General features: G+C 40.2%; 1 protein-coding gene, 1 long non-coding RNA gene and 1 pseudogene across 3 annotated transcripts; 2 read left to right on the top strand and 1 right to left on the bottom strand.

The window, feature by feature from the left end:
- Positions 1–14283: 14283 nt before the first annotated feature.
- On the bottom strand, positions 14284–53712 carry Mael (maelstrom spermatogenic transposon silencer). The gene is given in 12 exon segments (NM_001108857.1): positions 14284–14643; positions 15146–15221; positions 16564–16696; positions 17765–17827; positions 27377–27518; positions 27628–27682; positions 28352–28476; positions 48870–48911; positions 50409–50564; positions 51838–51937; positions 53234–53326; positions 53499–53712. Coding segments are annotated over 12 exon segments (1305 nt in total). The 5' UTR covers positions 53631–53712; the 3' UTR covers positions 14284–14455.
- LOC134481527 (cold shock domain-containing protein E1-like) lies at positions 35208–37528 on the top strand (annotated as a pseudogene).
- A 254-nt stretch (positions 53713–53966) lies between the features above and the next one.
- On the top strand, positions 53967–60000 carry LOC148001742 (uncharacterized). Of its 2 annotated transcripts, none has more exons than XR_015636138.1 (2): positions 53967–54070; positions 57180–60000. It is a non-coding gene; the product is annotated as an uncharacterized LOC148001742 (long non-coding RNA). The 2 variants fall into 2 exon arrangements; XR_015636137.1 differs by having other exon boundaries at positions 53981–54726.
- The last annotated feature ends 948 nt before the right edge of the window (positions 60001–60948 follow it).

The following is a 60948-nucleotide window of genomic DNA, read 5'->3' on the forward strand; positions in this document are numbered from 1 at the left end:
CCCAGAGCTGAGGACCGAACCCAGGGCCTTGCACTTGCTAGGCAAGCACTCTACCACTGAGCTAAATCCCCAACCCCTGTTCTTATCTTCTGGATGATGCTTCCTGTAGCCTGTCTTTGCTACTTTGTGTGTTTGTCTTTTCTTCCACCATTCTCCACCCCCTTCTACTAGATAAGGGGACAAGGGGACAAAAGGATAGAGAGGAAAGGAAAGGCATCCCTGAATAAAATAGGATTGGAAAGGGGGCAATGTTATCTTTAGACTGCTTCTTGCTAATTAGGGGCATTGAATTCTTTTTTTTTTTTTTTTTTTTGATGTGAACAAATGGGTTTATTCTGCTTAGAGCAAGCCATAGCAAAAGAATGGGGGTGGGGGGCAGATAACAAAACATCATCAATTCAGGTGCTCAAAACATCCAGAAATCAAGTGGGGAAGCTGTACACAGGCAGTCAAATAACCCTCAGGCAAGGATTCAAAATAAAAGAACAAATAGCAGTAGATAAAGCTGATATAATCAAATTAGGCGCTCAAGTGTCCTGCAGACACTGACTGGGGAAGTGGAGGTAGTCAGCTGGAATCCTTAGTAGCTTTCTCTCTATGGATGAGCTTCCCATAGCAAACTCTTTACTTCAAAAACATAAAGGAAGGATTTTAAACATTTTTAGCATACAGATTAAGAAGTTAATGATTCACTGAATAATGAAACCCCAGACTCAAACAGTATATAAAAGCGAAGAGTGTTTTATTCTGCAGAAGTCCAGCATGCTGGGGTCTCCCACTCTAAGATGGAGACAACCAAGTGAGCTCGAAGGCCTGCTTTAAAGCACATTAGGGGGATTCTGGGGTGGGTGCCCTCTACCTTACTCCTTCTCTAGGGACATTCCAGAACCATTACCAGGGCTTGGGGGCTGGAAATTGTTGCTGACTCATTCATTGTCCTTGCTTCAGGCCAGAAGGCGGGCAGCTTTTGATTGCAGGGCTGTTTCTGAATAGCTGCCTGAAACCTGGGTTTTTTTCTAGTCCCTGACTTCCCCGGGCTTGCCTGGACTTCCCCAGTTCTTAGGCCTAGTCTCCTGAACTGCCAATTTGAAGCCTGTCATGGAGTCGTCCAGCCTTCTCAACAGAAGGAGGAAAAATGTGTGTAACCTAACTTAAACGTTCCACGGTACATACACGTGTCAAAATAGCACCCACACCTCATTAACATGTGCCTTTGTTTTTGTCAGTTCAATTTCTTTTAATTTGTTTTACTTTTAAAGGAATAAAAAAAACCTAACAAATACTGTCACTGCCTCTGCTCAGAAGATATCAGATGAGAGAGCTATATTGAACTACCTCCCAACAGTATTACAGACAAACTGGAAAAGAAAGGTCCTTGGACATTCCCCTTCTTCTGGACTCAGAGTGAATTGGGATTTGTTTGGTACATACCTTTCCAGAATACTCATTTGAAAAGTACAAATACATGTCTCATATATATATATATGTATATATATCATATATATATCATATATACTATATATACATATATAATGCTATATATGTATGAGTATATGTATTATATACATATATAGTACATATACAGACATGTAGGATAGACACATACAGTAGAGACATACACAAACACATATTGTACCTTATGTGTAATTTTTTTTTAATTTAGAGAATACTTTATTAGTTTTTTAATCAAACCCACGTATATAAGACCTTACATATTTAATACAGTGTGTTACCCCTGTACAAATGGAAAAAACTTAAGTTCAACATTTCTAGACCAATATGGCTGTTAATTTCTGTACAGTGCCAACTCAACACAGTAAACGGGGATACTTTTTTCGAAAGTTGACAGCACAGGTAAAGTTTCAAAGAATTCAAATTATATATCTGTATATATATATTTATATTTATATAAAAAGACCAATAATAGCAGTGTGTTATGCATCAACAGCAGCAACAGCTTTTCCAGGTTCTGCAGTCATCTGAACAAAACTGTAGAGACATCCAGCACACTCCATTAAAAAAAAAAAAAGTAAAAAAAACAAAACCCGAGAAAACAGCACAGTTCTGTTACTCTTGTGGTACCTGGCACCATTTTTTTTTAAAATTAGCTTCTCAATCATCATCTGGAAAGAAAACATTCTGAGCAACATCATTAAAAACAGCTCTGATAAAGCACGGTCACTACTACGTATCATAAAGCAGGTACAAGCTATTTTACATCCACAGAGGTATGATACAGTACTGTCCTACATCTATAATACTAGAGGATACAATTTAAAAGGCATTATTTGAGACTTGATTCTACTTTTCCAGCAGAGGGCCCAAAGGATGGTGTGACACAGCTTTGTAAAGAAACATACTCTAGACAGGATTTCCTTTCACTAGTGGCACACTTCTAAGGATTCATTCTCTCCATGAATGTCAGCTAAAACCGTTATTAAAAAAATGAAATATCCCTAGAACAAAACCGTATAACCACCGGATTCACATGAAGATGACCTAGTGGAGACAAGCTGGACCTCACCTTACCAACAAGCTATCAAATCTGTTATGTTTAAACAGTGAGACCTCCAAGGAAGGAGATGCCAAGTAGTGCTTCAAAGCTTCGGACCACAATCAAACACAGCATCCTTTTCAACAGAAGCAGAAGCTCATCTGAATATGCTCATGGATGCTGACATCAACATTTAATCATCTCCTCACTCATCCAGGAAGAGGGGGAGATCAGTTACTACTGTACTTTATTGTGTTCAACCAAATCACCATGTTACAAAAATAGCAAGCTGCCATAATAAAAAATAAGGCTCCTCTATCCAGCACCAGATAGCATCATTTTACTTTCAAGCCTAGAAATTGCACACTTGTATATAAACCAATCCAAGATGAGGATTGAGAGTTCATCTTGGTGGATTTTTCCTTTGATGAATATGAAGTGTCCTTCCTTATCTTTTTTGATGACTTTTAATTGAAAATTGATTTTATTTGATATTAGAATGGCTACTCCAGCTTGCTTCTTCTGACCATTTGCTTGGAAAGTTGTTTTCCAGCCTTTCACTCTGAGGTAGTGTCTGTCTTTGTCTCTGAGGTGTGTTTCCTGTAGGCAGCAGAATGCAGGGTCCTCGTTGCGTATCCAGTTTGTTAATCTATGTCTTTTTATTGGGGAGTTGAGGCCATTGATGTTGAGAGATATTAAGGAATAGTGATTATTGCTTCCTGTTATATTCATATTTGGATGTGAGGTTATGTTTGTGTGCTTTTCTTCTCTTTGTTTTGTTGCCAAGACGATTAGTTTCTTGCTTCTTCTAGGGTATAGCTTGCCTCCTTATGTTGGGCTTTACCCTTTATTATCCTTTGTATTGCTGGATTTGTAGAAAGATATTGTGTAAATTTGGTTTTGTCATGGAATATCTTGGTTTCTCCATCTATGTTAATTGAGAGTTTTGCAGGATACAGTAACCTGGGCTGGCATTTGTGTTCTCTTAGGGTCTGTATGACATCTGTCCAGGATCTTCTGGCCTTCATAGTTTCTGGCGAAAAGTCTGGTGTGATTCTGATAGGTCTGCCTTTATATGTTACTTGACCTTTTTCCCTTACTGCTTTTAATATTCTTTATTTTGTGCGTTTGGTGTTTTGACAATTATGTGACGGGAGGTGTTTCTTTTCTGGTCCAATCTATTTGGAGTTCTGTAGGCTTCTTGTATGCCTATGGGTATCTCTTTTTTTAGGTTAGGGAAGTTTTCTTCTATGATTTTGTTGAAGATATTTACTGGTCCTTTGAGCTGGGAGTCTTCACTCTCTTCTATACCTATTATCCTTAGGTTTGATCTTCTCATTGAGTCCTGGATTTCCTGTATGTTTTGGACCAGTAGCTTTTTCTGCTTTACATTATCTTTGACAGTTGAGTCAATGATTTCTATGGAATCTTCTGCTCCTGAGATTCTCTCTTCCATCTCTTGTATTCTGTTGGTGAAGCTTGTATCTACAGCTCCTTGTCTTTTCTTTTGATTTTCTATGTCCAGGGTTGTTTCCATGTGTTCTTTTTTGATTGCTTCTATTTCCATTTTTAATTCCTTCAACTGTTTGATTGTGTTTTCCTGGAATTCTTTCAGGGATTTTTGCGATTCCTCTCTGTAGGCTTCTACTTGTTCTCTAAGGGAGTTCTTTATGTCTTTCTTGAAGTCCTCCAGCATCATGATCAAATATGATTTTGAAACTAGATCTTGCTTTTCTGGTGTGTTTGGATATTCCGTGTTTGCTTTGGTGGGAGAATTGGGCTCCGATGATGCCATGTAGTCTTGGTTTCTGTTGCTTGGGTTCCTGCGCTTGCCTCTCGCCATCAGATTATCTCTAGTGTTACTTTGTTCTGCTATTTCTGACCGTGGCTAGACTGTCCTATAAGCCTGTGTGTCAGGAGTGCTGTAGACCTGTTTTCCTGTTTTCTTTCAGCCAGTTATGGGGACAGAGTGTTCTGCTTTCGGGCGTGTAGTTTTTCCTCTCTACAGGTCTTCAGCTGTTCCTGTGGGCCTGTGTCTTGAGTTCACCAGGCAGGTTTCTTGCAGGGGAAAAGTTGGTCCTACCTGTGGTTCCAAGGCTCAAGTTTGCTCGTGGGGTACTGCCTAAGTCCTCTCCGCAGCGGCAGCAACTGGGAAGATCTGTGCCGCTCTTTCCGGGAGCCTCCGTGCACCAGGGTTCCAGATGGCGTTTGGTGCTTTCCTCTGGCGTCTGGATGTGCACAGAGTGCAGTCTCTTCTGGTTTCCCAGGCGTGTCTGCCTCTCTGAAGGTTTAGCTCTCCCTCCCACGGGATTTGGGTGCAGAGAACTGTTTATCCGGTCTGTTTCCTTCAGGTTCCAGCGGTGTCTCAGGCGCAGGGATCCTGCCGCTCCTGGGCCCTCCCCTACGGGAACCCAGAGGCCTTATACAGTTGCCTCTTGGGCCAGGGATGTGGGCAGGGGTGGGCAGTGTTGGTGGTCTCCTCCGCTCTGCAGCCTCAGGAGTGCCCACCTGATCAGGCGGTGAGGTCTCTCTCCCACGGGGTTTGGGAGCAGAGAGCTGCTGCGGGCCGGGATCCGCGGGTGTCGGACTTCCGGTAAACACAGGAAGTGCCCGGTACTAGAGAAATTTTGCCTCTGTGTGTCCTGAGTTCTCCAGGCAGGTTTCTTGCAGGGGAAAAGTTGGTCCTACCTGCGGTTCCAAGGCTCAAGTTTGCTCATGGGGTACTGCCTAAGTCCTCTCCGCAGCGGCAGCAACCGGGAAGATCTGCGCCGCTCTCCGGGAGCCTCCGTGCACCAGGGTTCCAGATGGCGTTTGGTGTTTTCCTCTGGTGTCTGGATGTGCACAGAGTGCAGTCTCTTCTGGTTTCCCAGGCGTGTCTGCCTCTCTGAAGGTTTAGCTCTCCCTCCCACGGGATTTGGGTGCAGAGAACTGTTTATCCGGTCTGTTTCCTTCAGGTTCCAGCGGTGTCTCAGGCGCAGGGGTCCTGCCGCCCCTGGGCCCTCCCCTACGGGAACCCAGAGGCCTTATACAGTTGCCTCTTGGGCCAGGGATGTGGGCAGGGGTGGGCAGTGTTGGTGGTCTCCTCCGCTCTGCAGCCTCAGGAGTGGGGCATTGAATTCTTTGGGACGAGTTTGATCCTCGACTTATATCAAATTCTTCTTGGTTCCTCTTTGCCTAAGACTACTTAACAAATCATGACCACCAGCAACCAACACCAACCAAGTGGCCAACACCTCTCCACACCTCTTGGGGCCTAGCATTCATACACCCTCTAAAACGTCCCCAGAATTTCAGATGGCACACAATCACAGAAACTATCTGGCTGCTGGCAAAATCAGGCCCTGATAGTGCAGGGAACAAATCATAGTCAACTCCTTTTATATTTTTAAAGAAACAAACATTCCAGAATCGTCTCTACAGTGTTTTATACTTCAATGATTAATTTCTACTATTTCTATTTTTCTTCAGACCCTCTACTTCTTCACTGAGTTTTTTCTCCACATTGATGACCTTTTTCTCTACTTTGTTAATTTTTTATCCAGGTGCCAAATTGGTTTTTACTTTGCTCATCTGCTCGAGTCTAGTAGGTAGTCATTGATCCTTTAAAAAGTAGGAACCTGAAATATTTTTTCTGGTGTCTTATGTGTCTCATTAGTGATATCTGTCTTTCCAGAGGTTGTGCATGCCACAGTTATGTGAGACAGTGACTTTGTGGCTGTTAATTCTCTTCCTACTTGGATCATTTCACTGATGCCCCATTTGTATTTGAGAAATTTTGTGTCTGTAGGTGAGACTGTGCCAAGTTCAGTGAATTTTTTAATGCTCCTGTCTTGTTGCTCACCTAATCAGTGGCAGGGTGGGGCCTCCAACGTCATCTTTACGCTCTAGTGCCATCCCTTTATGATCATCTCTGTAGCCAGCAGGGCCCCAGCTGTATCTCTGCTTACGATGTCTAGTGTCTTATTGTGTCGCTCTAGCCTGCCCCAAAATTTTTTCCTTTCTTTTTTACATCTGGCTTTTTAAAAAAATTATTTTCTTAGATATTTTATGTATTTACATTTCAAGTGTTATTCCCTTTCCCCCCCTCCCATATGCCCTTCCCCTGCTTCTATGAGGGTGTTCCCATTCTTACCTACCTACTCCAACCTCAACATCCTGGCATTAACCTACATTGGGAAAATGAGCCTTCACAGGACCAAGGGCTTTTCCTCCTATTGATGCTGGACAATGCCATCCTCTGCTACGTATGTGGCTGGAGTCATGGGTCCCTCCATGTGTATTCACTGGTTGGTGGTTTAGTCCCTGGGAGCTCTAGTAGGGTCTGGTTGGTTGATATTGTTTGTTCTTTCTATGGTGTTGCAAACTCCTTCTGCTCCTTCAGTCTTCTAACTCCTCCATTGGAGTCCCCTTGCTCAGTACAATGGTTAGCTGCAACCATCCTCATCTTTATTGGCACTCTGACAGTGCCTCTCAGGACACACACATATCTGGCTCCTGTCAGCAAGCACTTCTTGGGCATCAGTAATAGTGATTGGGTTTGATGGCTGCAAATGGGCTGGATCCCCAGGTGGGGCAGTCTCTGGATGACCTTTTCTTCAGTCCCTGCTTCACTTTGTCCATGTATTTCCTCATGTGAGTATTTTGTTCTCTCTTCTAAGAAGGAATGAAGCATCCACATTTTGGTCTTTCTTCTTCTTGGGCTTCATATGTTCTATGAATTTTTTCTTAGGTATTCAGAGCTTTTGGACTAATATCCACTTATCAGTGAGTGCATACCATGTATGTTCTTTTGTGACTGGGTTACCTCACTCAGAATGGTATTTTCTAGTTCCATCCATTTGCCTAAGAATTTCACGAACTCATTATTTTTAATAGCTGGGTAGTATTCCACTGTGTAAATGTACCACATTCCTCTGCTGAAGGGCATCTGGGTTCTTTCCAGCTTCTGGCTATTATAAATAAGGCTGCTATGAACATAGTGGAGCATGTGTCTTTGTTATATGTTGGAGCATCTTTTGGATGTATGCCCAAGAGACGTATAGCTGGGTCCTCAGGTAGTACTATGTCCAATTTTCTGAGGAACTGCCAGACTGATTTTCAGAATGGTTGTACCAGCTTGCAATCCCACCAACAATGGAAGAGTGTTCCTCTTTCTCCACATCCTCACCAGGATTTGCTGTCACCTGAGTTTTTGATCTTAGCCATTCTGACTGGTGTGAGGTGTAATCTCAGGGTTGTTTTGATTTGTATTTTCCTGATGACTAAGGATGTTGAACATTTCTTTAGGTGCTTCTCAGCCATTTGGTATTCCTCAGTTGAGAATTCTTTGGTTAGCTCTATACCCCATTTTAAAAAACCAGACTATTTGATTCTCTGGAGTCTAACTTCTTGAGTTCTTTGTATATATTAGCTATTAGCCCTCTATCAGATGTAAGATTGGTAAAGACCTTTTCCCAATCTGTTGGTTGACATTTTGTCCTATTGACAGTGTACTATTTTTAAGTTTACTATTTTCTAGGATTTTCTTTGTGACATTATCTTTACCTTTAGTAGAATAAAAACCAGAGAGTACATTTCTTTGATATAGTTTTCACTATGACATTTGTCCTTCATGACTTTTCTATTAGTACTTCATCAGTTTCTAATTTGTTTTTTACAGTGGGCTGTGTTTTATTTTCTGGTATTTTAGGGAAGAGAAGGTGGACAGGTGCCTAGTATTCTAACATGATTCCTATCGATTCTCTAACTTTCCATGCAAAAAGCCAGTTACTTAGCACGGCATACCCGCGTTCTTACCTTTCTTACAATGATCCCTACACATCCTGCGTCTGCTCAGACCCTACCCACCAGACCTTACCCAGTGCCAACCCATGCCACATCTACTCCCCATCATAACATGGCCCACGAAGCCCTGGGCCAGCCTGGTGAGTCCTCACTCTTACCCTAACCTGCATTCACCCCAGTCATCAGGTGGTGCTCAGATACCACATGTAGTGACCGAGTGCAGTCTAGGAGGCCCACCCACACCATAACTCAGACTTGGGCCAGGACACACAGCCCAGCCTGCTACGTCCATATCAGATATACAACCAGCAAAGTAAGTCCCACATGCCTAGGTCTCATTGCAGAAATAAACAATCAGAAAGGCCAAAGAGTAAATTTCTTTGCATTCCAAATCCTCCAGTCCTATGGAAATGTTCTCCATTGAGAATTACCTAGTTGAACCCCAGGACACATCTTAAAAGAACAATCAAGGGGTTTTTAAAAAGGCAGAAACAACACAATGAGAAAAAATACATTACAATGGAATAGAAAACACAACCATAAGGTTGGCTGAAATGACTAAGGCAACCCAGAATTTGAGAATAAAATTCAATAAAGGGATAGAAATACTGGTAAGAACTCAAGTAGAAATGAAGCTGGAAAATACAAAGGCAAATGCCAGCAGCAAACCACTGAACTGAGAATAGGACCCCCGTTGAAGGAATCAGAGAAAGAACTGGAAGAGCTTGAAGGGGCTTGAGACCCCATATGAACAACAATGCCAAGCAACCAGAGCTTCCAGGGGCTAAGCCACTACCCAAAGACTATACATGGACTGACCCTGGGCTCTGACCTCATAGGTAGCAATGAATAGCCTAGTAAGAGCACCAGTGGAAGGGGAAGCCCTGGGTCCTGCTAAGATTGAACCCCCAGTGAACGTGATTGTTGGGGGGAGGGCGGTAATGGGGGGAGGATGGGGAGGGGAACACCCATAAGGAAGGGGAGGGGGGAGGGGGATGTTGGCCCGGAAACCGGGAAAGGGAATAACAATTGAAATGTAAATAAGAAATACTCAAGTTAATAAAGAAAAAAAAAAAAAGAAATGAAGCTGGAATTGAAGACTCAAAAACACCAATTAGAAAATTCAGGGGAGGGCTGGAGAGATGGCTCAGCGGTTAAGAGCACTGACTGCTCTTCCAGAGGTCCTGAGTTCAATTCCCAGCAACCACATGGTGGCTCACAACCATCTGTAAAGAGATCTGATGCCCTCTTCTGGTGTATCTGAAGACAGCTACAGTGTACTTATATATAATAAATGAATAAATCTTAAAAAAAAAAAAAGAAAATTCAGGGGAAGCTCACAAGAAGGATGGATCAAATAAAAGATAGAGTATCAGGTCTCAAAGATGATATCCAACTCCAAGAAAGAAAGAAAAGGTCATGAGGAACTCTTCCTAACCTCTTCCATGAAGCCAGTATCACTTTAATACCCAAACCAGCTAAGACAGAACAAGAATAGCATCCCCCCCCCAAGGCTATGGGTCAATTGGCCTGCTGAATATAGATGCAAAATCCTTAACAAAATATTGCAAACCAAATACAGGCATGAATACAAAGGATCTACCACAATCAAGTTAGCTTTACCTCAGAGGTGCAGGAAAGGTTCAACGTAAGTAAAAAAAAATGTAGTAAGCTATATGAATGGGTTTTACCAATACACAAAGAGAAGTCTTTGACAAAATCCAAAGTGACTTCATAATAAAAGTTTCAGAATAGGACAAGAGACAATGTACCTCAAAATAATAAAGGCTAGGAATGACAAATCCACAGCTTACATTGCCATCCATGAAGGGAAATGCAAAGCAATCACTCCAAAATTAGAAATACAGAGGGGTGTCCATTAGCCCCCACCACTCTTCTTCGACAGAGTGCTCAAAGTACTGACTAGAATAAGGCAAGAAGAAGTTATTAGGGGCTAGAATAAGGAAAGGAGAAGTAAAACCATCCCCTTTGCACACATGTATACACAAGGGAGTCCAAAAATTTTACCAGATGTCTAGAAAAAACAATTTCAGCAGGATACAACATCAACTTACATAAAGTGGCAGACTTTCTACACACTAACAACCAAGGAAGACCACGGATGGATGCACTCCATTTACAGTAGTGTCTAAGAAACTGGGACAAACCCCACTCAGAAGGTTAAAAGAAAATCTGAAGAGTTGACGATGACACACACACACACACACACACACACACACACACCAAAAAAACCCCAAAAGACCTGGATTGGTAGAATTAATATGAAAACGATTATTCTATCAAAAGCAATCAACAGATACAATGCCAATCAAAATTCCCAGAACAAAAATCATGTGAAAACTCATATGGAAAAACCTGAGCAGAAATCGCCTTGGAGTGCTATTCCAGACTTCAGATGTGACAGGGCAATACAAACAATGGTGTATCAACACAAAATTACATATAGACTAAAGGGACAAAGTTGAAGGCCCAAACTTGAGTATGAGTAGCCATGGCTATTTAATGTCTGAAAAGGTGCTAAGGCATTCATGAAGGAAGACAGCATCTTCAACACATGGTACTGGGAAAACTGGATGCTCACATGCAGCAGAATGAAATTAGATCAGCATCTGTAACCCTTCACAAAATCAGCTCCAAGTGTTTCAAAGTCCTAAATATGAAACCCAAGACTTTTATAAGAAAACATAACCTACAGGATATAGGTTTAAAATTTTTTTCTGTATAGAATTCCATTTGCCCAAGAATCAAAAGAAGTAATTTAACAATTGGCTGTGAATTTGAACAGAGGGCTTTCAAATAAAAATAGTTAAGAAAATAGCATTAAAGTATTTATCATTTTCAGGTTTAGAGAAATGAAAATTAAAACAACATTGAAACCTCATCTCACCCCACTCAGAATGATTTAGATCAAGAAAACCAACATATGCTGATGGGGATGAAAGGAAATCAGAACCCTTTATTCACTGTAGTAACATTGTAAACTGGTGCAGCCACTCTGGAAAACACTATGTAGATGTCTCGAAAAGCTAAAACTAATCTACTCTATGATCCAGCTATACCACTTCTTGGCATATGTTCTATTCCACAAACACCTGATCTGCCATATTCCCATATTCACAACAAGAATGGTGATACCTCTAAAGGTGTGAGAGGTGTATACATCTTTGCAGTAACAAAGAACTATGTAACTGGACTTAAGAACACTCAGAGCAGGAGGGAAATCATGTCTGGTATTGTAAACCTAGACAACTACCTGGAGTTTGTGAGGTCATCGACTTGGAGGAGAATCTATTATTGACACTGGACTAGTACAATTTCTAAGGGCATTCTAAATATTTATACTCAGAGAAATGTGGAGATCACTCATCAAAGAAGGATCTTTTTGAAGCATGAGGCCATTATGAAGGTCATAGCCAGTCAAACTGCAGAAAACTACTGACCATGGGGGTCACATGACACAATGAATACATCAACAATTTTATTCCCATGCCTAAGGCTTGACAACATTTGGAGAGATTGTAGGAGTCAGAGGAGCAGGAGGTCTGTTGGGAGACCGTTCTTTCTGGCTATGACGGGAAAGCTACACCCATGAAATCTCACCAATAGACCTGTCTAAATAAAGCCTGAATAATTCCCAAACCAACTGACAGTCTAACATAGATGGGGTAGATCTCATAGTGCTCCATCCCTAGATGAGGAACTATAAGCAATTAGACTCTGGCGATGAGCCCCTAGTTGGGTCTCCAGTACCAAGTGGTCAGCCCTAGAAACACACAAGCAGGCATCACTGGAAGCACTCAGCAGGCTGTAGTTATGTCCCATCACTTACAGGTGACAACAATGGAAAAGAGGAGGCACTGAACTCAATGGGTGTGGACACAGGGGTTTAAGAGGGAGGAGGAACGATATAAGCATATTTTAAGTGAAAAAAGACAAAAGTACTCTTGGTTCTCACACAGTTAGCTGCCTCAGATCCACCAGTTCATTTCCAACACCTGTGCTTTAACAAGTATCATTTACGTTTCTTTCCCCACTTTGTCTGTTTTCAGTTTTGTACTGTTTATGGCTGTGCTAGCTCTTTAAAGTAATTGCAGACTTCCCTTTAGTTTTTTTTCCACAAAAGATGAATCATCACTTTGCATACCTTTTTTGGATAAAATGTGCTTTTAGTAGTATGTACCACTAAGTGCACAATTAAGTGTGTTTTTAAAATATGAGGTCTTAAAAACTATATTAACTGAAGAATGTTTATCATAACCAAAAGAAACTCCGGTAACCACAAATCTATCATCTATGAATGCCTTTTCTAGAAGTTCTGTATGTCTAACAATATGGTGTCTATGTTGCAATGTGCATTAGCATTTATATACATATATGTATCCTTATATTGACACATATATACATGACGTTATAACATTATAAATGATATTAATAGCATTCACAGAATTGCATGAATATACATTTTGTATATCAGGACATCTGCTTTCTATCTTCATGTCTACTATAAGCACAGTTTCAAGTGTCTGTAGGAACTGTGATTGGGTCCTCTTAAGCCGTTACAAGAAGGACTTGAATTATATGGTAGTTGTAAAGGGGCAGTTCAGATATGGGAGGAGATGGGGAGAAGTAGAGCAATCAGGAATTTGAAAGTAGGTGTGTAGCAGTGGGGCAGGGGAACTGAGGGTAGCCACTAGGAAGTCTCAGATGCCAGGGACCCAAGAGGTTCCCAGGACCCAACAGGGAGGACTTCAGCCAAAATACCCAAAAAGGGAAGATAAAACCTGTATAGATCACCTCTAGTAGATCGGCATGGCCCCCAGTTGAGGGATAGGGCCACCCAACTCAAAAATACTGATCCAGAATTCCTCCTGTTAAAAGAAAATCAGGGACGAAGAGTGGAACAGAAACTGAAGGAAAGGCCATCCAGAGACTGCCTCAGCTAGGGATTCATCCCATCTGGTGACACCAAACCCAGACACTTGCTGATGCCAAGAAGTGCTTGCTGACAGGAGCCTGGTATAGCTGTCCCCTGAGAGGCTCTGCCAGAACATGACCAATAGAGATTCGAATGCACAGAGCTGAACATTGGTCTGAGCACAGGGACCCCAATGGGGAAGAAGTTAGGGCAAGGACTGTAGGAGTGGAAGGGGTTTGCAACCTCATAGGAAGGACAATAATATCAACCAACCAGACCCCCCCAAAGCTCCCAGGGACTAAACCACCAACCAGAGTACACAGGTGGAACACATGGCTCCAGCCACAGATGGACCAGAAGGTGGCCTCTCTGGCAACATTGGAAGGAGAGGCCCTTGGTCCTGTGGAGGCTTGAGGCCCCAGTAGATAGGAATGCTAGGGCACTGAAGCAGGAGTGAGTGGGTGGCTTTTTTTGGGTTTTTGTTGAAGAGGAAAAGGAACTTGAATTGTATTAATAATATGGTTTGGGTTATTTTCTCTGAAAGACTAAGCTGTTCTGTGGAAATAAATCTCGAGGCCTACAATTATGTACGTGTCCATGTGACCGGGAGCAAACGACGTAAGCTCTCTTGTCTCTCATGTTGGTCTTTCATCCTGTTAACTGGTTTCTTTTGCCAAAGACAGGTTAAAATAACAAATCATTATTTTTTAAAGGATTCTTTTCTTAATTATTTGCAATGCAAATAGTCCACAGACCTCACTGTAACGTTTCCATTTCATAATGGGAAGAATTAAGTTACTATTTTAGTTAATATTATTTTGAAGTTTATTGTAAGTTTACTGTCCATGGAAGTGCTTTGACGTCACCAGTTTAGGTCTAGTACTCAGACCATAAGGACATATACTCATCATACCACTAGAAAGTATAAGTCTTCGAAGAAAATAAAGAAAACAAAACACGGGGTTGGGGATTTAGCTCAGTGGTAGAGCGCTTGCCTAGCAAGTGCAAGGCCCTGGGTTCGGTCCCCAGCTCCGAAAAAAAGAAAAAAGAAAAAAAAAACACAACAAGCAATGCCAAGATCTTCTCCAACCACAATTATTTTAATCTATGAAATAGTTTCCTTACAAATTAAGTAGATTTTAGGAGTGGCATTTACTATTGATGTGATGTTTGTTAATATGACTGTAGTCAGAAAGGAAGTTGGGCTTGTTTTTTTCCAGAAATTGCACAGAGTACCATCATTACGAAAAGGAGGAAAAAGGTTTGTACCCATCTTTTTGGGGCATGTAAGGTGAGAGTGAGGCCTCACAGTTGGAGAATCTGTGGATGTTGTTAGAAGAGTTTGAGATGCTCTCTAGTAAGCGGGTAATCCCTCTTCCTCGAACGCTGCTGTTCGAGCCCGAAATTTTCACCCCAGATGGGTAATAACCTAAGGTAGTGAAAAGGTGAGACAGACATGGCGATTTTACATGTGTATTCTAATGAGGCTCCTTCAGTTAACTGTCATATGAAGTGGCATACAGACCACTGCAGGACACCCACTAAGTCACAATTAAAAGATCACGAGCAAAAATGTCATGAAGGGGTGAAGAAAAATGTCTCCTTTTGTTTCTACAGCAAGAAACCCCAAGTTCTTTAGGTACCACTGGACATTTAACTGGCTTTTGAAATTTCTCATCTCCCCAAAAGTCATCATATATTACATCAAAACTATCAAACTGTAGTTACTTCAAGAAAAACTGGGTTTCTTAGAAATGTCCTGCTCAAAATCTGGGGGGTGCTACATTTCATTAGGGACAAAAAATAAACTGTTACTTCACACAAAATACCAATTCAACAGGCTCCTTATATCCTCATGGCCACCCAGAAACACCCTGGGACCCCTGTGAAGTTTAAGGCATAACCCGTTCTTACAAACTAAAGGTACTCACCAGTAGATGAGTTTGATCTTTGTTCCTGATTGTAAGAGTTGAAATGACAGAATCCTGGACTCTCAACTCTTAGTTTCTGTAAAGGAACAGGAAAATACCAGAAAAAGTGTTTACTCAATTATTAGATGGCCTACTTTAATTCCAGATTACTAAAAATGCAAACAAAACTATTCCCACAGTCTTTATTCATGTTTTCTGTAAGGGAGGAGACAGGATGAACACTGAGGACTTCAGGATCACAGGTTTAGAGTTTGGCTTTTTTAAAGCATTAGATTACAGTTTATTTTCTGATAAGAGTGATTAAAAAACAGAGTTCGCAAAATGGGCAAAGGTGCTTATGCCAAGCTTGATGATCTGAGTTTGATCCTTGAACCTCCATGGTAGGAGGAGAAAACCAACTCCTACAAGTTCTCTGATCTCTACATACTGCACACACAGAGAGACCTCCTCTCTCAAACTCACTCACTCACTCACTCACTCACACACACACACACACACACAGAGAGAGAGAAAGAGAAAGAGAGAGAGAGAGAGAGAGAGAAAGAGAGAGAGAGAAAGAAATGCAAAAAAGAATGATTCAGAATAGAGAGAGTCCTGAAGAGTCAAGAAAGTAAAATCCCAGCAGCCATGTCTTTGGTCAGTGAAAGAATAAGATCCAATATACAAATTCATTAGTATCAGTAAAAGCAGAGAATAAAGTTGAAGCAGATGGGTGGGTGAGGTGGTAGGAATTTAGAAAATCTTTCTGTGTTTGCTTCTGTTTTCCTGGAGAAGTAAAAGCATCAGCATTAGTTACAGCAAGGGTCAGGGGCAGCTGATAGAAGCTGGAAGAAATGAAACTAGAAAATTATGACAGCCAAGCAACGACAACGGGGCAATGAAGCTGATCATGGCAGATTAGTCCATGATGGTGGTATATGGAAGTTTCCCTTCCCTTTCTTCCTCCCTCCCCCTCATCAGTGTGCATGAGTGTGTGCGTGCGTGCGTGCATGTGTGTGGTGACTAAACCAGGGACTTGTGTATATCATGCAAGTATACAGTCTTTCCCTTATTTTATTTAAATTTGAGACCAAATAATCTCACTGAGCTGCTTGGGCTGCCCTTAAACTTACTATGCATCCCAGCCTGGCCCTGAATTTGTGATTTTTTTCCCCTAGCCTCCAGAGTGGCTGGGATTATAGTTATTTAACTATGATACCTGGCAGCATAGCAGCTCATTCTATATTCAATTCATACAATTGAATAGGTGAGGAGTTACATTTAATAAGGATTAGTCTGTCAACCAAGTATGATGAAGACAAGAGGATTAATGGAGTCTAGAAATTGCTTAGAATCAAACTAGAATTAAGAAAGGAAACAGATTTTTCATCAAAGGTTAGAAACATCCAAGTTTTTGCTGACAACAGAAGTTTTCTTACCTGGTACCGCCCTGCATCTAATACAACCATTTTGGGTGTCACACTATTGCTGGCCTCATAGTCTTGTAGTGGTACATGAGCTCCAGTGAGCTGGATTCCAAAGAGAGTGGCCAGAGAATTACTGATGCAGTACCTTTAAAAACGAAAGACAGATCTCACTAGAGCAACTTTATTTGGTTCACTCTAAAAGCATTCAGGTTAAATTTTCCAACAAAGAAAGCATCTCAGAGGTTATTATTCTAATTTGAAGAAAAATCTAGAGATTGACAGAGAGGAGATGGGAATAGGCAACATTCAAACCATGAACATTATTACTGGTAAGCAATCTCCTAATCACTAGATAATTTCAGTTTGCTGCAGGGTATGGGGATGAGGGTAAGAATCAGTACAATTCTCCAAGACAGAAGGCAGAAGAGAAATAAAACAACCACAATCTTCAGAGCTGAAAAGCATTTGCGTGGAAAGGTGCTGCCAGAGCACCCTAAGACTAGGGGCTTGTCCTGGTGGCTTCAGTTGTCAACAATGTGATATAGCCTGGAGTCACCTGAGAAGAAAGCCTAGATTTAGGAATTGCCTAGTTATAGTCTGTGTGCACTGTCTTTGCTGTTAATCAACTCAGAGCCCTAGGCTGCATAAGAAACCTAGTTAAACAGCTTAGGGTGAGCTGTCAAGTAGCACTCCTCCATCGTTCCTGTTTCCTGCTTGAGTTCCTACCCTGACATCCCCTCAATGGTGGACTGTGACTTAGACATGTAAGCCAAAGGAATTCTTTTCTCCTTTAAGTTCTGTTTGGTTAAAGTGCTGTCACAGCACCAGGAAACAAACGGGAACAGGGCTATAGGTAACAAATGGGAATGGGGCTATAGGTGCTTTCACTCCATAACAAGAACAATGGTTTACAATTTTAGGGCACCATCACAGGAAAGTGATATCCTTAATGCTAGCTGGGAACTGCCTCTCCTTAAGGGACCCAAGAAGGAAAAACCTCAATAAATACTTCTGAAGAGTCACCCAAATTGTTCAGTAAGCAGTGATGTGGACAGAACAGTAAAGGTAACATTAAAAAAAAAAACACCTTGGTTTTCTTGGACATCAGTCAGTAGGGAAGGTGAACAGACACTCTGGCTGACAAACAAGGGCAAGCACACCAGGTAGAAGGGATTCCCTGCAGAGCACAGCACAGAACCCTCCCCACACTTACGCGATTTTCTTGCAAACAGCTAAAGCACAGAAGAGAATATCATTTTCTTCATGCCACTTGCACCTGTACAAGAAAAAGGACTTTAATGTACTAATAAGAGGTCGAGGCTAGTGTGTGATAGAGTTCCATGTCCAGTACAAGGAGAAAAGCTGCACTAATTGAAGCTAAGCCAAATGAACTGTTTAAGGGTTTTAATATGCTAGATTTCCAACTCAACTAGCTGAGATGTTCTAGTAAAAATACTATTACTCAAAATTTCTTACACTTTTTACATTTCTCTATTGTTTATTATTGTGCTTATTTAATATTGAGTGTGCTTATGTGGAGGTCAGAGAGCAACTTGCACAGTTGGTTCTCTTCCTCTGCACAGGAGTTTCCAAGGATCAAACTCTGATGGGCAAACACCTTTACCCACTCAGCCATCTCAATTGTCCTCAAAGATTAATTTAATACTGATATTAACAGAGTTTATGTTACCTCCTCCATTTAAAATTCTTAATGTGAAAACTACACATAACCATATAATTAAAATTTACCTTAAAATGAAGGTTTTAGAGGCACAGTAGTAACTAAAGTTAACATGCTCAGTCACTGAACATTGCACACACTTTGCCAATAATCTAGGCATGAAGGACACAGAGCTGAACAAAATCATCTCAGAACACTTTCTCTGTAGTGAGTGGTGAAGGAGGATCAAAACACATATAGGCACACTTAAAGAAAAGTTCTATGGCATTGACTACGAAGCAGTAGCAACAGTATAGAAGGGAGTGACCAGCAATGGCACCATTGAGAAAATGATGTTTGAATGGAAATAAGAGGAAGGTTAGAGAAATGACCAGTCAGACAAATGACTCAATCCAGAACTACAAACATAGGAACAATATACTTGTGTTTTCCTACCACGTCCCATCTACTAAGATTCAGAATGGTATTACTAACAATACAAACTTGCCTAAATCTTAGCAAAAATCTTCATTTAAAGCCATAAAAATGCTACTCAGTAACTGTAAAAAGTTATTTGTGCCAAGTGACAGTTAACTGTAGGCTATCTAAAATCAATCTAAAAACTCCCCCTGTATTTCCAAAGACTAGTGATACAATAAACATGATTCATAAAGCTCTAAATTAAAGATTTAAGAACCAAGTTTGCAGATAAGCATATAGAATTAGTAGGTGTTAGTTTTATTAGTTTTGCTCCTCGTCTAGACTTCAAACATGAGAGACATAGATACCTGCTTTCTATTTCTCTTACAGGTCAGATCTGAGATACACTCAAGGGGTGGGAGAAATGCCTCAGAGTTAAGAGCAAAATGCTCTTCCAGAGAACAAGGTCAGCTTCTGGCACTCATGTGACACAGCTTACAACTGCCTAAAATTCTATCTCCAGGGGGTTCTGAGGCCCTCTGAATGTAAAAGCACCCATGTGCACAAACCCACATATAGATATATAATAAAAAATAACAAATTAACCTTAAATAATATACTTAAGTATTAAATATGTAAAACTTAAAATTCAAACCCCGAAACAAAAGTTTTCTAAATCTATATGATTATTCTACTTAAAGTGGTGTTTTATCAATTTTTACTCACTATTAATCTTTTTCCACTAAACCATACCAACTCCTAAAAACTTGTGTCTTTTTGTAATTAAAAAGAAGTACCTTGTACAAAACTGTCAGAAGTCAGATCTGGTTTGTGTTATTTTTAAAATTATGTTAATTATGTGTGTATCCATGTAAGGGAGTGTAGGTGCCTATGGAGCACAGAGAGTCAGACTCTCTGGGGCTGTAGTTACAGGCAGTGTGAGGCACCCAACATGGGTTCTAGAATTAAGCTCTGGCTCTGGAAGAGCACTATAGACCAGCTCTAGCTCCTTATACACTAGTGCCAATTTACCTACTGTGCACTCGGCTCAAGCTTCTGATGCTGCCTCACCCACATATATACAGCATAATAGTCAGCCTATATCGCTGCTCATAGAAACTGTTTCAAAAAATCAGGCAAAATATTTACCCCATAAAGTATTTCATGGTTTAAAAACCGTCAAAGTGAAGTAATTTGAAGCTAACTTGTGTCTAGTCTGGTCAAACGTCACTCTGAAAGCTTTGTAAGGTTTCACAGAGTCCCCTTTGGGTAACAGTCTGGCATCTTCACACATGTCACTGCTGCTATTGAAAAGGAGACCGACATTAAGGATCCTGTAGTGATGGAACAATATAAAACCTCACCTGTAAAACTACTGTTGCCAAGCCCTTAAGCTGGAGAATTAATACGTGCATACATTTGTCTCTTATCCTCAAAGTCTTTTGAAAAATCAGTCAACTAGATGCACACAGCAAAGGAGAAATACAACAGACTTCTCTATAACAGACAACTCAACAACACTTGGAATAAATGAAGAATGATGGCTCAAGTCACTGCCTTTCTGACCCACAAAACAGGCAAAGAAAGATCGACCTGAAGATCTGCCTATCAGAACTTTCCACGTTTATGTGCACAGACAAACTAAGAAAGGGATGATGCGGGGTTGGGGATTTAGCTCAGTGGTAAAGCGCTTGCCTAGCAAGTGCAAGGCCCTGGGTTCTGTCCCCAGCTCCGAAAAAAGAAAAGGAAAAAAAAAAGAAAGGGATGATACAAGTAAGGAGGCTGAGTTTCTGTTCAAAGAGCTGTCAGTTCTCTAACATCGTGCATGGGAATGAGCAAACTGCTCTTAGATTTAGGATTCTGCCTCCAACTTCCCATGCTCCTTTGTTGGTTCCCCCTTCAGCGAAGCCTAACTAGCTGGGAGTTCCTACTAAACAAGCCTAACTAGCTGGGAGTTCCCACTAAACTAGATGGACGAGGCTTCACTTCCAAATATAAATGTAACCAAGGAGAACCAGGTATTCAGAATTTATGTTCCTAAAGAATGAGTAAACTAAGGAACAAAGGCAAACAAACAGCTCATGGTGGACTGTGAAGTTACTGCATGCAGTCTAGCTTCACTCCTCACCTTACTAGTCTTCATCATGGACACTGACAATGACTGTAATTTGTGTAACATAGCAACTGTATGCTGAAGTGCTGACGTATCCAAACCTACAGCTCTGCCCACGCTTTACTATGGCAATGACAAAGCCTATCAATGAAGTCTGCAGTGAGTCTTCTTGTCAGCCTCTGGAAGTGATCTCATCTACACACTGTGGGCTTATCGGATGCTTCACCGGACTCCCAGAATAGTCTAACTTCACTCTTCATGCTTTGTCATTCAGTTTCCATTCTTTCTCCCTAGATTTTAAGCAAGGTCTACACTGCTTTTTACCAATCTAAAACCACCTACTCCTGTCTCTACTGTCATAATCCTAGTACCAAGTCATTTATTGCCAGCTCATCCAATCATCATAGGCTCCATACCTTTCTTATTTCCTTTCAATGTATCTGCATAAAACCTTAGAGAGCGAATCAATTTTCTTTTCTACTTGGTAAAATTACTATTTCTAACAAGGTTCTCTTTATTTCCCTCTTGCTTTACCTCTTTCATAGTATGATTAGTCTTCTTGACCATTCATTTTATAGTCTTTTCCCCACACTTCTCAGTTGATTTCTTTAGCATTTATTACAACTAAAATGTTAATTTTCTTAGACTTATTTACTGCATGTATCTTTCCTATGTTAGCTTCATGAAGGCAGGGGTACATTAATTTTGCTATGTGCAGGAAAGATGTGCTGTAAGTTTTGTTTTGTTTTGTTCTGATGGGGTCCCGATCGGCCTGAACTCCCTATGTAGATCAGGATAGGCTTGCACTTGTAACAATCCTCCTGCCTCTGACTCTGCACGCCAGGGTTAGTGGTATGTGTCACTATGCCTGAGTCAGTATTTGTTGATTAAATAATGTCTGTGCTGTAGACTACAGACACTGTATGTTAACCCAAAGACAATTTGGCAAGAAACATTAGAACAGGACGGTTATTAAAATTTAAATAATATGCTCCTTACTACCTTATTACTTAAGTACTAAATTACATTAATATAAAACCTACCCCTTTTTCCTAGACTTTAAGATAATGTGTTATTGGTCATTTACTACCAACTCTGTTAGTAGGTCCTTAAGAGCAATGTTTACCATCAGTCCTCTGGACCTACACTAACATTGTCTAACCAGCTTCTATAGTTTATTAATCCTAAGAGCCCTCAAAACCTTTGAAGTGCTCAGTGACAGGCAGAGGCATATGGTTCCAGCTTTCTCACTAAGCTGGCTGCAGCACTATGTCACCAGTCTCTCTGAACCAACCCTATAGCACAGGCCTCCAAAAATGCCTTACAGTAAACTACCTTAAATACTGTTGAACCTATATTTACTAACGGAACCTAACACTATATTTCTTCTATTATAAAGACCTAACTGATGCTGGAATTCATCTTACACAGAAAGACAGTATACAGTTGCCATTAAAGGACATGGAATAATTACCATGGTCTAAGCTTACATAGTATAATTTTTTGAAAAAAATTGTATTTTGGTTAAGGTTTAAGAATTTTAGTTTCTGAAAACTTTTTATTGATCTCTTCTGGTAAGGTGAAAAGGCCAGAACAGAAATATGCACCAAAGGTCAACTGTTTGGAAAAAACTCCCAGAGAACACTAGAAATCTATTAAGAAACAAAGTGCTATTTTACCAATATTATCATTGGCACAGAGGATAATACTGAAAATACAGACTACAAATACTTCTGCTGTAGTTTTAGAAATACTTTGGCCAGTAACTGAAGCAACTGTATTGAGCCTATCACTTACATCACTTTACAGATCAACAAGAACAAGATGACAAAAAACAGTAAGCAAGATTCTACACTAACAGTACAGAGGACAGAACACTATAAACCCTATAAGAGAAAGGTTTATATTGCTATGGAGAAATTTATCAGTCTCTCATATCAAGTTTTTATCTTAACTGTGAGTTCAGAAAAGGCTATAGGGAAGAAAGAAAAAAGAAAGATGACTACCTGAGACTAGATTTAAATCATCCCCACAGAGAGGAAGAGCACTCTAGATAAAAACTGACCTAAAAGACTTGGAAGAGCAAAGCCCCTGTCTGTTAGGGCACTGTGTAGGGGAGCCCTTAGACACTGGATGGTGGTGATGAGGAGCCCACCGAATAAACTTAAGATCCTGTATGACCAAATAAAAATGGAAAAGCGCTACCAGTTAGTCATTGTTAGTGAACCTGTATGTTGGTTGCTACACCGACAGAAGAGGGAGCTCTTGAACTGAACTTGTATTCTGTCAAAACCACTACCAAAGAGACAAAGGAAACAGCAGGCCTCATCCACAGAAAGCTATTAGAACATAAAGAAAATAAGAATTAATACAATTGTAATCCCCCCCAAAAGGAAATTCCAATGTAACCTCCTACATGCCGGGGCCAGTGAGGGGGAAACACCCTTATAGGGGATGGGGAGGGGATAGGGGACTTATGGACAGGAAACCAAGAAAGGGAATAACATTTGAAATGTAAATAAAGAAATACATCCAATAAAAAAATAAAGTTTAAGCATAAAAAAAAGAATTAAATGCTCTAACACAAGTATGTGAGGATATGGAATCTGAATAAGAAAAATTCAGAGCTATAAGCAATTTTAAAAATGAGAAAAAGTTGACTAGACCCAGAAATCAAAACAGGAAAAAAATCATAGGTTACAAATTGCCCAAAGAAACAGAGATTCACCTTGAAAGAGAAACTAGAAACCAGTAAACTGCCGTGAGAATAAATGATTAGAGTAAAAAAGAGAAAGTACTAAAGAGAAAGATACTATAGGAGCATATATTATAGGTTCCCTTAACAGAAATTAAGTGGGAGAAAAATTTCAACCTGAAAAAAAGCTATAGAAACAGATGCCAATTTGTGCATACTGAAATGGTTTATCAGACACCTCATAAAATGTACCTTAAATAACAAACCAAGAAGAGCTACCAATATGAAAGATGGCTAAACAGTAACATCTTTAAAGTCTCTAAGCTAAAAGCCCTGTGCATAGCTAAAGCTTTGCAAAAGGAATACATGACACAATGGAGTTATGTTTAGGAATTCGTGGACACAAAGTGTGACTGTGGAAATCTTAATCATGCAAAAAATCTAGAAAATACCTTTTAAGTCTCCTTTCAACTTACTATACACCAAGATTCACCAAACTTTTTAATGTACAGACACCTTTAAAAAGCAAACAGCTTAATGGACACAGAGTAAAACACTAGTCCCCAATAGATGCTATTTCAAGAGGACAGAGCTAATTGAAGAGTAAAAAATAAAATAAAATCTGCAGACATGGTACCACATGTGTCTACTCCCAGCACTCAGGAGGGTGAGGCAGAATGATTTACAGCTAAGATATTCCTGCCAAGGCCCAAATGCCACCAAAGGTCCTCAGCTTAGTGGTTCCTGGGAGGCGATAGATTTATATAGGAAGCAAGGTGTGGGGTATAGTGGTGCATACTTTAATTCTAGCACTTGGAGGCAGAGGCAGGTGGATTTTAAGTTTAAGGCCAGCCTGTTCAACACAACAAGTATAGGAAAGTATGTTTACACAGTAGTCCTTATGTTAAAAAGGAGGAAGGTGAGTGGGAGGCCTTCAGATAGTTGAGGCTAGTGTGTGCCTGCTAAAACACCTGTTTAACACCAATCTCCTCCTCTTTAATTTCCCAGTGTTGAGGTAGTAGAGTTCGCTTACTACACACTCTCAACTCTACGGCACTGCCTGAACAGTCACAAAACTGATCATGGACTTGAGCCTTCAAAATAAAAACCATCTCTTTCTTTATATGGGCTGATTATCTTGGGCATTAATTACAGTAATAGAAAACTGACTAACCAACAATCGATGTAGATCTTATGAATAGATTAAAGTCCTGCAACCCTAAAGAGAATGGAATATTCTTGTGTGTCCACAGGACAGTTCGTAAAATAGATTATATACTGTTATCAAAAAACATAAACATAAGTAATTACCAGTGGTTTTTTTTATATAACAATCAACAGAGTTTGGTCTTAATGCAAAGATCTGTAATTTGTAAGAAACAGAATCCAGAAAGACCTTTAATCTACTCATTTAAAAGGCTTACATTTACTTTATTAGGTTTGTTAGAGGATGAATTAAACAGTACTTATTCAAAATGACATTTCATAATCTATAGAATGTTACAAAACACCGAAAGCTTAGAAATAAAAGTTTTGAGGGTTCCTTCCTTGCAGACATCTCAAAACATTTAAAAATCTACTTTATACTATATAGTTCCCCAGAAATACACAAATTACTAAATAATGTTAGATTATGAAGCTTAAAATTTACAAAGGAAATGACCCTCATCAATGTACCAATATTAGACCTACAAACCTGTGTGAGAAACATAAATACATATTACAAAGACAGTGTTGATTTGAACAAAAGAAAAACAACTTTTGTCCTAGAACACAAGTCAACATTATAAAGAGTCAGTTCTCCCCAAGTCAATTTCTAAACCTTTGTAGGGTTTTAGTGAGGTGAGTGACACTTTGAATATGCACTGTTAGAAAAATGCTAGTGCTTTATACATTCAAAGGCTAATTAAACCAACAAAATGAGGTGGGACCAATATGGGATAGAAACAAGCACTATTGTGACTGGGTGAAAGAAAGAACTCAAGTAACTTTGAGAAAACACCTGTGACTCTATCCTCAGACTAAAGTCAATCAGAAATGAGTTCTGAACTGCCATGGTTCCACCAACACTGACAATTCTGTCAATGCACTCCAAGACTCAAACAGTAAGACACATATACTCAACAGATCTCTCATCTCAGCACCATGTGGGTCTAGCAGACAAACTGCTAATCCAAGGGATGACTGGAGCAGTGAAGGATGAAGCTGGACTGTACTACAAAGCAAGAAGTACTCAAGTGACCAGAGGCTGGGAAAAGACAGACCACTGCCTGAAGGCACCTCTTCAAGCCACACATGCTATTTATTAGAGCTTAAAAAACAAGCTCCATTACGTAGTGAACAAAAGCCTTTATTATAGAATTCTAAAGAATTCTGAAGAAACAACAAAAAAAAATCACAATTTCACAAGCACGGGAGGAGCCCTTCCAACTAAATCATCACTGGATGCCAGAACTAGTATTTGACAATTTAAGGAATTTCATTACTCAAAAATACTTTAAATTATTTTTATTTGGAGATTGAACCTCAGGCCTTATATTATCTAGGCAACACTCTACTGCTGAGTTCATGCCAACCCATTATGAGGTAGGTACATGAAAGTGACTGATCAAAGGGAATTTCAACAGATCTAAGGCAACTAAGTTGTCAATCAGGAATGGGACAAACTGACACATGTCCAAGTGTGACATATGGAGAAGATGTATTTTTTTGTGGTATTTCTCCTAAAATGCATAATCTTAGCCTAGTCATGAAGAAACATAAGCCAACTCAAACTGAGAAACATAGACTAAGGATTGGGATCCTTAGCAGTGGTAGTCTATGCCTGCAATACTACCACTTGGGAGGCTGAAGCAGTAGGTTCATGAATTCCAGGTCAGCCCTAGTAACATACAGGCATACACATGACCAACAAATGTTCCAGAGCAAAGTTTTTGTAACAGACATCAAGCCCTTGCAACATGTGACTCAGGACTGAACTCTAGATACTGTTTTATCTAGAAAGAAATCATGGAAGGATTGGAACCAATGAACTTCAGCTTAGATAATAGGTCTTTGTGTCATTGGCAATATTCTGAATTTGATAATCATACCACTATAAGAGAAATGTTAATTCTTAGGGAATATTGGCATACTTAGATACAAAGAAGCAGTGATCAATTTACTCTCAAGTGGCTTAGAAAAAGTGTGTATGTATGTAGAGACAAATCATTATGACAATGTGTTAATATGTTAATTAAAGAAACTAAGAGAGTACTGTGCTTATTTTATTAATATTTTAACTTTTCAGTAAATCTAAGATTATTTCAAAATAAAAATAAACAATTATACATATGATGAAAACAATTTAATAAAAATAAAGTCAAAATAAATATAAAAGCATTCTTTTCATTAGTAGACAAATTCTAACTGGTAAAGACTAGTCAGGTTATTTGACAGTATTTTTGATTTTAGTATAAAACAGCAATGTATATTTCCATCAATTATTGTATGCTAATATTAAAAATAGCATTTAAGTTTTCCTAGGCTGGACAGCTGGCTCAGTAGTAAAGGGCAGTCTAGAGCCCTGGGCTTGGTCCCAGGAACAGAGGATCTGACACCTTCATCTGGCCTCCAGGATTATCAGGAACTCATTCGGTGTGTGCACAGGCCAACACTCATACACATAAAAATAGTTTTAGATGTTTATTAGGTTCTTTTTTTTTTTTTTTTTTTTTTTCGGAGCTGGGGACCGAACCCAAGGCCTTGCGCTTCCTAGGCAAGCGCTCTACCACTGAGCTAAATCCCCAACCCCTAGATGTTTATTAGATTTAACTAAAAAGTACTTACAAAAAGAAAACAAAACTACAAAACCTAAAACCTAGTTCAAACCTATTTTCTCAGAATGTAGCTCAGAAAAGTTATCAACATCAGCAAATTACAAAATCATTATCAATACCTCGTGTTGCTAGAATAGTCCCACATGGCCACATCTAGGAGGCTTCGAACCCAGGTTTTAGAGGGCTCCTTGAGGAATTTTTGCTGGTAGATTCCCACTACAAGGTCCTCTACAGTGAGAAGTTCTAGATCTTGCCTTATTTCTTCCATTAGTGAACAGAAAAACACAATTAGTGAATTTGGGCATTCAGAACACTCTGTCAAAACACAAGTATATATTGCAGTTCCTGCAATGACCCAGGTTCCACTCACCTGATGCCCGCTCCATACGCTTCAAACACCAGTTGACTCTGGCTCTGTCATCAGACTGCAGAAGGAAAAAATTACTGTTATTTTTCACCTATTTTCAGTTATTTTAATTAACAGTCCTTTCAAATTGAGGTGTGTGTAGGACAGATACTATCTGAAAACTATTAAAAAATTGCATACATTAGAAAAATCTACTGGTATTAACTGGCTATATACAGTAACATATGCAATGTTAATACAGTTTATGAAAAGTCAAATAAGACTTAGGGTAGGCCAATGAAGAAGTCAATGTTCAGATCATGTGATCTGGTCATGAGAATGTGCAGCAAGTTTAAGAACCAATTTTTGACCACTATCCTAGAGAATTTAGATAAAGCAAAGCCTTTTCTAAATATCACAAAAGGGGTAAAAAAATGTGACACAGACAGCTTTGAATAGAAAGTAATCTTGTGTAGCATGTAATCTTGTATGTATACAGAATGGAGTATCCGTTCATTGGACTAAAAAGATATTGCAGGTATTTCAAAAGGGATTTGAAAAAATTATACTCAACTTTTGTAGCCTCCAAAATTTAGGAATTTAAAGGCTCACTAACTTCATAGAAATTAGAACGTTTTAAAACATACAACTAACAAAAAAAAAAAAACCCTGAAATTCTTTTAGTATCTTTTTAAATCTTTTGGTGTCTAAAAGAGTAATCTTAAAAGAACTCCTTACTGGATATTACCTTGCAGTAAATAGGTGGCCAGTTCCCTGGGTTTGGGTGAATAAATTTATAGAGGTTTTGTAGCACAGTTGCTTGGTCATGCCCGAATTCAAAGTTTGAAATAGGAATTTTGTGACTAGAATCACCTGAGGGAAATAAGAGGTGGGAGGTCAACAACTGAGCTGAGGAAGATAAATGCTATCAAGTAAGTATGGAAATAGGATTACAGAAGGAGAGCAGTGGTAATTCACATGTCAGCATTTGTGCCAAGTCTGGTTCCCATTAGATACTTTACATGCTTAAAAAAAAAAAACGTATGGCTACTCTAGAAGGTGGGAAATGCATATACAAATTAAGAAGAGACCACGAAGACTCCCAGAAATAATCAACAATGGACTCATTATTTGAACCCATGTTTCTTAATGACCAAGTCTACAGTGTCTGCATTATTCCCATGAGGCCCTTCAAAAATGTTTTGTTAAATAAGGCTGGAGTTCATAGTATATACTTCATAGTATAACTTTTTCATTTTCGTGTGCATATACATGTATATGTGTGTATACATGTATATGTGTATTTGTGTGTATGGATGTCTGTAGGAATGGGGGGTGCAACAAGACACGCATGCACATGCATGTGGAGACCTGAGAGTGCTACCAAGAAATATTTGATTTCTTCCCCCTTTTTCTTTTTTTTTTTTTTTTTAAGATTTATTTAGATGGTTGTGAGCCACCATGTGGTTGCTGGGAATTGAACTCATGACCTCTGGAAGAGCAGTCGGGTGCTCTTAACCGCTGAGCCATCTCTCCAGCCCTTCTTCCCCCTTTTTCACTGAGGCAGGGCCTTTCACTCAAACCCAGAACTTGCTGGTATGGTTAGTCTCTGGGGATTCACTGTGTTCATCTGAGGTTGGAATCACAGACACTAGGCAAGTTCTGTGGATCTAAATTCTACCCCTCAGATTTGTGCCACAAGCACTTTAACAAGTGAGCAATTTCTCTAACCTTTTTCCCCATTAAAAACTGTTTACAATGTGTTATAAACATATGCACACGCCATGGCATGTGGAGTTCAGAGGACAACTTACAGAAGCTGATTTCTTACCATGTGGCTCTCAGGATTAAAATCAAGTATCAGGCTTAGCAACAATGCCATTATCCTCTGAATTATATTGCTGGCCCATGACTGCTTTTTTTTTTTTTAAAGGTGTATAGGCTTGGAGTGAAGGCTAAGTGGTTAGTAGCACTGGCTGTTCTAGAGGACCCAGGTTCTAATCCCATCAGCCATACATTCTAACTCCAGTTCAGGGGACCCAGCTTTAATTAAGAATAGTCAAGCCAACCCCCTAAAAAACAAATTCCATCAGACCAATAAAAGAAAACAAGCAGAAGTATGATCTAAGAAGTACTACATACTGGGGAAAAACTAGATTGTGCACTGAATGATGTCAAACAAGTGGCTGTCTACAGGAGAAAACAACAAAATTAAATTGCCATTTCTCAATTCCAGATGGAGTAAGCATCAGACACACACACACACACACACACACACACACACACACACACACACACACACACACAGAGACACGAAGCACAGCAGTTTAGGGCAGATGGCTAACCTTCAGGTAGCAAAGAGCTATTTAGATTCACAGTTGATAAAAACTGAGTGACTTGCTACACTAAAACTCAACACTTGTGCTTATTAAAAGGCACTACACAGGGCTAGAGGTGCAGCTCAATGGTAGAGTACTTGCTTAGTATGTGCAATATCCAGGGTTTAGCACCTGGTACTGAAACTTTAAAAAGGGCTTCAGAGAGTGAATAGTGCAAGGCTCAAGTTGAGAAATGGCATTTTACACAATTTAACAATAAACAAACAGAAAAGTTCTATAATAAACACATAGAATGTGAGAAAAATAAGTAGATGGCTAAAAGATAATGTGCTTAAATAAAAGTACAGAAATGTATACATACATAGTAACCCTTTGTAACCTTTGACAGGGAGAGAAGACTGCCAATGGCACTTGTAATGTACTGCTCTCAGGTGACTGGCGGGTATGTTGCAGTTCATTAACAATCTACAATGTAAGTCAGGGTTGTAGTTTTTTGGATGAAGATGCATAAAAAGCTGCAGTATGGACTCAAAAGCTTTGATTCTTTTAAAGCAGAACTTCTCCCCTTTCACCTGGTCCTTTCTGCTGGGACAGACTGCTAGCTAGTCTGCTTTCTGAAAGACGCTATATTCTGAGGCTTCCCAGAGGATCTGCTGCACTCAGAACATTTGACATCGAATCCTGAAGCATACCAGAAGAACCACTGCACTCAAAACATTTGATCCCACATCCTGAGGCATCCTAGGAGATCTGCTGCACCCAGGGCATCCGACACCACAACTGGAGACATCCCAGGAGATCCACTGTACCTAGGACACCACAGCTTGAGGGCAGCCCAGGAGTTCCTCCTTACACAGGGCAACTGGGCAATTGACACCACAGTCTGAAGACCTCCCAGGGGCTCTGCAGCATACAGGGCAACTGACCCAAAAGACTGAAAGCCTTCCTGGACTGTGGCTGCACAAAAGGAAACAGAAACCATAGTCCTTTGACAATCCCCAACTACCTCAGAGAACAGCTTCACACAGGACAACAGTGTGAATGCTCTTCAGACCCAACAGTCTGAAGGCCTCCCAGGAGATCTACTGCAGCTAGGGCAACAAATCAGCAGCTTCTCCCTGAAGGCCCTCCAGTTGGAAGGCCCCACAGGAAGTCTGCTACAGCCAGTGCAGCAGGCCTACCAGGAGACCTGTTGCAACCCAGGGACAAAAGAGGCAGACTCCAAACAGAGTCACCCAGACCAGTAAACACCAGGGCTAACCAGATGGCCAGAGGCAAGTGCAAGAAAATAAGCAACAGAAGCCAATGTACACGGGCATCATCAGAACCCAGTTCTCCCACCAGAGCAAGACCTAAATACAACAACAAACCTGAAAATCAGGAAACTGACCTAAAATCCTATCTTATGAAGATAATAGAGTCCTTTAAGGAGGATATAAATAACTCCAAAAGAAATACAGGAAAACAAACAGGCAGAAGCCCTTAAAGAGGAAACAAATCCCTTAAATACAGGAAAGCACAATCAAACAGGTGAAGGAATTGCATAAAGTGGCCTAAAACCTAAAATTGGAAGTAGAAACAATAAAGAAAACACAAATAGAGCCAAACCAGAAAATGAAAACCTAGAAAGATAGAAATTACAGATGTAAATATTACTAAAAAGAGTACAAGTAATAGAAGAGAGAATCTCAGATGTAGAAGATACTGGAGAAGAGATTGACACAACAGTCAAAAAAATTCAAAACATCAAAAACTCCTAAGCTAAAACATCCAGAAAATTCAGGACACAATGAAAAGAGCAAATCTAAGAATTGGAATAGAGGAGAGTGAAGATTCCAAGCTCAAAGGAGCAGAAACCATCTTCAACAAAATCATAGAAGAAAACTTCTCCAATCTAAAGAAAGAAATGTCCATAAATATACAAGAAGCCTAAAGAACACCAAACAAATGGAACCAGAAAAGAAAATCATCTCATCATATAATAATCAAAACACTAAATGCACAGAACAAAGAAATCATATTAAAAGTTGCAAGGGAGGGGCTGGGGATTTAGCTCAGTGGTAGAGCGCTTACCTAGGAAGCGCAAGGCCCTGGGTTCGGTCCCCAGCTCCGAAAAAAAGAACCAAAGGGAAAAGGGCCAAGTAACATGCAAAGTCAGACCTATCAGAATTATACCAGACTTCTCACCAGAGACTATGAAAGCCAGAAGAGTCTGGTCAGAGGTCATGCAGACTCTAAGAGAACACAAATGCCAGCCCAGGCTAGTATACCCAGCAAAACTCTCAATCAACATAGATGGAGAAACCACAATATTCCAGGATAAAATCAAATTCAAACTATCTATCTACCAAACCAGCCCTACAGAGGATCCTAGAAGGAAAACTTCAATACAAAGAAGATACCTATACCAAAGAAAAGACAAGATATTAAGCCTCTTACAACAAAGCCGAAAGGAGAGCGCCATAAGCACATAAAGCTACCTACAAAAGCAAATATAACAGGAACTAACAGTCATCTATCTTTAATATCTCTCAATATTAATGAATTCAATTCATCTATAAAAAGACATAAGCTAACAAACAAAGATATGCAAACAAGATTCAGTATTTTACTGCATACAAGAAACACACCTCAATAACAAAGACAAACACTATCTTAGAGTAAAAGAATGGCTAAAGGTCTTCCAAGCAAATGGTCCCAAGAAACAAGCTGGAGTCACCATCCTAATATCCAATTAAAAGTCTTTCAACCAAAAGTTATCAAGCATGAAGAGGAAGGATACATCATATTCATTAAAGGGAAAATCCACAAAGGGAAAGTCTCAATACTGAACATCTATGCTCCAAATCCAAGGGCACCTACATTCATAAAAGAAACTTTACTAAAGCTCAAAACATACATTGGACCCTACACAATAATAATGGGAGACTTCAACATCCCACTCTCACCAATGAAGAGGTCACTGAAATAGAAACTAAACAGAGACACACAGTGAAACTAATAGAGGTTATGAACCAAATGGATTTAACAGATATCTACAGAACATTTCACTCTAAAACAAAAGAACATACCTTTTCAGCACATCATGGTACCTTCTTCAAAATCAACCATATAACTGGTCACAAAACAACCCTCAACCAATACAAGAAGATTGAAATAATAGCATGCATCTTATCAGACCACTATGGCCTAAAGCTGGTCTTTAGTAACAGCAAAAGCAACAGAAAACCCACATACATGTGAACAACTCTCTGCTCAATGATAATTTGGTCAGGAATGAAAGAAAAAAAATTAAAGACTTCCTGGGACTTAATGAAAATGTTGACATATCGTACCCGAACTTATGGGACACAACAAAAGCTGTGCTAAGAGGAAAAATCACAGCAATAAGTGCACTGGTAAAGAAATTGGAGAGATCTTACACTACCAATGTAACAGCACACTTGAGTGCTCCGGAACAGAAAGAAGCAAACTCACCCAAGAGTAGACTGCAGGAAATAGTCAAACTCAGGGCTGAAATCAACCAACCAACCAACCAAAGAGAACAATACAAAGAATCAGCAAAACCAAAGACTGATTCTTTGAGAGAATCAACAAGATAGTTAAACCCCTACTCAAACTAACTAAAGGGCCCGGAGGCAGCATCCAAATTCACAAAATTAGACATGAAAAGGAGAGAGAACAACAGAAACTGAGAAAAATTTTTAAAAAATTATCAGATTCTACTATAAAAGCCTATACTCAACAGAACTGGAAAATCTAGATGAGATGGATAGTTTTCTAGATAGCTACTACATACCAAAATAAATCAAGAGCAGGTAAACTTTCTAAACAGGCCCATATTCCATAAGGAAATAGAAGAAGTCATTAAAAACCTCCCAACCAAAAGAAGCCCAGGGCCAGATGGATTTAGTTCAGAATTCTACCAGACCTTCAGAGAAGACCTGATACCAACATTCCTCAAACTATTCCATAAAATAGAAGTAGAAGGAACACTACCTAATTCATTCTATGAAGCCACAGTTACTCTGATGCCTAAACCGCACAAGAATCCAGCAAAAAAAGAGAACCTCAGACCAATCTCCTTATGAATATTGGTGCAAAAATACTCAATCAAATTTTTGCAAACCGAATTCAAGAACACATTGAAACCATCATTCACCACGATCAAGTAGGCTTCATCCCAGGGATGCAAGGTTGGTTAAATATACAAAAATTCATTAACATAATCTACCATATAAACAAACTCAAGGAAAAAAGATCATATGATCATCTCCTTAGATGCAGAAAAAGCATTTGACAAAATGCAACACCCCTTTTATGTTAGAAGTACTGGAGAGATCAGGAATTCAAAAGCAATTTACTGTAAACCAACAGCCAGTATCAAATTAAATGGAGATATTTGAAGCTATCCCACTAAAATTGGGAACAAGGATGCCCATGCTCCTCATATCTATTCAATAGAGTTCTCAAAGTGCTAGCTAGAACAATAAGACAACAAAAAGAGATCAAGGGGATACTAATTGGCAAAGAAATAAAGGTATCACTATTTGCAAATGACATGACAGTATACATAAGGGACCCAAAAATTCTACCAAAGAACTTCTTTAGCTGATAAACAACTTCAGCAAAGTGGCTGAATATAAAATTAACTCCAATAAATCAGTAAACTTCCTTTATACAAATGATAAACAGGCTGAGAAAGAAATTAGGGAAACAACTCCCTTCACAATAGGCACAGATAATATAAAATATCTTGGGGTAACTCTAACCAAACATGTGAAAGATCTTTATGATAAGAACTTCAAGTCTCGGCAAGAGAAGTGACATATATTCCTATGTACCGGGCTGTGCTGCTTATGGTGGTGCTGGAGAGGGGGCACTGAGCTGTTGGGTATGAAGTGTAATGGAACAGACTTTACCACCTGAAACTGCTGCTTCAAGTTCAAATCAGGCAAGCAACAGACCCGCAACAACCAAAGAAAAGTACACAAGTTGAAGACACAACACTTGCTCTGAAACAAGAAGTTTGTGCCTACTCAACAGCTTTGAAAGAGCACTTCCCAACACTGCTAGTAGTCTTTGTTTTCTTCAGTGCTGTACTGTGAGATTGCCCAGTGCAGCAGCAGTTGTATTCTTTATTAGCTTGGTAGATCATTTCCTCTCACTTTTTTTTTAAATACTAGCAACTTTGTTTTGTGATGAAAACAAAAGTAGGGTCAGCAAATACTACTGAAAAGTGCAATATTTGATTATCACTGCAAGATGAGCTTTGATCCAAACCTTCTCCACAACGGACACAATAGGTACCCAATGTTACTTCGGCAGCACTCCATGAGACTGGGGTTATTGAAAAACTGTTGACCTCTTACAGATTTATTCAGTGTTCAGAATGGCAAGCTAGACTTTTCTTCTACTGTTCACAATATAATGGCAACCGCCAGGACTTAAAAGTAGGAGATGTGGAATTTGAAGTATCATCTGACCAGAGGACTGGGAAACCTATTGCTATTAAATTGGTTAAGATAAAACCAGAAATACATCCTGAAGAACCAGTGAATGGACAAGTTGTGTGTACTGTTCCTCACAACTTAGTAATCTCCAGCTGCCTTGGGTCAGAGTCTAACAGGGAGTGTATGCTATGAACATAATGGGGAAGTGTTTTATCTGACTTACACCTCTGAAGACGTGGAAGGGAACGTGAAGCTGGAAACTGGAGATAAAATTAACTTTAATTAGAACAATAAACACATTGGTACTGTAAGTGCTCATAACATTATGCTTTTGAAAAAGAAACAAGCTTGCTATCAAGAAGTAGTCTGTGCCATGAAGGAGGTGTTTGGCTTTATTGAAAGAGGTGCTGTTGTAAAAGAGATATCTTTTACTGTAGTGAATTTAAAGGTGATCTAGAAATGAATTTAAAGGTGATCTAGAAACCCTGCATCCTGGAGATGAAGTTGAATTCACAACCAAGGAAAGAAATGGTAAAGAAGTTGCAACAGATGTCAGACTACTGCCTCAAGGAACAGTCATTTTTGAAGATATCAGCATTGAACATTTTGAAGGAACTGTATCCAAAGTTATCCCAAAAGTACCCAATAAAAACCAGAATGACCCATTGCCAGGACAAATCAAAGTTGACTTTGTGATTCCTAAAGAACTTCCCTTTGGAGACAAAGGCACAAAATCCAAAGTGACCCCGTTGGAAGGTGACCATGTTAGGTTTAATATTTCAACAGACTGACGTGACAAATGAGAATGAGCAACCAACATAGAGGTTCTGTCAAATACATTTCAGTTCACTAATGAGTTCAGAGACATGGTGTTGATTTCATTAAGTGTGTGGACTGTGATGCTCGTATGTTCCTCCACCTCAGTGAGATTCTTGATGGGAACCAGCTCCACATTGCACATGAAGTAGAGTTTAACTGTGGTCCCTGATTTGCTCTCTGCCCAAAGAAATCATGCTATTAGAATTAAAAAAACTTTCCAAGGGCATGGTTTCATTCCATTCCCATTCAGATCATTTTTTGAGCACCAAAGAAAAAGAAGCCACTTTTTCCAATCCCAAAACTCCAAGCCCAAATAAAGGCAAAGACAAGGAGGCAGAAGATGGCATTATTGTTTATGGTGACTGTGTGGTGAAGCTATTGTTTTTCAAGCCAAGGATGTGGAAGGATCTACTTCTCCTCAAATAGGTAAGGTTGAATTTAGTATTAATGACAAACAGAGGTCATTCTAACTCCAAAAGGCTCTTGGGTTATGCGGCAACTCTGAAAGATAATTCTGACTTTATTTAAACAGCTAGCCATGTTAAGGAGATATTTTTCCATTATATTGAGTTCTCTGGTGGTGTTGATAGCCTGAACTGGAAGACATGGTTGAATACAGCTTGTCCAAAGGCAAAGGTGATAAGGTCAGTGCTGAGAAAGTAAACTCACTCAGTGAATGGCAGTACTGAGGGAACTAATCCAACCATCTACTCTATGTCCTATGAGAGGTGTTGATCCAACACAGACTGAGTACCAAGGAATGACTGAGATTGTGGAGGAGGGGGATATGAAAGGTGAAGTGCATCCTTTTGGCATAGTTGGGATTGCTAACAAAGGGGATTGCCTACAGAAAGGGGAGAATGTCAAGTTCTAGTTGTGTACTTGGTCAAAATGCACAAATTATGGCCTACAACATCATACCCCTTTGTAGGGCTACTGTGGAGTGTGTGAAAGATCAGTTTGGCTTTATTAAGTAGGAGATAGCAAGCTCTCTTTTCATGTGATAGAAGTTCAGGATGACATTGAGTACAGGTGGAATTCTCAGTGGTCCTTAATCAGCGCACTGGGAAATGCAGCGCATGGAATGTTTGGCAGGTCTGTGACGGCCCCAAAGCTGATGCAGCTTCCTCAACCTGATCAGTTGGTCAACTGCTTAAAGAACATCACCTTAGATGATGTCAATGCTCCATGTCTAATGATTCTTCATCAGCTAAGATAACTCAATGGGATTTGGTGCAGAAAGAAAGATCCATCAAGCTGGTGTCATTGACTAACCATGTCTACAAAGCACATGATTAATCTACTATGGTCAAGTTGGGGGGATTCTGGTGAAGGGTTCTAAATATCTTCCTCTTCATCTTTCCAAAAATCTGGAATACTTATTCTATTGAGCTGTAACACCAGTTTTAACACCTTCTTTGTGTTATATTTAAAGAAAAAAGAAATTTAAGAAACCATTTTAAAATTATGCATAGTTGCAGCCTGGAAAACGTTAAGGTGGCACCTTTAGTGTCAATCTAGGAGCTTTATTTGATGCATTTAGTACAACTGGTAATTGCAAATTCCACTTGGCCTGTGTAAGTGAACAAACAAACTGTTACATTGTTGGCCTATGAAATTCTGCACTCTAGCCAGTGTATACACTCTACCTTCATTACTAACACTCAGATGCACTCTTTTCCTTTTCTTCCCATTCATTATGCTTTAATTATGAGAACCATATGAAGGTAGAATGTATTACTTTTAAAAATTGCAAAAATTTATATAGTAAATGATTTTCTTAAGTTGATGGCCAAATGTTAAAATGTTATTTTCGTATCATTTATCATCTTGTCACAATCCACTTAACGAAGTTTGATTACATTTCAGTGAAAATTATCTTCCAGAATAGTTTTTCTTCTTCTTCTTCTTGGGATGGGGGGGGGGGGTAAATAACTTTACTATTAGTATGTATGGTGCAGAATTTCATGCAAATGAAGTGTGACATTAGAGTGAGAATTTAAACATATTTAAACTAAAGACGAATGCACAAAACTGCTGCTGCTTAGATCACTGCAGCTTCTAGGACCCAGTTTCTTTTACTGATTTAAAAACAAAATGAAAAAAAAAACATTGAAATGAATCCTGATTTTTTTTGAAGTAGCCCCCTGGTTCCAGTGCCCTGTTGAATATAGGCACTTGATCCTTGGTGCAACTTCTGTTCCACTTTGTGTCACGGGAATGGATTGGCCTGATTTCTTGGCATTTCTCTTGAATTGGCCCCAAACAGGGTCCCTGGACAGTGGACTGAAGGCTTTTGTCTAAAGGTGACGAGGGTCAGCTCAGGGGTTCTGGGGGAGGGCGTTTTCATCTTCCCCCTTGGCACTTGAGGTTTTGAACTCTGGGTAAAAAGGCCGTTTAAGCTTTGTAAACACAAAACATTTTTGCTTTCTCTGGTTTCATGTTAATGGCAAAAGAATGGGAGCGAAAAGTTTTACTGATATTTGGAAAAAAAAAAAAACAAAAAACAAAAAAAGAACTTCAAGTCTCTCAGGAAAGAAATCGAAGATGATCTCAGAAAATGGAAAGAGCTCCCATGTTCATGAATTGGCAGAATTAACATAGTAAAAATGGACATCGTATGATGAAAGTCAGTCTACAGATTCAATGCAATCCCCATCAAAATCCCAACACAATTCTTCAAAGACATAATAAAAAGAACAAGTCTCAAATTCATCTAGAAAGGCAAAAAACCCAGAATAGCGAAAACAATTCTTAACAATAGAAGAATGGCTGGGGGAATCCCTCACCTCAAGCTCTACTACAGAGCAATAGCGATAAAAACAACATGGTATTGGTACAGAGACAGGTTGATCAATGGAATAGAGTTGAAGACCCAAGATATAAAACCACACATACACACTCACTTGATCTTTGACAAAGAAGCCAAAAATATACAATGAAAAAAAGAAAGCATCTTCAATAAATGGTGCTAGTCTAACTGGCTGTCTGTATGTAGAAAAATGAAAATAGACCCATTGTCACCATGCACAAAGCTCACATCTAAGTAGATCAAGGGCCTCAACATACAACTAGATACACTGAATCCAATAGAAGAGAAAGTGGGAAAGAGCCTTGATTCATTGGCACAGGGGGGAAATTTCCTAAACAGAGCTCCAAAGGCTCAGGCTCTGAGATCAAGAATTGATAAATGGGACCTCATGAAACTGAAAAGTGTCTGTAAGTCATGGGACACAGTCAATAAGACAAATCAGCATCCTATAGATTGGAAAAAAAATCTTCACTTACCTCATGTCTGATATAGATAGAGGACTAATATCCAAAATATGTAAATAACTCAAGAAGATAACCACCAAAAAACCAAACAACCCAATTAAAAAATGGGGTAAAGGCACCTAAATCCTGTGGGGGAAGAGAGCTGGACCCTCAGAAGTACGGACAATCCTGAGAATTCAGAGACAACTACTTTCTGCCCACATTCCTGACACGAGAGGAAATCGCCTAGTGCCATCTGTGCCCTCTGGGCACAGAGACCTAGGAGCAGTCAGGGGCAGGACCCTTGAGGTTTCTGCCTGCACGGATAGCTGTAAGCCAGTTGCCAGGAGCACCTACACATCTGAGATGTGTAGACCAACGCTTCTACCCCAAGCAACCAGCCTGGAGACTTCAGGACACACAAAACCAGGAGCAGCTCTCTATTTCCAGATCCGGCTGAAAGAAAAGTTTACAGGAGTGCTGACAAACAGACCTACAGGAGGGTCAAGCCACTGTCAGAGACAGCAAGACAAGGTAACACCAGAGACAACCTGAGGGTGAGAGGCAAGCGTAGGAACCTAAGCAACAGAAGACTACTTGGCATCAACAGAGCCTAGTTGTCCCACCAAAGCAAATACTGGATTATCTAAACACGCCGGAAAAGCAAGATTTGGATTTAAAATCAAATTTTATGATGGAGGACTTTAAGAGGGATATAAATAACTCCCTTAAAGAAATACAGGACAACACAAGTAAACAAGTAGAAGCCCTTAAAGAGGAAACACAAAAATCCCTTAAAGAATTCTAGGAAAACACAACTAAACAAGTGAAGGAATTGAACAAAACCATCCAGGATTTAAAAATGGAAATAGAAACAATAAAGAAAGTGCAATGTAGATAGAAAACCTAGGGAATAGATCAGAAGCATCACCAACAGAATAGAACAGATAGAAGAGAGAATCTCAGGGGCAGAAAATACCATAGAAAACATCAATACAAACATTTAGGAACATTTAGCCCAAAACATTTAGGAAATCCAGGACACAATGAGAAGATCAAACCTAAGGATAATAGGTACAGAAGAGAGTGAAGATTCCCAACTCAAAGGATCAGTAAATATCTTCAACAAAATCATAGACAAAAAAAACTTCCCTAACGTAAAGAAAGAGAGGCCCATACACATACAAGAAGCCTACAGAACTCCAAATAGATTGGACCAGAAAAGAAATTCCTCCCATTATATAATAGTCAAAATACCAAATGCATAAAACAAGGAATTTTAAAAGCAGTAAGGGAAAAGGGTCAAGTAACATATAAAGATAGACCTATCAGAATCACACCAGACTTCTCACCAGAGACTATGAAAGCCAGATGATCTTGGACAGATTTCATACAGACCCTAAGAGAACACAAATGCCAGCATCAACCAAGTTACTGTATCCTGCAAAACTCTCAATCAACATATATGGAGAAACCAAGACATTCCATGACAAAACCAAATTTGCACAACATGTTTCTACAAATCCAGCCCTACAAAGGATTACAGATGAAAAACTCCAACACAAGGGAAACTACACCTTAAAAAATATCTCTTAACATCAATGGACTCAATTCCCCAATAAAAAGACATAGACTAACAGACTGGATATGTAAAGAGGACCCAGAATTTTGCTGCCTACAGGAAACACACCTCAGAGACAAAGACAGACACTACCTCAGAGTAAAAGGCTGGAAAACAACTTTCCAAGCAAATGGTCTGAGGAAACAAGCTGGAGTAGCCATTCTAACACTTAATAAAATTGATTTTAAACCAAAAGTTATCAAAAAAGATAAGGACACTTCATATTTATCAAAGGAAAAATCCACCAAGATGAACTCTCAATCCTAAATATTTATGCTCGAAATGCAATGACACCTAACATTCATAATAGAAATCTTACTAAAGCTCAAAGCACTCATTGCACCTCACACAATAATAGTTGGAGATTTCAACACCCCACTGTCATCAATGGACAGATCATGGAAACAGAAATTAAACAGAGACATAGAGAAACTAACAGAAAGTATGAACCAAATGGACTTAATAGATATTTATAAAACATCTCATCCTAAAACAAAAGAATATACTTTCTTCTCAGCATCTCATAGTACCTTCTCCAATACTGACCATATAATCAGTCACAAAACAGGCCTCAACAGATACAAGAAGATTGAAGTAATCCCATGCATCCTATCAGATCACCATGGACTAAGGCTGGTCTTCAATAACAACAAAAAACGACAGAAAGCCCACATATACATGGAAGTTGAACAATGGTCTACTCAATGATAACTTGGGTCAAGGAAGAAATAAAGAAATTTAAGACTTTTTAGAATTTAATGAAAATGAAGGCACAACATACACAAACTTATGGGACACATGAAAGTGGTTCTAAGAGGAAAACTCATAGCTCTGAGTGCCTCCAAAAAGAAACAGGAAAGATCATCCATCAACAGCTTGACAGCACACCTAAAAGCTCTAGAACAAAAAGAAGCAAACACACACAAGAGGAGTAGAAGGCAGGAAATAACCAAACTCAGGGCTGAAATCAACCAAGTAGAAACAAAAAGGACTATACAAAGAATCAACAAAACAAGGAGCTGGTTCTTTGAGAAAAATCAACAAGATAGATAAACCCTGAGCCAGAGTAATCAGAGGGCCACAGAGTGTATCAAAATTAACAAAATCAGAAATGAAAAGGGAGGTATAACAACAGAATCTGAGGGAATTAAAAATATCATTAGATTCTACTACAAAAACCTATACTCAACAAAATTTGGAGGAAATGGACAATTTTCTAGATAAATACTAGACACCAAAGTTGACTCAGGATCAGATAAACCATGTAAACAACTCCATTAACTCCTAAAGAAATAGAAACAGTTATTAAAAGTCTCCAAACCAAAAAGAGCCCAGGATCAGAAGGGTTTAATGCAGAATTCTGTCAGACCTTCGTAGAAGACCTCATACCAATACTGTCCGAACTATTCCACAAAATAAAAACAGAGCACTACCCAATTCCTTCTATGAAGCCATAATTACACTTATACCTAAACCACACAAAGACCCAACAAAGAAAGAAAACTTCCGACCAATTTCCCTTAAGAATATTGATGCAAAAATATTCAATAAAATTCTCACAAACTGAATCCAAGAACACATCAAAACAATCATCCATCATGATCAAGTAGATTTTATCCTAGGGATGCAGGGGTGGTTCAATATACAGAAATCCATCAACATAATCCTCTATGTAATGAAACTCAAGGAAAAAAATGTCATGATCATCTCATTAGATGCTGAGAAAGCATTTGACAAAATTCAACACCCCTTCATATTAAAAGTCTTGGAAAGACCAGGAATTCAAGGCCCATACCTAAACATAGTAAAAGCAATGAACAGCAAACCAGTAGCCAACATCAAACTAAATGGAGAAAAACTTGAAGCAATCCCACTAAAATCATGGACTAGACAAGGCTGCCCACTCTCTCCCTTCTTAGTCATTATAACACTCAAAGTCCTAGCCAGAGCAATCAGACAACAAAAGGAGGCCAAAGGGATACAAACGGGAAAAGAAGAAGTCAAAATATCACTCTTTGCAGATGATATGATAGTATACTTAAGTGACCCCAAAATTTCCACTAGAGAACTACTAAGCCTATAAACAACTTCAGCAAAGTGGCTGGGTATAATATTAACGCAAACAAATCAGTAGCCTTTCTCTACTCAAAGTATAAACAGGCTGAGAAAGAAATTAGGGAAATGACACCCTTCACAATAGTCCCAAATAATATAAAATACCTTGGTGTAACTCTAACCAAGTAAGTGAAAGATCTGTATGACAAGAACTTCAAGTCTTTGACGAAAGAAATTGAAGATCTCAGAAGATGGAAAGACCTCTCATGCTCATGGATTGGCAAGATTAATATAGTAAAAATGGCCATTTTGCCAAAGGCAATCTATAGATTCAATGCAATCTCCATCAAAATTCCAACTCAATTCTTCATAGAGTTAGAAAGAACAATTTCCAAATTCATTTGGAATAACAAAAAACCCAGGACAGCGAAAACTATCCTCAACAATAAAAGAAGCTGTAAAGAACCCAGATGCCCTTTAACAGAATACAGAAAATATGGTACATTACACAATGGAACACTACTCAGCTATCAAAAACAATGACTTCATGAAATTCATAGGCAAATGGATTGAATTAGAAATTATCATCCTGAGTGAGGTAATCCAATCATGGAAAAACACACATGGTATGCACTCACTGATAAGTGAATATTAGCCCAAAAGCTTGAATTACAAGATACAATCCACAGACCACAAGAAGCTCAAGAAGGACAATGACCAAAGTACAGATGCTTCACTCCTTCTTAAAAGGGGCAACAAAAATATTCATAGAAGGGGATATGGAGGCAAAATTTGGAGACCAAAGGAACAGCCATTCAGAGCCTGCCCATATGGGTATATGGCCCATATATATATCTACAGCCACCAAAACTAGATAAGGTTAATGAAGCCAAGAAGTGCATGCTGACAGGAGCTGGATATAGCTGTCTCCTGAGAGGCACAGCCAGAGGATGTCAAATACAGAGGCAAATGCTAGCAGCAACCCACTGAACTGAGAATAGGATCACCACTGGAGGAATCAGAGAAAGGATTGAAAGAGCCGAAATGGCTTGCAACCCCATAAGAACAACAATGCTAACCAACCAGAGCTCCCAGGGACTAAACCACTATCGAAGGATTATACATGGACTGACCCATGACTCTAGATGCTATGTAGCAAAGGATGGCCTTGTTGGGCACCAATGTAAGGAGAACCCCTTGGTCCTGCCAAGGTTTGACCCCCCACCCAGTGTAGGGGAATGTTGGGGGGGGGGGCAGGAACGGGGTTGGATGGGGAAGGGAACACCCTTAAATAAGGGGAGGGAGATGGGATGGGGGCTTATGTCCAGGAAACCAGGAAAGGGAATAACATTTGAAATGTAAATAAAAAATCCAATAAGTAGAAAAGAAAAAGAACTGCCACTCCATCTTGGTCTTTGGGAGGTTAAGGGGGGAAGAGCAGGGGTTTGGGATCAAATGTAACACAAATAAATCCATTATTGGGAAAATAAAAAAAGGGGGGCATAGAACTAAACCAAGAATTTCAAAAGAGGAATCTCAAATGGCTGACAAACACCTAAAGAAATGTTCAAAGTCCTTAGTGATCAGAGAAATGCAAATCAAAACAACCCTAAGATTCCACTTTATACCAGTCAGAATGGCTGAGATCAAAACCGCAGGTGATAACACATGTTGGTGAGGTTGTGGAGAAAGAGGAACATTCCTCCCCATTGCTGGTCGGATTGCAACTGGTACAATCATTCTGAAAATCAATTTGGAGGTTCCTCATAAAATTGGAAAATGACCTACCTAAAGACCCAGAAATACCACTCTTGGGAATATACCCAAAAGATGCCCCACCATGCCACAGGGGCATGTGTTGCACTATGGTCATAGCAACCTTATTTGTGATAGCCAGAAGTTGGAAACAACCCACATGTGCCACAACAGAAGAATGGAAACAGAAAATGTGGTTCATTTACACAATGGAATACTACTTAGCTATTAAGAATGAGGCCTTCCTGAGTTTTACAGAGAAATAGATGGAACCAGAAAATATTATCCTGAGTGAGTTAATTCAGACTCACCCAATAGCACATGCATGGTATGTTCTTTCTAATAAGTGGATATTAGCCCCCCCCCAAATGAGAGATACAGTCTACAGAACTCAAAAAGGCCAACAAGCTGAAGGGCCCAATTGAGGATACCTCAGTCCCACTTGGGAGAAGAATGCAACCACAAGGGGGGGCAGGGAGACAGGGAGGGATAGGAGAGGGAAAGGGAATGAGGGTGAGTGGGAGAGGGGAACATGATCTGGTATTAGGTAGTGGGGGGAGGACTGAAGACCTGAGGGCCAGAGGAAAAAATGGAAACATGCTACCGTGGGAGGAAGGAGGTTGGGAGGATGTTCTAGAATGTACCAGAGGCCTGGGAAGTGAAAGATCCTCGGGACTCAAATGGGGGGGGGCATAGATGAGATGCCCTACAGTGGGGAGAGGGAACTTGTAGAGCTCACCTCCAGCAGAAAAACAGGGCATCAAGTGAGGGATGGGGTTGCTATTCCACAGTCAAAACTCTGACCTATAATTCTTCCTGTCTGAAAAAAATACAGAGATAGAAATGGAGACGAACCTGAGGAAAAGAAGGTCTAGCAACAGGCCCAAAGTGGGATCCATCTCAAGGGGAGGCTCCACAACCTAACACCATTACTGAAGCTATGGTGCGCTCACAAAAAAGGACCTATCATGACTGCCCTCCAAAAGACCCAACGAACAGCTGAAGGAGTCTGATGCAGATATGTGCACCCAACCAATGAACAGAAGCTGCTGACCCTTGTAGTTGAAATAGGGAAAAGCTAGAGGAAGCTGAGGAGGAGGGCAACCCTGTAGGAGGACCAGCAGTCTCAATTAACCCCCTGATCTCGCAGACACTGGATCACCAACCAGGCAGCATATACCAGTTGAGATGAGGCCCTCAACACATATACAGCAGAGGACTCCTGGGTCTGGGGTTCAGTTAAAGAAGATGCAACTATCTCTCAAGACACTGGAGGCCCCAGGAAGTTTAGAGGTCTGGTGGGGTGGGTAGGGACATCCTTGTGGAGACACAGGGGGTGAGTGTGGTATAGAACTGTATGTGGGGGATGGACCAGGAGGGGAATAAAATTGGGAGTATAAAATTAAATAAATTTTTAAAAATTAAAAAAAGAACAACTTCTCTAAAGAAAAACCATTAACCAGTGAAATGAACAGAAGTCAAGTTCTTCTAATTCAAGTGAGGAAGGAGCGTCAGGACCTTAGTCTCAAGCTCATACAGAACCTAAACCCTGAGACATTTGACTACTCCAACATGGCAAACTATGATGCTCATGAAGCACTCTTCATTTCACTTATACTACCTGAAAGAGCAGGCAGCCATGTCTCCAATACTTGTTTAGGAAGAGGGTACATGTGGTTCCTGTGGATCAAGCTCAGGCCATGAGCTTTGACTGTAAGCATGTTTATCCACTAAGCCATCTCGCTAGCCCTGAGAAATCTATGTGCATGTTTGTTGGCTTCTACTTAAATAGAGCACATATCAATATATAAATTGGGCTTGGTAGGTTATTCTCCAAACCCTGGTCTTCTCCAAAGCAGCACACATGAGCCCAGGCATTTTTAGGCACTATGTCAACACAGCTGCCACTCTAACCATCACTTTCTTATTTAATTGGCACATCTCCCAGTGTTATTTAATTGGCAACTTGAGACAGGCTTAAATTGGCAAGCTCCAAACATTTTAAGTTTGTCTGAATGAGAAACTCTGTGCTGTTTCAATTATCTGGAATAATAAATTAAGAAATCATTCCCAGCTGTGGATGCAGCTCAGCAGTAGGACCTGCCTAGGTTGATCCTCAGCATGAGGAAAAAAGAAAACATTCCTGGTTTTTAGTAAGATACAGATAAGAGAGGCAGCTTTTAGAAAGGAAGGAGTCTGTTAATTTACTTAATGTGAAAATACTGCAAGGCATACAATTAAAATTAAAGGTCTGATCATAAAAATAGCAGAAAAATGTTAATAGTGACACTCTCAATAAACAAGTGGACACACAGCAGAAGACAATGCATTCACTTTGATGATGAACCAACTGAAATCATGTTTTCAAGTTAAAACATGAAAAGTAAACCAGAAACTAGATTTCACAAAAAAGTTTTTTTTTTTTTTTTGTTGAGTTTTAAGTCTTGCTCTGTGGCACAGACTGGCAATGAACTCTATATGACATGCTATCCTCAAGTTCTGGAAGGTCCTCCTGCCTTAAGCTCCTGTACCTGGTTTCATTCATTGGTCTTACACTTATTTTCATTTGCATCTTTGTGTGTTATGTCTATGAACACTGAATTCAGGTACCTGCAGAGGCACCAGATCCCCTGAATTAGAGCGCTGTGAGTAGCCTGATGTGGATGCTGCTAGAAAGTACTCTTAACTGCTGAGCCACCTCTCTCTCTAGCTCCTCCATTTGTTTTTAAATACGGTCTACTCACTGGCACAATGACCTCAAATAATGTAACTTGTTAGGGAGATTTTTAAATGTTTCTGAATGATAAGCTTCTTTTCCTATTTCAAAATATATTGAGGAAGCACAACTAAAAAAAAAAGAAAAATCTCAAACTCCTTAGTCCACAGTTTCTAACTTTATTCCAGGGCAAACAACAGATCTATACCTTTTTTTGTTTTTGTTTTTAATATTATGACCAGAAAAATGCAAAATATAATGAAATACAAAATATTTGTATTAAAGATAGCATTATAGGGTCAGAGACAGCCTAACAGATTGTAATCCTGACAACCTGGAAGTGGCAGCGGGCATCTGTAATCTTTGCACGCCTTCCTCAAGATGGGAGACAGAGGCACCTTGTTTGTCAGAGGCTCATGATCCAGTCAGCCTGCTTCACAAGGAGCACATGCACTCTCTCTCTCTCTCTCTTTCGCATGTACACAAGCAATAGTTATGATATGCTAGTTACAGTAGTCTTGACAAATATTTCTATTTCTAATACTTCTATAGGCTAGTTGACCACATTTTAAAGTTAAACTATACAAACAGGAAGTAAGTGGTTCCTTAAAATATATTGAATGAATCTCAACTTAATGTGAAACTAATGATTTTTGTTTTAGTCAAACAGGAAACTTTTTAAAACCTTGTTTTTATAAGAGTTGAGCTCCAATATTAGATAAACTTGGTCATAGGCAAGCTTTTTGGTTACAAAATATCTAAAAGCTTGACTTTTTTTCCATCCAAATCTCAAAAATATTCCACTCTGAACTTTTTGAAGCATGGCTTCTAAGAAAATGTTTTAAAATAGACATTGCTCATAAGTAGGTCTAAGTCTGCATCACCTGAAACTTTTCATGACTTCCCTGAGAGCCTGGCCACTGTACCAACAGCTGACCTTGGAAACCCATGGATTTAAAACAATAGGAAAATAAAATTGTATTTCCTTGAAAAGAAGAGAGAGCTCATGCACAAATCCAAGGCAGGAAAACTTTAATAAAAGTTTCCAGCTGGAAGTCCAGCTCTGTAGCAGTGACTGCCTAGCATGTGTGAGGCCCCAGTTCAGACCCAGTACCAGGAGTGTGCATGTGTAGGTTAAAGTTTTAAGGATCATTCCACCTATCATTCCCTGCAGCTTACATTTAGTTAATGGAATAAGTCTTAACAGGGCTGAACATACTTGGTCTCCCTTACCCCAATTCCTTTATACTTACTTGCAGCCTGGCAATGGAACCGAAATCCTCGTGGAATTTCACCTATAACACAAAAAACAGTTGAGAAAAAGGGATCTGAAGTTCTTACTTGTGCTACAGTAACGATGACCAAATTTTGGTGCGGGTTATTTTTATTACATTAAAACATAAAATTAAAACTCATACTGCCCTTTCCTGGTTTTTGTTTTGCTTCCCTTTGTCTTGGTGGTTGTTGTTTAAATAAAACATGATAATATAATTTTCATGGATTTTTCAAGCTACTTTTCACAGCAAGTTGTTCCTTCCAGGAAAACTATACTAGGGAAAAAGTTCATGGCAAAGAACTTCTATAGCTGGAGTCCAATGAACAGCTCTGAGAGCAGTGGGACACAATTCTGCAAGTGTACACAAACTTTCCAGAACAAAGAAAATGTTGAAATTTTATCTTTTCAGTGTTCCACAACACACACGCATACACAAAATCTAAAAACTGTATGGCTGCCCTAAGCAGCCATGTCCACAAGCAGAAGATGATTAACTCTGCTGTCCTCTGAGAATGAACATGTCCAAATTAATTTTAAAGCTCTTTTCTCTCTTGATACATTTCCCCTCTTGACTTTAAGGGTATGGGGCAAGGGTAAGGGCTCTCTGTCCTTTGGGAACTGACCAGAGCCTACTCTTTGTAACTATCTTGCTTTTCATTTTTTTCTTGAGACAGGGTATCACCATATAGACTAAATATTCTTGCCTGGCCTCCTGAAAGAATGATGAGGTCACAGGTTTGACTCTCCCTTGCACTACTGTTTTTTGCTTTTAGTGGAATAGAATAGTGGAAAGGAAATGACTAAGGATGTTTAGAGTACTGGTCTACCTCCATACTCTTTCAATAGTTACTACTAATACTTTACAAATGAGCTAGCTGGTTCAGAAAGGTATTTTCAAGGTTACAAAGCAGTTATCAGCTTCAAACTAAAGACTACTGAGGTAAAAGATGGGATAGTGAAAGAAAAGGAGACATGGAGCAGAAAGAAATCCCAAGATGTAAGGCCACAGGTCAAAGAATGGCAGGTTCTATATTTTGAGCTATTCTATCCTCTGAATTCTAATGTTTACTTCAGAGGAAAAGAGGCAATCAACAAAAATACTTGGGACTTAAGTATTATGTCTATGCAATCTTTAAGAACTAATCAGCTCTTAAGAAAACTACTATGGGGGTTGGGGATTTGGCTCAGTAGTAGAGCGCTTGCCTAGGAAGCGCAAGGTCCTATGTTCGATCCCCAGCCCCGGAAAAAAAAAAGAAAAAAAGAAAACTACTATAGGGTAGAGAGATAGCTCAGAGTTAGGAGCACCAACAACTCTTTCAGAGGTCCTGAGTTCAATTCCCAGCAACCACATGGTGGCTCACAACAATTTGTAATGGGGTCTGGTGTGTCTGAAGACAGCTAGTGTGCACATATACATAAAATAATTAAATAAATCTTAAAAAAACTACTATGAAGTCAGTTTTTTTTAAAGCATATACTTTTAGGATCTAGAATCTATCAAATACTGACTACTTACCTGGATTGATAAAGCTGTGGAAATCTGCCATAATACCTTCCTGGAGGGAATATTTGACACAGCCAATTTCACAAGGGAGGAAGCGCTGTTCACAATGAGGAGGTAGCTCACCATGGCTAAAAATATTCAGAAAATAAAAAACACCTCCAAGGAGAGCTGAAAAACAAAATAAACAGAACTCTTAAGACTTTTAGAACTGCTTTTGTACTGGTATGTGTTCTGTGTTTGCTAGTGAATTATAAAAGAAAACTCAATTATACCAGGTAAATAAAAACTTAGCAATTATGTTTATCAAGAAATTTAGTAACTGTTCTTAATATAAAGCAGTAACATTACTCAGTTCTGCAATAGCCTTTACATGATTCGGCTACAGATTGGCATTCATTTCAGCAAAGACATAAGTTGTGACATATGGAACACATAGTTTGGGAAATAAAGTCCAACAGAACAAACGAAGTAGAACTGTAGCTATGGATATTTAGTTCTCTGCCTTTGTACTTTCTGCTACTATACAGAAGACCACCTATAATACAAGAGAAATATGTGGGAGTAGCACTGGCCACCTAAGACCAATGCTAAAAGTCTGTGTTAAATGAAGGCAGAACAGGAAAGGCCCTTAGGTTAGCTACATTCTCCTCTAACGCAGTGCAATAATTTATCCTTGATTCAGCCTGCCCACCTCAGGGTATTATAAAATTCCTTGTTCTTAATTGGCAAATAATAATAGTACATCTTTATTTGTCACCATAGGGCTTCATGTATTTATAAATTGTGGAATGATTAAAAATCAAGCTAGTTAATGTATCCATTAATCCATAACCTTCAACATTTAGAGCCTACTCTCTTACCAGGCTGGAAAAATAGGTCAAAAGCCTTATTCTTCTGTCTACCTCTATAACCTAAGTGTGGGAGCTACAAAAAAGTTTAATGTTTAATAACGTAGGAAGTGGTGGAAACCAAGATTTTTGTTACAGAAAACTTTACAGTAAACAAATGCAAATTAGTTCATCTGGTATTACATTAGTGCTAGAATACTTGAACCCATATAGTCAAGGATTAGGATCAAACGAACAGAACACATTTTGGAGTGGGATGCACTTGTATGTGTGTGTCCTTGAGTGATGCTATTAGACGCCAATCTTGAGTGTCATTTTCTAGGAGCTGTCCATGTTTGTGATGGACCTCTCACAGGATGTTTCCTAATTAGTTTCCTAATTAGGCCAGGCTGGCCACTATCCTGTCTCCATCTCTCAGCATAGGGATCATAAACTAGCAATACGACCACCCTTCACTTTTTATACGGGTGCTGGTCCTTACCATTGCACCGCAAACACTATTTCCCTTCCCACACCATACCGAACTGTTTTTTTTTTTTCAATTGCCCAATATGCCATCCAAATTTGAGCGAAGTATTTTAGGAATACTCTACCTTGATCACTTTTTATAGATAAATTTGACATATCAGGGGGAGAAACACTTGGTTTTGGTACAAGCATGCCTGGCCTCCTCAGTGGTGTGGATACGAGTTTCTGAAAGTAAGAGAATCACCAATCACTTTTAAACAGAGCTATTGCTAGATACTTTACTTCCCATATTTAAATTTTAACAAAGGAGCCTCAAAATAGCCCGTGGTCTTTGTCAGCATTCCCTCAAGGCCAATGGAAACTATCAGTAAATATCAGCAGACCGACCGCAGCAATCTATGAGAAGGTGGGTATAGATAAACAACTACAGCTGAAAGCCATTTGCTCACTCCTCATCATCTCATTTCCCCGAGTCACTAACAACCAAATGCCAGGCTGGTGCTCAAGAGAATATTATTTCAAGAAAACAGAACAAAATCCTAAAGCCGATACATGCTGTTTGTGGTTTCCATTTAAAAGTGAAAACCACAAAAGGCTGTGCGCCTCCAACTATCACAAAACACACACACACACACAATATACTTAAGTTTTGTGGAGAATATTTTCTTCAAATTTTCATTCTTTTTCTTTTTTGTGTGCAGACAGGTGCTTGCCTGCATGTATGTGTGTTACATTTGTATAGCACCAGTAGAGGCCAGAGGAGGGCATCAGAATCCACGGGAACTGGAGTTACAGATGGATGTGAGTCACCATGTAGGTGCACTGACTGGAAACTGGGTCTTCTGGAAGAGTAGCCCGCGCTTTTAGCCAATGAGCCATCACCAGTCCCTTGAGGAGATACGTTTTATAGAAAATTCTGGTAAGAGAAATCAAAACTCACAAGCACAACAATCTCATAAAGCCTGACTTAACACATCAACTTAAAACATAAATCCACCATTTTTAAAAATAACTTGCCACAATTTGAATTTCAATCCAACGCCACTAATTTAAGAATGAAATTTCAGTATGTACAGAGAAAAACAACACAAGATGAAGAAAAAGTCTTCACTAATGACCTTGTAGTTACGGAACAGAAATGAGTCAGACTTGGTTTACTATCCCGCCACTTGGGAACCTGCTTAACTTTTTTCTTTTTTTTTTGTCTGTGGGATCTACAAATGTTAAGCCAGGTCTTCACATCTTGTTATTCCACTATTTAAAGCACAGTTAACAAGGTTGCTTCTAGGAATCACTTAAATAAAACCCAACTACTTTTAAGTATGCCGACTTTTGTTTTTAAAAGCCACCTAACCGTTAAGACTTGAAAAGGCACTCTGGGAGGCTGTTCAGTGCAAGCCCTGACCACAAACCTGCCTTTCCCCTGGGGTTTCTACACTACCTGGAAGCTTCCCGAAGGTTCCTCGGACTCCACTGTGGCTGGAGTCCAAGGACGAGTCTGCGAGAGGCGGCTGCCCTTACCTGCTTCTCTGAAGGCCCAGAATCCTTTCCCTGGGCTGCTCTCCACTCTCGAGCCATTTCTGAGTATTTCTCCTTCTCATCCTCCCTCAGGAGCTTTGGGAGAAGAGGGAGACAAGAGAGGCAAGCGGTGAGGTGTCCGTTCCACGCCTCGGTTCTGGAAGGTTCTGTCGGTTGGTCCAGCCCTTGGGCCGTGTCCCCTCTATGGGCGCCCACAAGCCGGGTTCCCACTGTGCCCTCCCTGCTGCCCAACTGCCCGCAGCCTCACCGCCCAGTCGGCCGAGCAGTAGGGGATGGCGTCTGCCACGCGGGCCACCGGCAGGCCTCGCCGGCGCAGTTCGGGAATCTTCTCCTGTACGAAGAAATAGTAGGCATTGCGGCTGGCCCTGCGGTTGGGCATGGCGTCGTCGGGCCTCGACGCCCTCCAGAGACGCAGCAAGCAGCCGGCGCCCTCGCCGGGCTCCCGCCCTTAGTAACCGAGCTTGGAGCCTGCACGCGCTTCAGCCAGGCGCTTAGCCAATCAGGACGCAGCGCGCAGCCGCATTGGCCCCCGTTGGGGGGGGAGGGAACAGCATGAAACTGAAAGATTCCGTGCGTGGGAGGGTGGAGGGGGCGGGGAAGGAAGAGGAGCGAGGAGGTGCTGGTGGGGAGAGCACTGTGATTGGCTGATTCGCTTGCCCGGTAGGCGGGGAATTGTCACGTGGTAGGCCTGGTGCTTTTTCTGTATATTGTTGCGTGGTGGGCCTGGTGAGTAGGAAGAGGACTCAGGGGTGCTTCTTCGTTCCGGGTGTTTCAACAGCCGGAACTAGCGAGCTTGTGCAAAGCACTGAGAGGGAAAAGGTGGGGAGAGTAGGGTGTTTTCAAGAAGACAACAACTACCCCAACATATTTGAACACTTATGTTATTAGCATTTGAGGAACTGAGGATTGAACCAGAGCCTCCAACATGCTTGGCCAGCCTTTTACCACTGAGCTGTGTTCTCAGCTCCTTCCCCGTATTTTTAAAGTACAATTTATGATTAGCCATAAGAAGAAAACACAAGAGGTTGAGATTTCAAAGAACATCCTCGGAAAAAGTCTTATAGGCTTTCTCATACAGTCTGGGTAATTTGGGGAGGAGTCAGTTTTATCAGTAGGTGACATTTTTGGAGTTCTCAAATGAGTTCTCTACTTAGTTACTGCTGACTCGACGTTGGGCCTGTGTATTTAGTAATAGAGTTCTCATACTGGTTCCAATTGTGCTGCTTGATCTCGCCTGGGTTTTCTCATTGTACTTCCCAACGAAATTCCTTTGTGCATTCAACTTACTAAATTTGTGTATACGTAGAGTTGGAAATTCTAACCGATCAGTTTTTCTCTCCCCGTGACACATATCAGACAGATTAGACCAGATTAAAAGTAGATAACGGCAGGGTTATTTGGAGGCAGCTCTCCGGTGGGTTCATCGGATCTCACAGGTGGAGGTCAGTGAGGTCACGAATCCAGGCAAAAGCAAGGTTTGTTTTTTTTTTTTTTTTTTTTTTTTTGTTGTTGTTTGTTTTTGGGATGACACGTGAGTTAGGAGCTGGTGGGTTGCTGGAACACAAAGGAATGAGGCATTTTCTGTGGGTGGAGTTGGTGGAAGGGGGCAGACGGGGTTTCCCAGCTTGAGCAGGGGTTCTAGCCTAACAACCTCACTTTTAATTGTTTGCTAGTAACATTGCTAAATTTTTCTGGTATTGAACCAGTCTAATGTTTGTGATATACTCTCGTCTTGATCATGAAACATTGCTGACACTTTAAAAAAGTTATTCTTTCTTAGTACATAATAGATTATTTTTGTGCTGCTTTCTTTAGGGATCAGGGGAAGTTATGAGTGAGTAGCATCCCGAAAGAATGTGCTTCGTTGACATGGGCAGGGCCATGTCCGAAGATGTCCCAGTGAGAAACTGACAAAGTTATTAGCTATAAGGGCCAGGCACAAGAGGAACGGCAAAGCTTTCTTGGAGAGTAGGAGAATGAATGTTTATGAATGACCGATTGCTCAGTGAGAGCAATTACTGTGGATCCCTCGTTGGTGTTTACAGACTGAGACTGCTCACCTACACAGACCTCCTGTGGAGACTTGCTAACTCCCCTTCTTAGGTTCCTAACAGACACATTGAGGTTCCAGATTGCCGAGGTTGTAGGTATCAGCAGGTTAGAAAACTCCCACCGGATCCCAGTTTCACTGTGTGTCTGCGTATGTCAGTTCTTTATTCCCTCTCTGTCCGTGGTTAGGGAGGGTTCCCAAACCCAAGCTACACATGATTAGGCAGCTTTTCTTACTAAATGTTGCTATCAAGGTTGTTACTGCCTCATAAAATGAATGCCCATTTCTCTTAGGAGAATAAGATATGAGAATTACCAATGCTTTGAAAAGTTGGTTGACTGTCTTATTTAAGCTCTGATACAGCCTTTGGAGAGCAGCAGGGGTTGGGGGAGGTGAACCTTGAAGGATCTGGCATGGGTTGTCTTTGCAGTTTCCTTTAGCCATTTCTCTTAGAGACCTATGTTAGAGACTGCAAGTATATTGGAATAAAATTTGGCGAGGAGGTGCGGCCTCTGAAACTTCCATAAATATAGATGAGGCAACATCTTGACAGGGTCTTCTGCTTAGCTGCTTGACTCAGCAGTTCCACTCTTTCCAGAGGAACGGACTCACACAAGGGTTTCTAGATGAATTTGTAACAGCTCTGTTCATAAAAAGACCTGCACGGAATACCCCGAAGTCATCAACAGTTCAACTGGTAAATTGTGGAATATAATAGCATAGACCACTGGGGACTCTGAAGAAGTAAGCTAATCTTGCCACTCTACATGAATTCAGAAAGGTTGCTAAGTGGAAGAAAGTATATACAAAAATGCGCATCCTCTGTGCCCCAGTGGATACAACTCCTGAGACAGGTTAGCTCATGACTGCAGCTAGCAGATCAGCAGGAGTAGCTAGAGGCCTGGAGGTGGGAAAGTAGAAAACCGTGGAGGTGGAGAACTGTTTTGTGCTTGGTAGTGGTTACAGGCAGAGTGTGTCAAGTTCATCTAATTATATTTTTAGACATGCATTTTCAAAAGTTATCACTTTATGTGTATTGGTGTATTTCCTGCATGGATGTCTTTGCACCACGTGCATGCCTTAAGAGGGTTGGATGCCCTGGAACTGGAGTTAAGAGATGGTTGTAAACTGCCGTGTAGGTGTTGGGTACCGAACTTTGGTCCTTTGGGAAGAGCAGTGAGAACTGCTAACCCCCGAATCACCTCTCCAGCTCCCAGATTGCATGCATTGCATTCTGTGTAAAATACAGTCCAGTAAAATTTATTTTAAAGATTGGCATAAAAATAAATGTAATACTTATTTATAATTTAAAAAATACATACTATCTCCTTTTCTCTAATACTATTTAAGCCGTACAAGTCTTTACTTTTTTCTTTCTTTCAAAAAGATATATTTATTTAGTGTATGTGACTGCTCTCTTCTCATGTACACCAGAAGAGGGCATCGGTTTGGAGTACAGATGGTTGTGAGCCACCATGTGGTTGCTGGGAATTGAACCCAGGTCTTTTGGAAGAGCAGTCAGTGCTCTTAACCACTGAGCTCTCTCTCCAATCTTCTTGCCCCTGCCCCAAGCCTTTTCTTAGTATTTGTTAAACTGTTTTATCGATCATTTAAACAATCTGAGTTTTGTTCTGCTGAGAAACTGTAAGGTTTTTCTTTTCACCCCTTTCTGCTTTAAATGCCTTCGCCCTTTCTACTTCTGCCTATTTTGCATTTCTTTTTCTAGTTTCTGGAATAAAATATCATATCCTTTTCAGTGTCTATTTTTATAGGTTTACTTTTCTCGTTTCTGCTTTAGTTGGATTGATCAGTGTTTCTGGTCTAGGTATCTCTCTGCTGACTTCAAAGTTGTGCATTTCGTTTTTCTTCATTCCGTAGACAGTGTGTCGGGGTTGAGAGGACAACTCTCAGGAGTCAGTTCACCATGTGGGACCTGGAGATCACTATACAAGCCTCTCTACCTGCTGAGCCATCGATCCAGACTCCTCCCGAGAAACTGCTTATAGACCCCTTTCTTGAGACCAGTTGTTGAACAGAACTGTTAACAAAGCAGCCTCACATTGGGTGACCCAGTGGACTTCCACCACGGTATTCCTACTGCAGAGTGCTGCCCAGATGTCTTGAGGAAACTACACTCCAGCTGCCACCATGACTGCTACTCCAGCCACAAGTTCTGCTTCAGGAGATCAGCTCCAGTACAGACAGCTGCACCAGCTTACATCAGGAAGGTCAATCAAATGTGACCAGGATGGGAACCACTTAGGATGGGAAGGTTATAGGTGACTCAGAGAAAAAGAGAAGGCTGGCAATTTGGTGCTTATGTAAGGTTTGTGATTGGTGCTTAGGTAAAGCTTAGGTGGGACTGAAAGCACATGTGAGGCTGTGATTGGTAGAATCACAGTTGATGCACAGGCATGTTACACCTGTCACTGGTGATGTAAGCAGAATGATTCCCACACCTCTGAGGTTCATTTGGGAGGATTTTCTCCCCAGGGCTGCAGCATTGAGCCCAATCCGGCATCTCTGAATGGCCTTCAGCTGACTCGTAGTCTGTATTATTGGTATAATGGGCTGAACAATCAGACTTAAGAATAGCAACTGCAGAAAAGAGGCAGTTAAAGGCCCCAGACCACCACTGTGAGCTGAGAGCCCTGGAATCCAAGCTCTGAGAAACATCAAGAGGCAGCTGGAAGTACCAGGCAGTCACCAAGGGCTGCAGGTACAGTAAGCTAATACTAGGAAGAATGTCAGGAATACTGTGGTTAAGTCTATGGAAAAGGGCAGTGCACTAGAGGTTAAAGGGGCTGTAACTGCAGCCTCTGAGTCTTGATCCTTTAAACTCAGAAAAGTGCTCAGTTTGAGCACACCCAATGACAAGCCTTTGTCACTGAAAGCTTGGAGCCATAACCCTTGGGCTCAAGGCTTAGAGCTATTGCTCTCTGCATTGGAAGCCTAGTTTCTTGTAAGCCTCCAGAACTCAGAGCCAGTAACATGAAGAACACTGTTCCCTGCTCCTTGCAGTTGCTTTTAGATAAAGCAAAAGAGCCCATAGCCAGCCACTTGTGACAGTTTCAGGGTGGTGCATGCGCGCGCACGTGTGTGTGTGTGTGAGTGTGTGTGTGTGTGTGTGTGTGTGTGTGTGAGAGAGAGAGAGAGAGAGAGAGAGAGAGAACCAATGTTGATAAAGGGCCAGCATACAACAAACTGAACATACCTGAGACATAAAATTTGACAGTTGTGCACCCGAGAATCTGCATCTGCAAACATCTGCCGCAGGCTGCATGGGGCACCCACAGTTCTCTACTCATTCTTCCTTCTGCCCTTTTCTGTCTCCTCGTGTGTACTTTCCCTCTGTTGCTATGCCTTCACGTTCACTTGTGTTCTCTATGTCTGATGTCAGTCCTACCAGCATATTTCCACACCAGATTATTCTGTTTTTATCAGCGGGAGTTAATTGAATCTTAAAAATATCCTCTATTTCTCTACTTAACAGAGCCGTTCTTTACTTTTCTCCACACAAAATTGAGCTATAATATAGAGAAGTTAACGAAACAACTAATTGTCCTTGTCTATGCATTTTGTCACCCGAGTCATTTCTAGGTCTGTCCCAACAGGTGGATTATTATTATTTGGAGCTAATGTCCTATGGTTTTGCTTGGTAATATCTGATTGCAGGCTAGCCATTTTACTGTTAAATGATGCATATTTTTATATTCGTGTGCTTTGCTCCAGGACATGGTTTATTACCTGGAAACAGCTAAATGCTCTCTTTGCACATTGTTCCTATGCTTTGTTATTTGAGGGCAGAGCAACCACTAAGACTAATTTTCCCCTCTACTGACATGACACCCTTCTGAGGACTCCACCTGATGGCCCATGCCTGAATTTGGAGGCTTTTCCATTTTGGCTGACAAGAACACAGACTATTTCCAGCCCTGTGTGAATTCCAAGGATTGTTCCTTCTAATCCTTTCAAGTTGTTCTTTCCCTGGCACTGGTGTGGTTTCCTCCCACACGGACGTTGATCAGTATTCAGCTACAGCTTCAAGGGAGATCCTCACTACAGCTCCAGAGTGCTCTCTCTCTCCCCATGCTTCTTCGTCTTTCCTGTTACTCTGCTGGCAAACTCTTCTTGCTCTGGCCAACCTGGACACTTGGCTCCTTTTTCTGGAGCCAAGGAGACTCTAGGGTCCTGAGTGCTCCCTTCTTAAGCCTGAGAGCTTGCTCTTTTCTGCTCATTCAGGAATAGATACCTTAGCTCCCTGATGTCCAGTGTTTGAAGTCATTATTCCATATATTTGATTGGGTTTTTAGTGGCTTCAGGCTGTTAGATAAATCTGTTCTCTGTTACTCCACCTTGATCCAAAGGACTTTCTCTTATTTTAACACTTAAAACAATTACATGTAACTAAGAAATTTTTAGATAGGTGGTCAGGACAGATTATCCTGAAGAGACCTTTAAATTAGAAAGGAACAGAGAGAATTCTAGACAAATGGAATGGGTTACACAAAGGCTCAGATGATAGCAATCTGCTCATGTCCTCAGTACATATGAAAGCCTGCTTCTTAGTGGTATTGTGATTCTATTCAGGTAGAGAATGGTGTGTGTTGAGGTTGGAATAATGAATTGGGACTTGGGTGTGGCCATTATGAGGAATTCAAATTGTAATCTCAATAAAATGGTCAAGAGTTTTATATTATTTTTAACTGATAGAGTGCATACGTTTACTATATACACACATGCTATTTTGATATATGTACACACCATGGGATGGCTAAAGTGAGCTATTTAACATATGTATTACCATGTGTACTTTTTTTTGTGGTGAGAATACCTTAAATTTACTTTTAAAACTGCATTTATTTGTTTGGGGTGGGGATGTGCAAGCACCATGGTATGTAAGAGAAATCAGAGGGCAACCTGTGGAAATCTCTACCCTCCTTTTGCTACGTGGATTCTGAGGGTCAAATGTAGGTCTTCAGGCTTGGCAGAAAAACCTTTACCTTCTGAGCCATCTCTGGACCAGAAACCCCCTATTATTTGAATGCTTTTAAAAGCATGTCAGGATTGATCATTTAAGGCTAATGTTACTGCTATTTGGAGAGTAACTCAAAGCGGTAAGGATGAGGGCATGTGAGGTGACTCCTCGTTAAAGATGCTAAGAAGCACGGCAGCATGAGTTCAACTCTCAGAACTCACACAGGGGTAGAAAAGAATCAACTCTCACAAGTTGTCTTCTCAGCTCCACATGAGCACCATGTCCCACCACCAACAAATATTTATAAAACGCAGTAAGAACAGACAGGGTAAGATCTGTTAAGAGGTTCCTTTAAGAGTTAAGGGAAAAGAGCTATGGGCATATTGGTAGGTAGCATTCCTGGGGGTCCCTAGTATCACACGGTGAGAAAGGGGAGTCTACATGAATATTACAGGAGGCAAGAGGATCATAAGATCAAAGTCAACAACCTATTGAGACCTAGACTCAAGCACACAAACTTGAAAATGACTAAGGAACGTAGCTTAATGGTAAAATTCTTACCTAGCATGCTCAGGGCCTTAGGATCCATGGATTCAATCTCTTTAAGTTAGTGTAGGTGTGAGTAAACCTAGATGGTGGCCTAGGATAGAAATGCACTGGCAGATATGG

Source organism: Rattus norvegicus, chromosome 13 (genome assembly GCF_021556685.1).
Source record: "Rattus norvegicus strain SHRSP/BbbUtx chromosome 13, alternate assembly SHRSP_T2T, whole genome shotgun sequence".
In the NCBI taxonomy this organism is placed as follows: Eukaryota; Metazoa; Chordata; class Mammalia; order Rodentia; family Muridae; genus Rattus; species Rattus norvegicus.